At 32.6% G+C, this 70,604-nt stretch overlaps 2 protein-coding genes across 2 annotated transcripts; both read right to left on the bottom strand.

Moving 5' to 3' along the window:
• Positions 1–25,945: 25,945 nt before the first annotated feature.
• LOC110995246 (zinc finger protein 277) lies at positions 25,946–27,890 on the bottom strand. The gene is made up of 2 exons (XM_022262314.2): positions 27,484–27,890; positions 25,946–27,229 (listed from the first exon to the last, which is right to left on the bottom strand). Exons 1-2 carry the CDS (start codon positions 27,731–27,733, stop codon positions 26,193–26,195), a joined length of 1,287 nt encoding a protein of 428 aa, XP_022118006.2. The 5' UTR covers positions 27,734–27,890; the 3' UTR covers positions 25,946–26,192.
• A 555-nt stretch (positions 27,891–28,445) lies between these two features.
• On the bottom strand, positions 28,446–58,876 carry LOC110995245 (protein NDNF-like). The gene is made up of 13 exons (XM_022262313.2): positions 58,597–58,876; positions 45,397–45,567; positions 44,899–45,011; positions 43,836–43,924; positions 42,773–42,891; positions 34,625–34,860; positions 33,432–33,523; positions 32,660–32,818; positions 32,142–32,253; positions 30,839–31,008; positions 30,392–30,534; positions 29,726–29,833; positions 28,446–29,264 (listed from the first exon to the last, which is right to left on the bottom strand). The coding sequence occupies exons 1-13, from the start codon at positions 58,599–58,601 to the stop codon at positions 29,126–29,128; spliced, it is 1,656 nt and encodes a 551-aa protein (XP_022118005.2). The 5' UTR covers positions 58,602–58,876; the 3' UTR covers positions 28,446–29,125.
• Between the last annotated feature and the right edge of the window lie 11,728 nt (positions 58,877–70,604).

Raw genomic sequence — 70,604 nt, 5'->3', positions numbered from 1 at the left:
AATTCTTAAAAGGCCGGCAACGCACTCGCGAGCCCTCTGGCATTCATAGTGTCCATGGGCAGCGGTATCACTTAACATCAGGTGAGCCTCTTGCCCGTTTGCCCCCTGTTCTATAAAAAAAAACTTGTAATTAAGATTTTAAATTTTATTATATAAATATATATATATATATATTAAAATGAGGTCATATGACTTGTCACAATATCTTTATAAAAGAATTCCTTCGCAAAGATCAAAAGGATTGAATATATAACAAACCCAAACCTCGATATGCATAACAATAAAACTTTATAGCGATGAATCCGGTTCACTACATCCGTTATCCGGATATCCGGATTCCTGCGAAACCAACGAAGGGTCATCGTGTATCAAAGACGAGATAGTCAGTTGCAAATTAAAGATGAAAGAAAGTTTTGCTTTAACAACAGTGTACAAAAGGACTTACAAAATTTCTATTAAATTCTTTACAACAACAAAAACATCAAACAACAATTATTATAATGATAATTCTTTATTTTCCAGTGTTAGAGGTACGCTGCTACGGGTATCAAACTTTTAAACTTTGTATTAAAGGAGTTATTTATTAATTTTTAATTATTATAGGTTACTATATAGGTTCAGAACAAAACTAACATACTACCTTAAACTAATAACAAATTTGATAACTATTTAAAAATAAAAACATCTTAGATTCCTCAATTCCAAGCACCATTCAAAGGCCGGCAACGCGCTTGCGAGCCTTCTAGCACTTAGCATCAGATTTGACTGTCCGTTTTCCTCTTATCACATAAAAATATCCATCAGTCTTCCCAAACCAGTCGCAAATATCTGGATCTGCTGCGGAACTGAGCCAAGTAGCGGAATTGGTTACAGCTAATACAGTTATCTAATAAAACAGGAGACCATGTTTCATACTTTTTTGTCCGGGGTTTAAAAATCTTTACATATCTGTTAACCCCTTAAAATATTTAGACGTATATTGGCGATGGGTCCTTCTATAGTACAAGGAATTCATTCCCAAGGTTCTGAGGAAAAGCTGATGGTTGAAAGGTAATATTTATAAGCTATTTTAAACTACTATGTTCAAATTAGATTAATTTTGCGTCATCATACAGTATATATACATATCTTTTACCTTTATTTGGATAACTAGATGATCTACCCTAAACGATTATTTTACTGTAATAGGTATTATGTCAACCGAAACAAACAATTCTTAATATTTGTTTTTCACACTTTCCTAATCAATTAACCTAACTTTGCTACCTGGTATGATTGATTTGATGTCCTTAGTTAGAAATGTGCTGACTTAGGAAGTATAATGTACTTTTGTTATGTATCGGTTTTTGTAAGTTGTGAATTTATTTCGGTTGACCAAAATGTCTAGTTTTATACAAAAATTTTTTTGAGAAGAAACTATTTTAGGCGCATAAGGGTAAAATGTATACAGATGGAACGTCACGAACATGTGCAGCGTTTTTGTCGAGAAAAAGGGAGAGAGCGAGTAAGACTCATTGAGATAGAGTGAGTAAAGAAGATCGAGAAAAAATACACGCCATTGGTTGATGTATTAATTTAGTACTTAAATATTAGAACTTTAAATGGAGATTCTATCACATAACGTCTTGCGCAGTAAAAGAAGATTTTATTTATTTTAAACGGTGTAAATATAGATAAAAAATATATGGAGTGTTCATATACAGATATATGATCATCTATTGGGGCTTTAACCTTAGTAATAATTAATTCACAAAGAAGTTTTACTTGTGTACGTGTACTTTGTACGCACGCCTTTTTTATAGAACAGGGGGCAAACGGGCAGAAGGCTCATCTGATGTTAAGTGATACCGGTGCCCATGGACACTCTCAATGCCAGAGGGCTCGCGAGTGCGTTTGACGGCCAATTAAGAATTGATACGAATTTTACAGTACTATAATATATACTAGCTGACAAGTATATAATATATTTAAAATATTCTTTTTCATCTATGCTATTATTAAATTCAATAAATAACTCTTCATACATTACTTTTTGGTAATATTAATGAATCAAAATCTTAATCAGAATCCATCGGAAACGATGTAAAATATCCAACGATTAATCTCAAGATCGTTAAATAGATAAACAGAAAACGTGTTTACACTCGAGTTTTCCCACTCTTTGATCGAAAATATATTCGATCACTTGCCAGATGCTAAATAAACTGTATCAAGGCATTCACTGTTTTACGACAGTTTTGAGTTTTAAACGAGGATACAGTTTCTTTAGTTCTCTTGTTTGTGCCTGAAGATCTTTGTAGTTCAATTTATAAGATTGTTTTGGTTGTAAGACTAATATTTAATTATAAAATAATTAAAAAAATAATTTTGTAAGAAAAATTTTGTCTAACGCTCTGGTGCGCAGTCATTTTGAATATGGCAGTATTATATCCACCATATGAATGATAGTTACATGCCATTCAAAGCGTTGAAAGTATTCAAAGATCTTTACCTCGACACCTAGCTTTCATTAGCGGAGGATTTTCATATAGATACCCGTACCATCAGCGACTTATAATTAAATATGATGTCACTGTAGGTTCAGAGATCTTTAGCCAGTGTTCCATCTTGTATAAATTACTGAAAAAATCAAATCAATTCCAAAATCATTTATTCATATAGGTAACATAATCTATCTAACATAATATACACTTATGAACATCAAAAAAAAGAAATATACATTAAATGAATCTAATTTTACATTTACTGCCAGTTCTTAAATCAAGGGCGTAGAACGGAAGGGAAGAACTGGCAATAAACTCTCCGCCACTCTTTCTAATCCAAGTTTTTTTTACACAATGTTTGTAAGGAGCTGCAACCTGCAATCAAATACAGAACAGTGACCTCTTATACGATATTAAAATTGTCGTCACTTACTCATTCCGTAGGTCTAAAATCAGCCGAATTTCTTGTGCAAAAACCAACCTAGGAGTTCAGTTCGAATTCTCTCGCGATTTTCAGTGCTTCCGCAGCTGGTTCGGATCGGCTTTAGAGAAAGCATTATTTGGTGCCTATCTCGAACGCTGTATTACTAATTTATCTGCTTAACAAATATTTATTGTATTATTGTATGCATATTTTATCCTGTATAATGTATACAAATTAATTGTATTTTTTAATTTTTGAAGTGAAACTTCTTTATTGACAATATTGATTGTATGGGAGAAATTTTGTAAGAAAATCGTCACGTTTTTCGGTTACGCGCCGTGTTACTTTTTTATCGAAGTTTAGTATAGTGACGTAAAGAATATAATGTAGTATATGTTAATAATAACAACAATATATTATGTTTCGAAGTTTGGTTTGAAATAAGAATAACAATATATAAATTTGCAAGTGATAAAATAAAAAGACTTGTTCAAATTTCAGTGAATTTACAAGAAAAGTGAGAGTGATATACATTTCGTTTTATAAATTCAACACGTATGAGCATGATTTTAATATTTATTTGAGGTTAACCTCACTTTTTGATTGTAAGTATCAGTGAATGTATATAAATCTGTTAAAATTAGCAAGTACTTATTAATAAATATGACTGAAAAATTTGTTTTTCTTAAGGCTTAAGCCTTATCTACCCCATTTTCGTTATAAAGCAAGGATATTCTTTATGATGTTGTTGTTCATAGTAGACGGATCAGTTTGTCTCATATGCTTAGACACATGTATGATGTGAGCGTCTGATTTCTGTGTTATCTCTATAACAACATATGGAAAGTTTTCATATGCTACCCCATAGAGACTTAACTTTTCCAGAAAAAAAAAGATTTTTAGGTGTTTCGTGAAACTTTTGAAAGTTTTCTTATCAGAGTTCTTGAATCACTTTAATTGCTACTTGCTTTGGACTTTTTGCGGTTCATTTTTATGTATATATGTAGTATATAGTAGTTATTTGTGTAACATATTAATATTTTTCAAATTTAGGTATATAATATATTCTATATTTTATTAACCATAATTTGTTTATAGCATGACAGTTTTCAAACTAAAAAACACTGAAAACCGATAGCCTTGCTTCTTTAAGTGTTGAATAAATCAGAATAATAATCTAAAATAAAGTCAAAACTTAAAAAAAACTAAACTGAGGTAACTTATTCGTCAAAACGAAATACAAACTTAGTTATTCCGGCAACTCAAATTATATGAAAAAATATCGATTTTTCCAATGCCAATTAATTATTCTCTATAGAGGTGGATAATAACGCTTATAATTCAACTACTATTTTGTAAAATTGGCTTGTTTACGTATAATCAAGGCAACACAAACACGGCGTAAACTAATTTCATTGTCAGATATTCAACGTTTTGATTACAAATCATCATTCATCGTCAAAAGCATTTTCATCTGTATATTTATTTTCAATTTGTAAACATTGGGATAAGCTTTTATAAATAAAATCATGGCTTTACTGTTTATTTTTAGGAGATGACTTGAAGAAGGATTGCCAATAATATGCTTCTTTTGAATTGCCCATTCATATTAGTTCTTTGTAATTAATCTAAAAACCTCAGTTAAAAAAATATTTTATGCATATTTTTTTATTATTCTAAACAGGCATTATGGGCAAACAAACGCAAGCATACTCTTGTTCATAATTTGCAACGAGTCGCGTATTGCAACGGCTTATTTCATTGGTGGCATTGAATTTAGATGAATTTCATTTAGTAATATGTATATATTCAAAATCATTTATTCATGTTGGTAACATGATGAACACTTATGAACGTTAAAAAAAGAAATTTAATATATTTAAATGCTTCTAATTTTACATTTACTGCCAGTTCTCAAATCAAGGGCGTAGAACGGAAGAGAAGAACTGGCAATAAACTGAAAATATGTTTTTCACATTGAATTTATCAATCATGAAATGAGAAAAAGTATTAATAAAATACTAGAAAATTAAATAAAGACATTTATTTTGGGGTTCTTCTATAAATTTTATTTGACAATTTTAGGCTTTTAAGACGAATTATAATCTTTCTACAAGGAGTAAGGAGAGGAAAGGAAAGAATTAGATTAAAGAGATGATAACCCGACCTAACATTTTTTTTTTGGAACATAAGATCATCTAGGTATCACTTATTTCACGTCAATCAATTCGAACTTGTAGGCATCCCTTGTAGACATTGGGGAAGGCCAAAGCGTATAGACTCCACTGGCTACTTAGAGAAAAGGTTACCTAGGCCCGGTTATCCAGATGACACTGGAAATACGCCGTGCAGTAGGACTTGCGATCTAACTGCATGATTGCCGATGATTGAATGAACGTTCTCTTGGAGGGCAAGACTTACTTGTGGTCATTGCACCAGCAGAGTAAATATAGGGGACATTTTCATTTATAAGTAATTAAAAGCCTTATGTGCCATACAATTCGAATCCATCTTAACTCCATCAACGATAAGAAATGTTGAGCCATATAAATAACAAGCCTTTTTACGGTTCTTTCTTCCGATTAATACGCCTTTTTCTTGGAACCTAACAAATAAAATCACATCAAAAGAAAACGGTAGTTTTAAGTACCCCTTGAATACACTGTTGTTCTGAGGGAAAGAACGTTCGAGAATTTTGAGTGCTTATTCAAAGGAAACTTATCTTTGACGACTATATACATATATTAAATTAATTATTTATTAGGTTTATAAAATATATAATAATATCTCAATTTAGCAAACATAAAAATAGGTTTTATAATAAATAAATAATAATAAAAACCCTTTATTCGCTGACCTTTTTAACTTACATGATATTCTTATTAAACGGTAGTATTTTAAGATCTAATTTACATAGCGAAGGTAATAATTTATTATCAACCACTTTGGTCAGGTTGTCTGTCGACATAGGCCTCCACCAATTGTTTCCACGTCTCTCTACGCTTAGCGCCCCTCCCCCCACCCTCTCCAACCTTTTGGTAGATCGTCCTCCCATCTTTTAATTTGACCTCCTCGTTTTCTTTTCCCGTTCCTCGGATACCACTCTATAACAAAAACAGGTTTTACTGTATATAGAATAACTATCTGTCATCTGTCAACTTGTAGCATTCCCTCGCTAACCAATTACTTATAAATTTATGCCTATATCCGTTAATATGTTCGCATTGCCTTAGCAAGGGATTCGTAGATAAAATATCCGTTATAAGATGATATTTAAACCACTACTACCTTTTCGATCTAGCTCTCAGAGTTCTATATCTGTTTCGTGATCGTTTGTTTTTTAATGGCAAGTAGTTGAAGCCGTGTGTATCTCTTTTTTTTTTTTTTTTTGGTGCGGCGCGACTGCCTGGTGCGGGAGGGCTATGTGGGACTCGCTATTGCATACCCACTAAAACCCCAAGGCGTCACCAACAATCACCTTAGGCGGGATGCGGTAAAAGCAGAGCCTTATCTACAACCTGGCATGCGATGCGGCGGTTGTGACCTCTCCATACCCATTGTAGGTTTGTGAAGATACTCGACGAAAATACGAACTAAAGGATGAGAGTCGCATCCTAGTCCAATATTTCTCTTACTGCATTAATGTACCTACTAAATGCTGTCACCGATACTATCGACATATTACCTATCGACATATAACATTATTGTGTAAATTATGTGTCTAATTTTATGTACATTATTATATTTCATTAAATATTTTATCCACATTGTCGTATTGGCATAGGCTGTAAAGATAAATTGTGTATTTCTGAAATAAATAAATAAATAAATAAAAATGCCAAAACAACGTGGCGCGTCTTAGTTTGGATATCACGTAGTCAAGCTCAAAATATCCAGCATAAATACTTTGTTGCTAAACGTGGAATGTTAAAAAGAGCATCGTACAATAATTCCAGATCATCGTAATCCGTTTCGTTAAAATCCTTGGAACATTCTGGCCTGAGCGAATTTTTTATCATCAGCTATTGGAGCTATGCAATGAGGTGCTGATCAATGGTTGCCTTCCACCGGAATCCATAAGGCATAAGGCGTGGCCCAAAACTGACTTGGCAATAAAGCATCATTGCAGATGATTAGGATATAAATAGGAATATTGTAAAGTTTTAATATTGTGTTAAAATTTGTGATTCTATTCGTGAACAATATTTTGTAACGATACTACTTTCTTTTCCCTTTAAGATTCCTTTACATATCCCCAATGAATTCCGTTTCGTTTTAACATTATTTTGTTCCTGTAAGGTTTCATAAAACAGAACATCAAATAAAATTAAGAAAATATTATTTGTAGTTCAAGAAATTTAATTAGCACTCTCAGAGCAATTAATTCCATGTGCAATTAAAAGTACAAAAGTGAAGAGAATCATTGTGTGATCAATCCAATTAAGTTCTAGTCTATATAGAGATCATAACATTATGATGCCTTTATGAGAAAATATGTTTAATATTACTGCTTACATTAAACGCTGGTTTATGAAGGTATTACGCCTAGCACCAGTTAGCTAACGTATTAAGCTTGTAAATCCTGTTGCAAGTTATTACATGCAAACGTTTAGGTTATATATTTGTATATGTTTTTGACCATCTATCATGTTCTGTTCACATATGGGCCTAATAGTTCCTTCTTGCCGTTATCCTTAACCGTACCTATGTACAAATATTATTGCTGCCGGGGATGGAATATAAGACCTCAGGGATGAGAGAGTGAAGTTTTTAAATAATATATGTGTACGAGTCAGGGCTGTACATTTTTACCACTCAGGTTTTCTTAGTTTTATAAGCATGATGTATGTACGTGCCAAGGTTCGTACATTTTGCTCATTTACAAACGTGATGTACAATTAGCGGCACGAAACTCTAGCGCTGACCGTTATTGCGCAGAAGTAAACCCCACCCCCCTTTCCGGTTGAGCTAAGCTCGCCAAACAGCCCGTGCTGAGCTGTATAGGCCCTTAAGGCCAACAGCGACATTCCATTCTCAAAAAAAAAATATCGTCGGAGTCACGCCCGGAGAGTATAGCCGGACGCAGGCTCTCTCTTAATCTGCAATTAACTAAGTCATGGGATTTACACCCCAAAAGCATAGTCAGACGTAGGCACTCTCTTCGATTGTTTAATTGTATAGCAATTATCATTCTATCATTTCGCTCATATTCTATTGTTATAAGTGGTGAATTTAAAGTAAGATAAAAATCTTCTATTATTTCAAGGACCCGATGACCCAAGAACCGAAGAATATGTGTTTTCTAACAGTATTTTTCCTCGCGCTATTAACACTTGTTTTATCAATGTTTGAGACAAAGACAGGGGTATAAGCTACTAAAATATTAAAGCAGGGTGAGCTCGAGAGTATTAAATCATTCTTAAGTGGCCATTATATACATATTTGAAGGCAAATGTTTGTTTAAGCCCTTAAGTGAAACAATTTTTGACTAACTGCCATTTGAGATATGATTTAATTCTTGTAACATTTTTATTTGTTTATTATTTAACAGCTCTATACAGAGTTCACAATAAAGTACAGTGATAAAGAGAAATATGTTTTATGGGTTTATTTTATGAATAATACAACGTTGAATTGGATACGTATACTATATTATTTATATTTATTTATTATAAATATATTATATGTATATAATAAGATTATTATTATTATATCTAGTGAAACTTGCTATTACATATAGTACAATACATATACTATACTAAAACTGTTGACATATACATATACATTTAAATTTACACAATCAACTGACTAGCTAGCTATAAGGGTATATTATAATATGTATTATATACATATTATATACCCTGCCATTCTTATTACACACGCCTTAATTTAGAGAGTTAGTTAAGTTAGAACACATCCGAAGTTTATTTACATTATTGCCCTATTAAAAAGAAATATAAATACGTACAAACCTGGCAAGAATCCAGAAAATAAATTCATTTTCCGTATTATTAAAATTTATACTTACAATAACGATAAAAATGGAGAAGTTTGTTCAAAATACCAAACTCTTGATTTGAAAACTTTAATTCGTAATACGCAATATCGTTTTAGGAAGATCATTCGGAAGCTAAACTTTGATATCTCCGAAATGAGGAAGTTGATATTTAAAATAATAATGTACCTTCAGTCATGTAACGTCGTTATTAATAAAAATCTAATCATAGACAATTACTTCAACCCGGGCCATCGCTTACAACTATACAATTACACAAATTCTAAATAACTAAACTTACCCATTATTATTTATTATGTGTGAATGTTTGTATTATATGAAATTATAAAATTAATATGACATTTGCATAAAAATAAATCAGTCGCGCTACAACCTCTTTTTAGGTATTGGCCTCAGATTTCTGAATCTGTATCATGATATTTTTTTTAAAAATCTAATAGGCAAGTAGGTTATCAGCCTCCAGTGCCTGACACACGTCGTCGACTTTTTGGGTCCAAGACATGTCGGTTTCCTCACGATGTTTTCGTTCACTGTTCTAATAACACTAATAATTACTAGGCAAGCCTGTTAATTTCTATTTTCCAATTTGTCATTGGATATAGGCTTCTTAGAGCTTCCACTCTTCTCGGTGGCTTTAGGGGCATCTGCTCTGCATCTTCTCATAATTTTTGTCTTCCTTGTTTTAAAGGTTTTAGTCTTTGACAAATATAAAATTCCAAAACTTTTTCTTTACTAGTTAGATACCTGTGTTTCGGCTCTGATAAGCTCGTGAATGACGCGATAACTCGGTCGTGTTACACACATTAGTAGGATCAGTTTATGAGGTTTCCGGAACAAAGTGTACCTTTGTCTATTGTCTATAGTTTGATATGATAGCTGTGAGATATCAACTGAAATTTGTATTATTTCGTGTATTTCTCCAGCGGGTATTGCGTAATCGTTTGGGAACTCCGTTTGATTATAATTACAATTGCTCAACAAGCTTTCCCGTGTAATATAAGTGACTAGACATATCACATTTCGTTGCTTTGGTCAATCATAATTATAATTATCATCGAAGGCAACTTTCGTCTTCCACCTGATATTTTGATTCCCATTTCCGGTATCATTATTTCATATCGACGTTCTGTAAAGTTATATTTAGACTAACAATCACGAACCGTTACGATCAACCGACAAAACTAATACAAGAATCGTGGTTCCCCAGTTGACACACTTGCTGTATTTACTGCTTTGCTAACCTAGTTCGATCGGTCATATCCCTGTTCGCTTCCCACCACGCGATTATCCGTTGAAAACCATGTTGGGCGAGATTGATGTGAAATGGACCTTGGTACAACCAGGGCCAGACCTAGAAATTGTAAAAAGATTTGTAGAAATAGATCTGCTCTGAACGATTAGCTGTATCTACTAATATATCTGTATATAGCGACTACGACTTAAGTGCTACGATGTAGAGAGTACTACATCAATACTGCTGTAGACATCATTGAGACTCGTAGCTTAATGTAGCAACTACATAGCCGTAGATAATCTTATATACTTTAAACTTAATAAAATTAACTATTACAAATCTTGATGATTCGGTGAAGTTTGTATCAATTATTTGTGTCAAAACTAAATACAATATTTTTAAATAGATTGGCCCTTATATTAATACTATGAAACTCATATTTCTCAAGACAACAACAAGGCATCTATAAATATGTGACACCCAAGTGACATTTTTGACATATAACGTCTTAAAAATCGAAGAACAGCGGCTGCACGCCCGAAAACAACATGATTAATTGTCACGTTCCGCCTGAACCGAGCGTAACGTGACAATTAGTCATATATAAATATATATAAAAGAGACTATTAGCCTAGTGGCCCTAGAGATTCCTCTAAACACCATAAATGATATGTTCAAGATAATACACGTCAGAAGAAGGCGCGTCTTTGACTCAAAAATCTATGACGTCACGTATATAATAGGGTTGTACAATATTATATAAAATGCTTAAGTTAGTGAAACATGAATGTATGTCTAACTGTCAAACTGTCAAAACGTATAGCAAATTATTGAGTCACGCATTCAATGACATAGCTATTAACCCGTCTTCCCAGTGGTTGAAGTTTTAATTTCCTATTCGCGAATTCTCATTATTTCTGTAATCTAGCTGGGTCAGGGCATTGAATATTTCAAACAGTATAATGCCTACAAACCAATCCAAAAACTTTAAAAATTGTTGCATTATGCATTTGTCGTGCCCTTGACAAGACTTGATACGTAATATAAATCATTGATTTGAAATGTAACGTCAATGTAATTAATATAGTTTGTATTACAAATATAACGTAACCCTTGGTTTTAGCCTCAAATTTCTGCATCTGTATTCCTGTCATGATATCATTTTCTTAATAGGCAAGATTGGCCTGTGTCTAGCATACGCCGCAGTTTTCTTGCAATGTTTTCCTTCAATTTACTATCAAGTGTTAAATGTCTACATAGAAAAGTCCATTAGTGCTTATCAGGGTGAGAGCCTATGACCTCAAGAGATGATGAAATAAATAATATTAACAAAATTAATAACTAAACGCATAATTCCTACAGACTAATGATCATATAGAATATATAATATATAAATGAAATAAGACGAAATAAATATATAAACTATTTCCATTGTAATTTTATACGTCATTTAAAACGTAAGTGACCTTCAAGAAAGGGTCTCGCAAGTAATAAAATAGACGCCCGATTTAATAAGAAGCACATTTCATGAACATGTATCGTATAAAATTCACGTTAGACGGCGTAGAATTCAAATGTCTTATACGAAATTTAAATAATAAGACTCTATTCTTACACAACGCGTTTTCACTTAATTAAAATTGTTTATGTTTTATTCGTGTGCCAAGAGTATTTTGTCTTATAACTATTAAGCCTTTATTGCGACTCCCCACTGACACATACCAATTATTTAAATGTATTATACTGATGTGCCGGCATGTATATTAAGTTATGAAGGACGAATGAATGGACGAAAAAAGTGATGGAATGGCTTCCTCAAAAGAAAACAAGGAAGACAAATAAGATGGGGAGAAGATGTGCGAAGAGCAGCTGGCCCTATGTGGCTATGTAAAGCTAGACACAGAGAAGAGTGGAAGCTTTTTGAGAGGGTCTACGTGTATGTACAAGGACAGGGTTAGATAATATACATATAAGATATATATAAGAAAAATTAACCTTTTAGTGTTAATTTATTATTTAGTACCTCAAATTTTTATGTACTATTTAAGTAATTACAGCAATAAAGGCTTATTATTATTACTTATGTGCCGGTTTCGGTGATCAGCTTGTCCTGGACACATAGGCCTCCTCTTTATATCATCTGCCTATCTCTTACTCTGTTTTCCTCTTTTTCTTTTTTCCAACCCGTAGTTGCCATTCTGTAATAGTTTTTGTCCATTTCAACGTGTTATCTCTCGTCATATGCCAGATCTAGCGCCATTTGCATTTGCCTTATTTTCTTTATTCTTTTGTCATTTTTTTTCTTTGCTCTTCTGCGATATCTCAGAGTTACACCATTTTTATATTTAAATATTCCTCTTTGACATGTTCAAAATTTAAACTATGTTCCTGAGATAATGTCCCACTCTCGCAGTCGTATTTGACACATAGTAAGAAAATGTATCTTACTATGAGTCACAGTACCTTTTTCTTACCTACCATTGGAAAGTCTTTTAAGTAAGGGATGAAAATCTCTTCTAATTGCATTATTTTATCTTTATAGCATCCTAATATTTTATCTTTTAAATTTTATAATGGCGTAGGCAGAAAGTTTTTTATTATAACATAAAAATATTGTGATTTGATATTGATTGTTATTAGCCCTATGCTGTATTGGAAAGTAGTTCTAACACATTACTATAAGAATTACGTAGAATTAACAATTGTTATGGAGGGATTCCTAGTTCTAGTTCTTAGTGTACTTTCTATTGTAACTAACCATCCTTTTAGTATTGTCTGATATAAAGTTTTTTCTTTCTTTTCATCAATCTGTAATCTTTTTAACTTTGGTATTATTCAATCATAAAATCTTAAACGATTTAAAAGGAGAATATTGAAATAAATAATTATTTTTTTAGTATAAATAAATACATATGCAAACTGATGATGAAATTTACAAAAACTGGTCTGATTGTTTTTGTATATATTTTTATTTATTTAAGTAAAGTTTTATTAAAATCCATTAAAGTATTCAAATTGACACCATAATAGAAATAAATGTACTGTTGAATAAATGCTATATTTATAATTAAGTTACATTTATTCCTTGAAACAATACTATTTACAAAACATACACACATACGAATAAAACTAATTAATTTATTATTTATTCAACGACTTCTTAAAGTGTAAGGGCCCCTTCCAAATCAGGAGAATTCCCTTCTATCATCGGTTTTCATTTGTTTAAGTCAATAAAAATATTACACACTATATCTACGAAGGTTTTAAGGCAATTAAAATACGTCTGTAATAAACTTCACTTAACATACATCCCTTGCAATTGGCCCTAATGAGACATTATTGTTTTGACACAGATGTAAAATATAAGAAATATAATATCATTTAAAATACTTAGGATAAGTGTTTTACTACCTGTCATGGCTTGGGCACTGGTGGTAACTTTAAAAAATACTATATGAATGCAATATTTTAATTGTGAAATAATTAAGAAAATCGGTCCTATAGTTTTGGAGTTCATTAGTCACTCAAAAATACATATTTCTGTATAATTTTATGATTTATACAAAGTCAACCAGTGAAATAGAGGAGATACTAAAACCTCATGAACGTTATTAAAATAAATATTTTAACTACTATGCTTACTACTATACTTTAAAATCCCTAACAAAGTTAATCCGGCCTGTAAGGATACATATCCTACTTACACCACTTTAACCACTAAGACTGTCGGGCAGACCAGTCAGTGGTGAAATTGGTCGATAATCCTTTAATTCGCAGAAGCAACTTCCTTCCTCGACATACTTATTTAAGCCCACTAATGTCTTTTGTAAAATGGAATATAACATCTAGAACTTTACAACAATGATTCAGAAGACTTTACGATGTGCCATAAAATAAGCTTACGCGAGTAAAACTATGAGTAAAACCATAAAAGTTTATTCTTTTTAATTAAGCTTTTAATATATTTTATTATTGAGCTTTATCAACGTAACGTTGGGATCTTCGAAAACAACCTGTTGATATTGTTTAATACGCGTTATTGGAAATAAACAAAAATATTGGCTTGTATGTTTGTTTACTTTAACAAAATACATACACTTAGCAAATATATATTTAAATAAAATGATCGCTACGCAATAATATAATAATAATAATAAAATACGGAGAGTTTTCAGTGTCCTATTATTTTTAATAATTACTAATTATTCCATCCCATTTATTGTTTTCCGTCGTTATACAATTATTTCCAGCTACTCTTTAGATCCCGTCAGACCATCGCTCTTGGTCTGCCCATATTCCTTTTTAAAAATAAATCAGCGGCGCTACAACCTCTTTAGGTCTTGGCCTCAGATTTCTGAATCTGTTCTATGATCATTTTTAAATCTAATTGGCATGTAGGTGAACAGCCTCCAGTGCCTGACACACGTCATCGACTTTTTGGGTCTAAGACAAGCCACTAGGCCAACACTGCTCTACACCTTCCTTTTTTCTTTTGAAGAATTCCAGTTGGTTGCTCCTTTAGACCATCTGTCTATATAAGGGTCTACGTGCTTAATTGTATAAATAGAAAATCAAAACAAATTTAAAAAGCTTGGTCCCTGTGGTTCTTTTAGTCCCTTGCAGAATTATAATATTTATTCGGTAAGCTAGGAAAGCACCAGTTCTAGGGTCGCCGGTTCTATTTATCAGAGACCTATTAATTAATTACCTTAAGGTCTTAATCATACATTTGTGAAGTTTTATAGAACAAGGGCCAAACGGGCAAGAGGCTCACCCGATGTTTAGTGATACCGCCATGGACACTTAATGCCAGAGGGCTCGCGAGTGCGTTGCCGACCTTTTAAGAATTGTTTATTTATAGTTTAATCTGTTTCATTTATAGTTTGCTCGCGATATTAGTCATTCACCACAGTTAGTGTCACCACTGTCTGCATATAAATATTGTCGAAAACAGCCGGCGTTCGAATACACGTCTTAAGAGTTGAGACTAATTTATGTCTAAAGTATGTCTTGCGTCTTTTTTGTTTCCCAGGATTCAGAACTGTTTTTCTTAACCAAATCTATGTAAATCTATATAATCTAACGAGCTAGTTATCTAAACTTTTATTGTAATTTAGGTATATATTACCAGATTTATTTACTTTTGGAATTATTACTATTTTTTTTAAATCATAAAACTATCTACACATTGATCTAAGATTGGTAAGAAGATTGGTAAAGGTTGTTTAATGTATTTTTGTTAAGCTGCGGATGAATTCTTCTTATCCACTCTTTTGTACGTGGGTACTACAGTAACCAAAAAACAGTATGGCCTCATTCGTACGTGGTAACTACAGTACCCAAAACGAAGAGTTTAAGAAAATGCCATCTAGTTCAAACTGACCTAAGAAATAAACGTTTTTATCGACGTAGAACGATAGCTTACGAAATAGTGTACCCAATTAACAACAGATGGCAATGAAATATGAAGAGTTCTTTGTACAAAAAAAATTCCAAAGTCGGTTAAGTGGTACTTGTCAATTTTGTCAACAAGCGTATCGAGTGTCGGCAATTATTTTGTTAGTTTTATATCATATTTCTTTAATTATGTAAATACTGTATATTTGTGCATAAAAAAGAAATATTAATATGTTAAAGTAAATAGTAAAATTATGATATTTAATACAGTAATATTCCATTTTCGTTTGAATAAAATATAAACCTTATCGAATAAATTAATCTCAGGAGCTATGCAATCTGTGTGGGCGTACGAAGTCGTTAATTTGATGAAGGTATTAGTTATTGAATTAAGGTCTAAAAATAGATATTTTCTGTGACAACTTTTGATAAATTTTTTAATTAATTTTTTCACATTTTTTAGTGTACTTGCTTACCTTTATGTACATATATATCTATGGAGGATTGCTGGCCTAGTGGCTTAAGCGTTCACCAATGACCTTTCTATGTGTGCATTTAAAATATCTACCACAAAAGTCTATCGTTACCACTGCCTGTGTGCATTTAAAACTAGTTTTTCGTGACCACTGCCTTTGATTCTAAAGTCGACGGCGTATGTGAGGCATAGAACGCTGATCATCTACTTGCCTTTTAGAATAAACAAATGATCACGAAGCACATATAGAAATCTTTCTTTTTATATAATAGGCAAACGAGCCTGCGGAATGCCCAAAATGGCAGTCACCACGGCCCATAGACACCCGTTTTTAGTCGGTGCGTTGGCGGCCTTTAAGGAAGGAGTACGCTCGAATACTGAATTGTTGGAGGTCGTATCTCTCAGGGAAGACCCCCACCGGTAGTCGATTCCACAGTTTGATAGTTCGCAAAAGAAAATGTCCTGTGAAACGGACTATGGAAGACTTCCAGCAATCAAGGTGATGTTGGTGAAATTTAGTATTATATGAGGATTTTAGAATTTAGTTTTATATCATGCCTAGATCCTAAAGTTATTGTATTTTTGATGAAGATGTTAAAGAAGTATTCTTAAACCAACCCGACATTCAGTTTACATACAAAACGTATTTCAGTGATCCTGAACATAAATACGGTAAACCCATCATGACTTACAAATTGCGAACCTGGAACCAGGAATTAAATAATTTACTTAGAGTAGAAGAATACAGTGAAACTGAAAATACGGTTATATTAGTATACTTATCTGTTCAAACAAATACTGATTGATTATCTATTAATTATTTATTATCTATTTAGGTTATGGAATAATATCTGTATGTAGATATCTAAACGTCAAATTGGATTTAACTCTTGTTATATGGTTCCTGGGTCATCGGGGTGCTTTTATTAATAGATAATTCAATTTTTACTCTATATTAACCATTCGCGTACAACAATATATTATCAGCGAAATGAAACGTTAATTTCTGTGAAGCTAATGTATGCAATGAAACTATTGTAGAAAAAACCTGCGTTCGGTTATACTCTCGGGGTGTAACTCCCATGATTTATTTTATTGCCATGAAATGAATGAATGCAATTTAACTGTTGAAAAGAGAGTCTTCAGCCTGCATCTAGCTATCCTGTGGGGGCTCAATTCCGAGCTTTTATAAGCGTGGTGATTTCGGAAATCACCGAGCTTATGGAACTGAGGAAGTCTGAAAGAGTAATATGTACAGCTTTGGCTCTTACAATTACTACAATTCAAACATTCCGTTGTCTGTCACTGCAATAAAAAATGCCATGAAACCTACATTTCATTCCATTATAATTTCAAGACGTTTCAAAACAATTAAATTCGCCGACTTTTATGTATCTTTTTGTCACCGACCACTAGGCAAAGGGCGTCCATAATTTAATAACGAGTTCTATCTTCAGTAACGCACTTGTTTTCAGACCTCGTCTAACCAATGGCTCGTGCTGCCACAACTGAGGCTCGTCATGATTATTTATTATACTGCCTTCTCCGTATTTCTCAACTAAAAATTTTCTTAAAATAGTATGGTATCCGCACTAAGACGCACATTTGATCCGTTGTACGATAAATTCTGGCTAATTAATCCAGTTTATCATCTTCCAAATGCTCAGTACTTCACATACAAAAACGAAATATAATAGTGTTTAGAAAATCATGATTTATTTATTTAACCTCATAATGCAGTCGTTACTGTGAGAAAAAGTTCTTACTGAGAAATAACAATTCCCTTGTTTAGATAAGAAATTTAAAGAAAACCTTAGAAAAGTAGTATCCTACTCTCAAATTGGTCTTAAGAAAATACTATGGTACTCTTTGTTCTAAATATTCAACGGTTGAGAGATAATTTAATAAGTTTTTAAATAATAATCCGAAGTTTCGCATGCTTTACAGCGTTCGTGGAGTTTTAAATGATTGTCTTTTATTAACATAGCTTTTACACATTCAAAGAAAACACTTTTTACCGGATTGAAGCAATATATTATTGTGAACTTATAATTATTTAACTTATACATGTTTTGTAAATCATTTAACATAATTTAAAATTTTTCCCCTTAAAGTGGTTGATTTTTGCCTGGCAATACTAATATCCATGGCAGCGACGCTCTTCACAGCGGCAAAGCAGCACTTAAGTATTGTCTTATATTAACTTAACTTTAACACATTTAAACAAAACACTTTATTAACCGATTGAAGCTTGATTGAAGCAGAAAATTTAAAATTATGGAAAATAATAAGTTTATAGCTTACACATAGCTTCAATCCAGGAAAAAAATATGTTCTTTTAAAAAAAATATTATTTATAGCGGAACTATATATTAAAATCCGCATCATGGACAGCAGTGATAACCACCCATTCGAATTTGTGTTATGTATATACATATAGCTTAAAAAACAGAAAATAATGTTATTATTATGCAAATAGTCGGAAAAACCAATTCCTGTCCATTTGAGATTCATCTCATGTGGAAAATTAGGGGAAAAGTGTGTTCTGCAATTTGCTCACTCTGTTGGATATTGATAAATTGTATTTAGTGAATATCGATATTAAAAGCGGGAAGCCATAAAAATAGTACTTCAATGCACGAACACAAATGTCGGTGGAAACCTGCCGCACAAATTGCTTTATTTTACGTTGTACACGTAACACGACGTGACTTCCTTATGGTGTCGGTGTAGGGTTATGTTTTATTTATTTATTTATTTATTTATTTATTTATTTATTTATTTATTTATTTATTTATTTATTTATTTATTTATTTATTTTGTACTCCTACAGCTAACACAAAATACATATAATAGCAAACAAATACACCGAGAACATAGCTACAGATGGAATACATGATACATTATATAACAAAAAGATTTACAAAAGGGAACAAACAAACAAAGTATTTAATACAATTAACTAACTGATTAAATTTAATTAATTAAGCCTAAATTGGATGTGTTGTGTAATAGTGTAAAGTGTGCGTGTGTATGTGGGTTTTAAGAAAATTATTCTAATAATAGACAATAGTGAATAATAACATGAGAACTTAAATGCTAAAGATACAATTTATGACGTCATGGGTCATTGAAGAGTGGGTCTTCAATTATGAATTAGCGAAGTAGATCTTGGGTGGACTGCCATTTCCGTAGATAACTGGAATCACTCAAGAGATGGTATTTTAAATATTGCTAGACTGTCTCCACTTTTTATATTTTGTGGGAGTCTGTCATACCGAGCACTACCCCAGCGCTCAATGTTTTTTTACCGTATTGGTTCTATACTTAGGTAGAATTAGATTATGATAGCGTCGTGAACTGCTCTTCTGAATTTGATTTATTTTAGTTTGAGTAATGTTAGTGCGTAAAGTCATTTAAAATTTTGTATATTAATAAGCTGGTATTGTATTGAAATAATTGTTTTATATTTATGAGTTTCGGGTACTGAATGTCATACTTGTCGCGAGACCACACAAAAAATAATGCCTTTTGTATTCCGTTTTTCTTTTCATCAAATAAACTTAAACTCAAAATATCTTTATTCATACAGGTAAATAAGTACACTTATGAACTTCAAAAAATTTTAATTAATAGATAGATAGATAGTCTTGTATTTGGGTTTATATTGGGTACGTTATACGTTAATTTATATATTTATCCACGACATGATTAACGGGCGGGTCAAAATTAGTATTTTGTTTTGAAACTTCATCTCAACCTGTGCCACACGTTTTAATTACAATGATTGATGAAGCCTCGTCATCAAGTTTTTCTATTTCCGTGTTGTTTTTCACCGGAAAAATGAATGATGGAACAAGTTTCGGTTCATTAGCGCTGAAACTTCTAGAAATTGTTTAAGAGTGAAAGGTTTTCGTTAACGGTTTTGTATTAGGGATATTGTGTATTTATTTATTTCTAACTATTGACCCTAATTAAATAATTTAATATCATATGTTATTTTATTGTATTAGCAATCTAGCAATTATTATTCATAATGCCTTTGAAAAGTATAGAAATGATTTACATTTGAATTCATTGTAACAGATTCCATTTTATGAAACTTTTATTTATTTTTCAACGAGCGGATTTTAGATTTGATTAGAGATAGGAAATAACTTTGATGGATGTAATCTACTGACATATTGTATGAATGAAATGTTTTCTGGCATATACGTAGTAAAAGTTTTCTTTTGTACAACTTTATTGCAAAGCGAAGTTCGTTGGCGAAGACCGAAGTTGACGACGACTCAATTATTTACGCAGTTACCAATTAAACTGAATTAAACGCAATGACTCAATCAATAAAGTATTTTTTAAGGAATAATAATAATATATTGCAAGATGTTTTGGTGGAACAGTCTAAAGTTCGCATATTCTGCAACAGACAATTTGTCTTTATAGGAATTTTACCGACATGAGTAATATAATAGTCTTTATTATTTTATGACTGCATCATTACATTATAAAAATATATTATAAGGTTATCAAATTAATATTAATTATAACACTACACCACTTTGTGGAACCAGCTGCCCACTGAAGTATTTCCGAACCCATTCGACTTAGGATTCTTCAAGAAAAGAGCGTACCAATTTTAAAAACTCTAGTAGGAAGGTATTTTAATGGTTTTCGTAAATTAGTATAAACTTAAATTGCCATACAATAGTTGTGTTTCTTATACAACTCCAGATTTATTTTTAGTACAGCCAATTTCTACCCATGTCAACTTCGACATACGACAACAATACATATAATTATGTTTTTATAAATAATAATTACAATATACATAATTGTTTCTGCTATTTGTTCACATTATACATATAACATTCACAAATATTCGTAGACACCTCAGTTATTTAGTTTGAAAAGTCTCTGTATAATAGTTATAAGTTACAATACTGGATTTTTATTATGTCGAAATCAAAGTAATTTATTATCGCTTAATTTATCTGTCAATAACGTGTTGGCTAAACTGTTAAGTCCCGACCCATGTCAATTGTTTTCTCATTAAATCAAGGTGTTGTTGAAAGATATAACCTTTATTTATGTCCTTGAATACTACGTACGTAAAAAGTTTTGGTGCTAGGTACAATTTGTTGTGAAATATAATGTAACAATTGTAAAGTACGCGAAACGTCGGTTTAAATTTAAAATTATGTCTAAATAATTATAAGTTTAAATCCAATAATACATAACTACTAGCGGATCCGACAGACGTTGTCCTGTCTACACGTCTTTAATTTCAAAATTTCAATTTTTAATAAGCCATTTTGATGAAAATTATTATTCAAATGTTATGACAATATCAAACGATCCAGCACATGGTCACACACGATATAACACAATGATAACAAAACATTTTTTAAATTTCGGGACAGACTAAAATCAAAATTCGAATATTATTTAAAATTTGACACTGCGATGGTAGCGCCGTCTGTCGGATCCAATGTAAAACATTCCAAAATCAACAACAACTAATAAATTGAAAATTAATTAAAAAAACATTGTCCAGCGGACAAAATTGTGAATCTAAACCATTCCCAGATCCCCTTGAACACACACAAAAAATTTCGTCTAAATCGGTCCAGTCGTTTAGGAGTTCAGTCACATACACACGCACACAAGAAATATATATATTAAGATAATCCGTAAAAAAGTGTTTTCATTACATATTAAAAATTGTCAATTACGTATACATTCAGTGATAAAACGCGCAAAAAGGTTCTATGTCAACACAGATTATGGTGAGTACGTGGAGAGCTTTAGAAATTTCAGAGTTAATATGAAACTTTTCGTGTGGCTTTAGGATTTGATTAAATGCATGTGTATGAATTCTCTATTAAGCTTTAAACTCAGACCTTTTTAAGACTTAGCTATTGAATTAATTAAATTCTTATTTTGATTTAAAGTGAATTATATTGAATGGGAATGTTTTAATTCTCTATGTCGAGTTACAAAGAGGGATGAGCCTTTGAAATTGGCAAAGAGGTCAGTGGTCACTCAACAGAGCTTCATGTTCTCTTCTAAACTCCGAAGCTTCTGGAACATTTATGGTAATAAGGGCCATTTAGCCACATCATCAAGCCGACTTGGCAATTTGATAGCAGATAAAAGGAATCATGAAAATCATTGGATATTTAAAAAAATTAATAACTTAAGAATTTCAGATAGTTGAAAAAAACAATATGTTTTTACCACACCATCGAATACAATTAAATATCAGGCAATTAGGTGAAAAAGTTGATAAAAAAAGTTCAACTAAGAAATACAAGGAGCACAAATAGTACCTACTGGTAGATTTAAACTAACATATTAATCCTTATTGAATTTTACGTTACGAGAGTTCATTAATTTCGTCGTAAAAAAATATTTTTTCTCAATTCCTTCAAGAAAAGAGCATACAAATTCTTAGAAGGTCGGCAACGCACTCGTGAGCCCTCTAGCATCGAGAGTGTCCACGGGCAGCGGTATCACTTAATATCAGGTGAGCCTCCTGCCCGTTTGCCCCCTGTTCTATAAAAAATAACGATTGACAGCAATCAGAACACGAAAGTTTAAATTGATTTAACTAGAGCCAATCAACGTGAAATTAGTTTCTTCCCTGACTGAAGACAAATTCAGGGATTTTCGCTTCAACATTAACGATATTTATTTTGATCTTGATTGGCTTCAAACTTTTGATTAGGAAACAAAGAGTACGGTTTAGCCTTTTTGAATTATAAATGTTCTTGATTTAAAATCAATTATGAAGATCAACGCCGTTAATACTGAGCTTTGGTAAAATTTCGTGTCGAGACTTTAGTGCTTAAATTGTCTCGCCCTGAATCTTAGCCTTAGAAGTTATTAACATAACTCTATATTCGATCCACAACGGAGCGTTTTTAAGGAATGTTTCGCCGCGTATGTGGAACCCGCATAAAGTATTATCGAACCAACTGTCAAACGGTACTTATAATAAATGAGGCAAAACTCGAGAGCATTTTTTTAATATTTAGCATATAAGATCTCTTGTATTGCCAAGTATGTACATTTTAAACAGTCAAGCTTTCTTAATCTTATAAGTATGGCGATTACCTAAATCGTCGGTGTTACGCCCCGAAGTATAGACGAATGCAGGGCCTCTCTTAAGCAATTAATTAAAAAGACCTAATTAAAAAAAATGGTATCATCAATTTTTTTAATAAAATAAAAAAAATATTCAGTGGCGCTACAACCTCTTTAGGTCCTGATTTCTGAATCTGTTTTATGATCATTTTTAAATCTAATAGGCAAGTAGGTGATCAGCCTCCAGTGACACACGCCTTTTTAGGTCTTAGGTCGGTTTCCTTACGATGTTTTCCTTCACCGTTCGAGCAAATGTTAAATGCGCACATAGAAAGAAAGTCTATTAGTGCACAGCCGGGGATCGAACCTACGACCTCAGGTATGAGAGTCGCACGCTGAAGCCACTAGGCCAACACTGGTCTTTTTTTTAATAATAGATAATCTATTATCGTTGTACGAGCCAAGGCTGTAAATTTTTCTCACTCAGCTTTCTTTGTATAAGCGTGATGATTTCCTCTGTATGTACGTGCCCTGGCTGTACATTTTGATCACTTACAAGCATGACAATTTTCCTAAGTCGTTGGAATTACACCGTGAGAGCATAGCCAGACGTAGGCACTGTCTTCGACTGTTAAATTACATAGCAATTAATATTCTATTAATTATCTCTATTATTCTATTGTTATACGCGAGTGGTTTATATGAAGTAAGACAAAATTATTTTATTATTTAAGCACCCGATGACCTAACCTAACCCAACCGTACAATCGTTAACGATTTAAATTATTTGCTTAATTTACCCATTGCATATGATATATAACGAAGACGATAAAATTCAACCACGACATTACCTACTAGCGTGTTATTAAGTATAGACACACAAGACTTACGTAAAATAACTTTTAACTAAAAATAAGCGTGATTAGTTTTGACGTGACTTTTCCTCATTTATTAAAAGTTTTCGCATCGGCAAACTAATGTCTCTTGAAGGATATCTTGAAGTACAACTTGAAAGTACCTTGTGAAGTTCAAGTAATAGAAGCAACTTGGTTAATTAGCTTCGCCTGACCGTGCTTGGAATTCAATAAGTCTTATAATATTTAATCACTTTCTAGAAGTTATAGATCACTGCCGTGTAATTCTTTCACCTTCGATTTAATTGTTATCTTGGACTTTATAACTTGGGCGAGTATTTGGACTACTTATCATCATGGATGATAATAATTTAAAAATGAATATGTAGTGTGTAATAATGTAGTATTATGTATATATTTAAAGCATGGCCGACAGTCCGGATTTTTACATACATAAATCTCGTGTCACAATGTTTGTCCTCAATGGACTCCTAAACCACTTAACCGATTATAATAAAATTCGCACACCATGTGCAGTTCGATCCAACTTGAGAGATAGGATAGTTTAGATTTTTAATTATAGTCGCAATTTTATTTTATTTCAAATTATTTGTTTATTATTTGATACAATTCTAACAGATGGCGCTGAGTTAAAGGTAGTTTAGTTTAGGTCCGTGTTGGTACCAACGTTTCACATAAATTCTCCTACCGTTTCCCTTGATGAGTTTACTACTATGTAATATAACAAAAACCTTAGCCACAGCAACGCTTGGCCTATCGAATGTATTCCTAGTTACACCGAGAGCTTTTATATTTAACAAGTATCACTGATACATTATAAACGAAATAAATACCTCAGAATCGTAACAGTTTATCTAAGACTTTCTATTTGAAAACAAAAAAAGGCTTAGTTAAACAGGAAAAAATAAAAAACAATATCTCGAAGCCTGCGGAAGTTATATAAGTGATATTATATTTTGCCGTAGTTAATAAAGCTCAAATGAAAGCCTACGTGCTAAGACTCCGTTATTAGATGGTAGACTCCCTTTTGAATAATCCAGTCAATAGTCAAGGGACCAGGAATTATTGAAATGTTAAGGATTTTATGTAGGTGGTCTTATGACACCGCAAAACTATGTGAAAAAGGTTAATATAAAGACACACTAAATAACAACTTGAAAATTAATTAATAATAAGTAAGTGGCGCTACAACGCTTGCTGTAATCCTTTATTTTTTTAATTGGCCTTTTGTGCCTGACAGACGCCGTTGACTTTTTGGATCCAAGAATATCCTTACGATGTTATTCTTTTTCGTTTCAGTGCGACACCTAGGTGGAAAGTTCATAGATGTTCAGCCGGGATTCGAACGTACGACTTCAGTCATTCAAGCCACTAGGCTAATTATGCCTTTCATACATTCTACGCCCTTGAGAAATGGCAGTAAATGTAAAATTAGAAATATTTAGCATTAATATATAGGAGAAGCGGGAAGACTCTGATTTTTTTAAGTAGTAGTTATTTATAAATCCTTAGTATTATTTATTGCTTTTTTTAATTTTGCAGTTTTTTAATTTTATTCTTTTGTTTTTCTTTTAAATGTAACTTTGTCTTTTAATGCTTGTTTTCTGCTTTTATACATAATATTTTGTTAATCTGTGTAATCTGTTTTGGCTTTGTGTATTGTATAATAATATGTATTAAGTAAGCTGTTAGATTACTTATAATTAAATAAATATGTATATGCCCAAGGTACAATAAACGAAAAAGAGGAAACTTGAAGGTTGACCGAATTAAAGAAACAGCAGTTGGTACATGGTAGAGTGGTACATAATTTGCCTAAAAAGGGAACACAGACAACTAAAAGAAAATTGAAACATGTTTAAATGTAAAAGTATCTGAATTAAAACACTGGCCGGATAGCCAGATTCTATGTCTTGTAACAATACTAGGACAAAAATAAAAATGAAACCATTCATATAGGCAATATATTTTTAAATCTCACAATTAATAATCAATAACGCTTTTTAATGACATGTTTTTATGATAAATAAATATTTCTTCGTCAATTATATAACCACTATCTTATTGCAAGCTGGAGGCTGAGGAATTCTAAGCTATGACATTCTGCACCTCTCTAGTTTTAACTATATAGCATAGAAAAACATTTCAAAGGCTGGCTGAATACTACTTGTTGTTATATACACTATGATACAAATTGGCATTTCAATCACTAAGCACAGCCATAGCCATCTCCTTAGATATACTTTCAGACATACTATTTGTTTTATTAGCTTCCTGTTCATCACTAGACCACCAACTTTCGTCATCATCATGAATAAAACATAGGAACAAATCATCTTCATATGTTGGAAAGTAGTATTCTGGCTGATCCCACTTTTCCTTTTTTAGAACCCAATGATTTGTCTCTTTAATATGTTTTTCTAGGTTCTTTTGATCATCAAACTTAGTATCACATGATAAACATTGCTTTAAAAGTATTTGGCGTCTGATATAATTAACTATTTTTACTTTGTGGTAGAAATCCATGCCATTTGTTGTTTCTGTAAATGAAAACTCGTGTAGGCATTTCATATGTTCCAATATGTTTTCATATTCATTTTCTGTATGTTCACAAAGCAGGCAGGTTATCAATGGACAATCTTCTTCAGTCCATTCTGACCATTCAGGATCACTATCAACATTTGAATCAATATCATCTTGCTTCTGTACTTTTGATGTATATGGCTTACACAACTTCGGTTTAGTTTGCTTATCACCAATATAATTAACTAGAAAGAATTTATCATAGTCTTTATTTGCTGGATTTATTCTTTTATGACCCTTTTTACGCATGTGTTCTTTAAGTATTGTCCTATCTTTAAATAACCCTTCACAGTATATGCACTGCAATCCTTCTAATTTTGTTGATAACAAGTCTACAAGATCATCAATAAATATGAGATTATCTGGCTTAGCAATGTGAAAATTGTGTTTTTCATATAAATGATTCAAATAGTTTGCTCTAGTGTCATTTGAGATATATCTACAGAATAAACATTCCTTTAAATAGTTTCTGTCCTCTCTTTCAAAGGCATGCCTTTCCAAAAGCTTCTCCAGTTTTGATTGTCTAAGATTTGACCTTATTTCCTTATCTTCAGGTAAAACATCACTTAGTAGGAAGTATTCTTCATTTTTTGACTTAGTACCATCAGGTTTGTTATCCAAAAGCATAGTTGTACAGAAAAATGGCAGGTTTTGATCTGAAAAATATATATATATTAAAAAGTAATTTTAATAACCTGAATGATGAGAATGTATCTTGACTTGTAATGTGTTGTAATAAATGTAAGTAAAAGCTGTCACTTAAAAAGTTACATTTGTAGGATATATAAAAAAATATAATACTGTTTGCAAATTTTACTTAGACCTAAGTTAAACAGTATTGTTAATAGTATTAGCTATTTATGTAAGTTATATCTAACAACTATTATTTTGAATAATGTTAAAAAAATACCTTTAAATCTTGACTTCCAAAAATTGATGTAATTTGGAAGATCGGCTATTTGGTTGACATCGGCAATAACGAGACGGTGCTCCATAAACAAATGTGTAAGCAAATCCTTCTCAGAAGTAGGTAAGAGGTATCTTTCATCACAAAGAAGACAGGCACATTCCTCTGGATCGTCGTTCTTAAAAACACTTGGTTTATCCGCCTTTTGATGCAGTGTTAGGGGCCCAAAAAACTGTTTGTCGGTTGTGGACATTATTACATTACTTATGAGTGATATATTGCTTTTCCGAATACTGAGAACCTTATATAAATACTAAGGTAGCTTCAATTATTACAGCATTTAAAATAAAGAAAAATTCTGAACTTCACAATTCACATTTGATTTTGTGACTTGATTCCCAACAACAGTCGTCACTGTCACTGTCAGTCAGCTGACAGTTAAAGGCAGTTAGAATTACAGTTCGTGTCGACAAATAATACATGCAAATTTAGTTTTCGACTATCTACTTACCCTTAAAACTCTACTTGTAAACTTTAAACCCTTGGTCCTCAAAAGTCAAAATAAAAATCTCATAGGCTAGTCATAGGTCGGCTAGCAACATCATTGATCATATTATTATGACAATAATTTTAATGTAACAAAAAAAGTGCAATAGTTATAAAGGACAGGACAGATCACAGAATGTCTTATGGGTATTACGAACATTTGTCTTCATTTGATGTAACTGTACCCATATAAATTCAAAAATGTTATTGTGAAAAAAATTATGCTGTATAAATTCGAACTAAGATATTATAGTTTAATTTTAAATGAATTGAGCAGTGTTAGCCAGCTATCTTTATAACTGAATAGTGTTAGCTATAATATGTATGAGTCACAATAAATAAAACATTTGTTGAGATATAAAAATCATTTTATTTTTCTAAATAATAATAGATATTAAAATATTAAATTTTCACGTAAATGTAGTAGGAACTTACAGTTTGTTCAAACATATAACAAATAAATGCCACAATTTAAATAAATACTTAGAATATTATCGTGATACGTAGAAATATGTAATATTTATATAAAAGGTGTAGGCGGGATAACATATGGCAATAAATTATTGTTCAGTTATTTTTAAAAGAATACAATAAAACTAAAATAAAAAAAAAACACATTAATCTAAAGAAAAACTCAATACATTATTTCATGCCTACCGATATAGCATTTTATTGCAAAAGGTACTTTGTAGTATTTAACTATTTAAGTACATACATTTTTAATTACAAAAGCGCGGTTTTATTGACACCTACATGGCACAGGTAAAAATATTAAAGCATTTTTATTTCTAAATATGAATTGTTTAATTGTATCTGGGGCCTGAGACAAATGCATCAGTCGTGATCCACTAATGCCAAACAAGTTTGTATGAAAATGGTCACACATGGATTATAGCTTAGGGCTTTGCTAGCCTAGTTTAGTCTCTGAAATTTGACATATCCGAAGTGTTGCGATTTGTGTGCGAATCGTTTACATATTTTTAGAGATTAATAGCATATTAACGGTGGTGTTGCCCTCTCAAAACACAAAACAGCGACAAAAAATCTTAATTAATTAACTAATACTGATTCACTATTTATGACACACTATTATTAAACATTAATCTTTACACGACGCGTTTGTGTCTGCGTATAACACCTTGTATGGTACCGGACTACCCTTCGTAGATGCGACCACTTGAATTGCATATTTGCGACCGGGCTTTAGACCGAAGACTTTTTGTACTATTGCTCTGGTTCTGGAAATAACACAAAAAAGTAATAAAATATTTTACAGATTAAACACATCAGTGGATTGTTTGCCTACATTTAGGGCAGTAACACATATGGCCTGGGGCTTATTTATACTCAGAAAATGCACTAAGGATCGGCTTACGTGGCACTAGTAACACTCGTTTTGTTACCAAAGCGGTATGATATCCACGGGTTTTAGGTCTGGGCCTCAAAATTGTGTAAACGTTTTATGATTTGTCAATCTATTAGGAAAGTAGGTGATCGCGTGGACGACTTTTGGATCAACGGTTTTGATTTCCTCAGGGGTTCCATTCTCCGTACGGGCTAGTGTTAATAAATAAAAATAAAATCCATTGGTGCGCAGCCGGAGATTGAACCTACGACCTCAAAGATGAGAATCGCACGCTGAAGCCACTAGACCAGCACTACTCTCAAAGTTAGAGCTTCAAGATTCTTATTAACTTACGGCGTTCGTTGCATGTGGCTGATACACTGTGCTTTTGTTGCGAATCTCTTTGACAGTGCGCAGATAAATCCGTCGTTTTGCGATGTTTCACGCGCTATTATGCAATATCTGAAAAGTGTTTATAATATATAATAAAGTCCTCTTGACTACTACGGTCATTATTTTTGCGGCGGCGTCGGTGCAAACCAAATATTAACAAATACTGCTAAATAAAATTTACGAGCTACGTAAAGGAATTACATGAAATAACATTAAAAATAAATATATATTAAGCTTGCACAGTCACATTTTGAAATTGTTTAACAAATAAATGTATTACGTAGTAAGTACTATTTTTGTCACTTTCCGACAAATAGTATTAACACTGACAAAAAGAAATTAACGTTTTTGTTGAAATGGTGTAATTAGAGCGTTTAATATATTTACTTTATTAGCTTAGCCGACTCCCGCCGGGCCCAGATGACTAGAGATAGACGAAAACTAAATTTGTAAGAAGATTTGTCGACTCGAACTTATTATGCCATCTTGACTAAGCCCCCAGGCTCTTTCAAAAGTCGGACAGTCAGCAAGTAAACCATTCTTCCAACCCTTGTTTGGTTAAAGTCATGGATAAACTTGCTATCGTAAGAAGTCCTATAGTGATTATTAAAATTTATTATAATATACCTTATAACGTCAGTGGCATTATGATTCGCTGGGAGAAAGGCCACGTCGACAGATTTGCAAGATCGCCTCGGTCGGAGCTCTCTCACGCCATCTTCCAGCAATTCCGGAGTACTAGCGCCCCATCTTGTAGTGGAAGCTGTCAACTAATTTTGTATTCTTGTTAGTCTGTGATATTATTATTTTTAAACGTTTGGCTGTTACATACGCAAAATAATGCGTGTAGCCGGTGATGCCAACTTGGAAGTTTTACCCCCGAATGTAGGGGAATCAACATGTTCTGGGGTATTTGAAATTGCTTCTAGGGGGAAAATTCTGTGAAAATTCGATTCGTAAATCACGTCATTTTTACGTTTCTTATTTCTTACATATTATTTTATACATGAAGCCACGGCTAGCTTTTTATTATCGAAGTTTAGGCATAAGAAATAGATAACAGAAAACGCTTACCTCTGCAGTAACTGAACCATCTCTATACAATCTATTTGGTATCACACGAACAACATATCGAATTTTAGCTTCTTCAGAACTGGAGTCGAATTGAACGGATCCTTCATCGCTCGTTTCTTGAATTGAAGATCCTAGGATAGGAGCCGGTATGAAGAACTTCGAATGGCTAACTGTGAAAAAAGTTTAACATTTTTCTCAGTTATAGTTATTTATTTCATGATCTGTTTTCGATTATATAGTATTAAGCGTGATTCAGAAACGAAAGTTCCAAATGACGTATCAAAATCCATTACATTTTTGACGTGCGTAAGCTAGTGAGATGATACATTAATACAAGTATATTCCTTATAGGAACTGTCCAAGTTCCTTCAAACGTACTAATTCTGAAAAGACCGGCAATGCACTTGCGAGCTTTCTGCCAATGTGCCAGTGTCCATGGGCGGTGGTATAACTGAACATCAGATGAGCCTCCTGCCCGTTTGCCTCCAGTTACATAAAAATATTTTCATAAAATCTAGAAGTTTTTGATATACCATTTAAGAGGGGAAATATTATTCTAGTGTACTTAGGGACATAGGTATTTGTAATCGGTTTTATTTTAAAAATAATTTTTTATTGTGTTACTATTTCCAACTTTAACAGTAGGGATATAATATCTCTATAGATATAAAATCCTCATGTCACAATGTTAGTTTCCATACTCCTCCGAAACGGTTCGACCGATTCCTATGAAATTTACTATGCATATTTAGTAGGTCTGACTCGGCTACTAATCTTTCGAACCGCTCAGCGATAAGGGGTATCCAGACAAATATATTTTTTAAAAAAATTTCAGACGATTTGTTTTATTTGTTTTTTATTTTTTATGATACTGAGGTTATTCCGGAAAACCGAACAGTTTCTAGGGCAGTATAGCTAAATGATCCATGGTAGATACTAAAAAGATTAGATTATATGTACTAATCACGATGGTAATTGTTTAAACGGATAACAGAATCATTATTAATTTCACAGTTTTAATTAATTGCCTTTGATTAAAATATGCAATAATGCTACGAAATTGGTATTTCGTTCCATCATGGCTCAGCGCTGGTTTAATTTGTCAATACACTTAACGTTAAATTATTAATTAAATTTATAATAATTATCATACAAGAACTGATTTAATAACCAAGTGATTCTACCATACGTCATTGCTGACTATTTCATAAGCCAGTCGAGAAACAAGTAAAAAATATCATAACTTTTTTTTTTAGTAAAGAGGTTTTAAATAAAAAGTATTTGTATAAAGCAAAAGCTATACCTATATCTTTGATGGCATAAAGACGTTTTCCTTTAACAATTACTTCAACGTCGACTGATCCTCCACACGTAGTCAGGGACAGCCACATGCCGCTTCCAAAGCCCACTCCAGTCTGAAATAATGGTCACAATTAATTAATTCTAAAGTTAATCATTATAAATATAATGGATGTTGTCCTGCATAATATTTCATGCGATTAAAAAAGTTATGTAAGTACCGATTGCAGCGCCATCTGCCGGGCTGATTTATGAATCTAAACCATCCAGGCATCGTTTTTTGTATGCGTTTGGGTGTAGACCCAAACGCATGTAAAAAAACATTCAAATCGGTCCAGCTGTTAAAGAGGAGTTTAATAACATACACACATACAGTACATAAAACTGCACTCGGTGTGCAAATTTAATTGAAATCGGTTAAGTAGTTTAGCGGATTAACAACGTGACGAGTAATTTATATATATTACGATTCAAAAGCTTAACAAATATGTATTTCGCTAGTTTTATATAATAGTATCTTACTTTAAAATAATACACAGTTTTCCCGCGGATATCTGTTTTGAGTGGCACATTTTCTTTCAACCGTTTCGCAGTGGACGTTCTCGGTCGCACGCTACCTGTTGCTAGAAGAGATCCAGCCCTCCGGTCTCTTCCTATGCCAAATATGCTTACATAGTAGGTCTGAAATAAGACTATTATTAAATTAAGGTAAAGGAGAAGAACCAAAAAGCACTTAGCTATAAAGAAAAAAATAACTTTGTAAATATGGTTGTAAGCTTAAGTATTAATTATATTATTCTATTCAGCTTAGTGTGTGATTAAAGTGTTAGTCTGTAATTGGGTCTACATCTAACAGTGCTAAGTAAGTTTAAATATGTAAGTTAAGGTGCTAATGTTGGCTGACCTTTGTAAATAAAAAAAAAATGTAAGTACATAGATATAACAGTCCATCACGGTTTTATCTGTAGTCAATACTCATATACCATTTAGGGATGCATCGATACGCTTTTTTCCGATACCGATGTCGATACCATCATAGAAATATCGCCAATACCGATACCAACGCTTATTGAATTAAAATTTAATTAATGTAAAATACATCAAGTTTATTATAAAATACACTCACAATCCTTGAAAAAGATTAAAGGTTTAGTTATTAAAATTCAGAATTAAGAGTAATAATTAAAATATTATAAAATGAATCACTGTTAATTATTAAAATTAACATTTATATTATATTTTTAATTCTATATTATGTTATCTGTCTAAAAGCTATATAAGAGCTATAATATACCGTGCTGGGGTCCAAGTTTTCTATGAGATGATGAGTTCTGTCGCCGACGCAGGCGATCATGGGATCATCACTGGACACCCTTGTGCTGCGACCTGCATATTTATTTATAATAAACCAATATTATTCTTATCCCCAGGAAAACAGAAGATGCGGTTGCAATCAGAATAATTGTACCAACATATTGTAAGAGCTAATGATTCTTAGTTACTAGAAAACTAAACACTTCAATAATTACTTGATTTACTTAATTCACTTCACTGACTTTTCGTAAACTGTATAACTTCAGACTTATATCAAGAAATTGCCAGTGCGCATCTGTCACAATTCGTAAACAACTGGACGAGTCAAATGAGCAACTATTGCTCATGCGCACTTCTAGTAAGATTCTTACGAATATGATTATTTTTTTTAGAATTTCATTAAATAAATATTAATAGCTAACAATATGTAAGTTGCAGATGATGACATTTCATTATTTTATAATACAAAAGGTATTTTTTTTAAGTTCTTGTTAATTTATTAATAGGCTGGTATAGGGAGAGAGATACAACAATAATTATACAAGCCCCAAAAAATATTCATAACAATATTTTAATGTCTGGCTCCTGGGAGAATTTTTCGGCTTCCTTGCCAATTTTTGCACACAAACAATGCGAAAAATGGCAACATTTGCATTTGCATCTAAGAAAAAGCAATTGCTGCAAAAGCTCTCTATGTACCAGTGTACCTGGACCCAGTGGTCCAGGTACATTTATAATCCATTCGTTACTGCTGTCGACCATCCTACTTCGAGGAGATGTCAATTCGTATACAACCGAAAGAGTCAAATGAGCAACTATTGCACATGGGAACTATTTAACATTTAATTATTTATTTAACAGTTTGGTGCTTTTTTTCTTAGACAATCCATCCTCTCCATCTCGACGACTGTCGTTCTACAACACAGCGGTTTTAAGGGCACTTCTGACCTCAACACTTACACCTCTTTTTTAAAACAGCTGCCATACAACTTAGGGACCTTCAGTAAGCGTACCATTACCTGAAAGGTTGGCAACACACACGCTAGCGCCGGGCGTTTCAGTTGCGTTGCCCATGGGCGCCGGTAATCACCCCCCGTACCAATGTAAAATTTCCTAAAAATGTTTTCCTTCCTACTTTTGTGGTGTGGTTTAGGATGAATTTTTTTTACTTACCAAACTTCTTCCTTCGAAACACGTTCTTGAAGTTCCCTTCAAATATGTCAAATCTGTCAATCTCTATAGAGTTTTCGGAGTCACGCGATGTATTGTATCGGGTTTTGCGAGTTTCATTTGGTTCTTGATACCGCCTGTTACAGACACTCGTATCGTACTGGGCTGCGCACAGGGAAGTGTAGTTCTTCCTGTGGGATGCCACTACGCAGTATGACGTCACATGGGGATCTATTGGACTGAAAAAAGTTAACACATTACTTAATGTGAGCACTTACTCATTCCTCGGACCCGAGTGGAGCGAGTTCATAGTTGCAAAAAAAACAAAAAATATTTTTTTAAATAAAAATTATAATAGATACCTATACATTTATTTATATTTTCAAACATTCTTAACATGTTTACTTTATCAAAATTCGCCCCACAAAAAGTTATGGTTTTATTACTTTGTATCCATTGTTTAAGCATTCAGTGTGCTAAGTAGGGCATAATAGGGCACCAGACTTAAGTTCTAGTAAATAAACTCCCTTTTTATAAAGTGACACTACCCTGCTGCCTAGATCTGCCTGATCTCATGCTTAGTATGCTACTACGTCCCCTACGATCCTTAAAAAGTAGTATTAAATCCTTGTTAAATATACTTTTTTGTAAATTGGAGCAAATAAATCTGAAGGATAAGTTTCATTTAAATGTTTTTGTTCAAAAGAGTTTTGAATTTATTCAGTGATCATTTCGCTTGGGAGTTGTAAAAACGAATACATTTTCCATATAAGGAGTAGTTTCTTCTGAAGCCTGGTGGGTTGTACGCTTATTATTACTGTGTTTAAAAAGCTATCAAATTAACTGTATCGGATAAAGAATTTTGTCAATCCTATTGAATTACATTAATGGTAAGATGATTCTTCCGTATATAGACTTTACTATTTAGTTAAAAAAGTTGCAAAAACTTGCTTCAGCTATGAGCGAGGGACATATTCTCATGTATAGATAACGATCATACATATCTAGCAACACATTTCTATCGAAAGATTGTCACTTTATATTTCATTATTAGTTAATTAACTAAAGGTTAGTTACGTTTTATAAATTAAATAAACCAGTGGCGCTACAACCATTTTAGCTCTGGGCCTCAGATTTGTGAATCTGTTTCATGATTATCTGTAAATAAGCATATAGGTTGCTCTGTCTGATATACGCGATTAACTTTTTGGGTCTAAGGCAAGCCCGTTTCCTCAGTATGTTTCCCTTCACCGTTCGAACGAATTTAAAATGTGCACATAGAAAGAAAAAATATTGGTGCACAGTTGGAAATCAAACCTACGACCTCATTCTCCCTCGTGGGATAAGCATGCGACTCTCGCGGGAAGAGATCCTACTAGGCCATCATTGCAAAGTTTGTTCTTAAGTTATATACCAACAAAGTAATAAAATTTTTATGATATGATTTATTAAAGTAAAAAAAAATGGAGTAATACATAACCTTTACTTTTTAAGTCAGTCAAAATAATTATCAAAGGTAGCCTTCATTTTAAATTACATACCAATTAACTTGAATCCCACACGTAGTGGATAACACTATTCATATACATCAACTTAAAGTCAGAACCGAATACGGTCGCAAAAATATAACCTATTTCGGGCGGGTCTACTACAGTTAGCCTCATGAGATACGGGAAATAGAAGCAGTAACTTATGAGGTACGAGAAGTAGTTGCAGCAACCATTTTGAATATGCCTGCAAAGGTTTTTGCTATACAATAATAGCATACGACGATGATGTGATATTGTACTTTGTATGTTCTTAATACTTTTAAAATGTAATTGACCTGTATTTAATGAGAATAAAATTCTATAAACCTAAATATAGAGTTCCATATAAGTGCACTAACTTTATGTAACGCGTTTAAGTATTAACACAAATCGTCTCCCCTAGGCAATAATTGCTAGAATTAAAACAGAGGATACGTACACTTTTATGAGCAATTCAAAAGATTAATTAACGAATAAACGGTACAAATGCATTCCTATTAACCAGTTAAAGTGAGAGAATCGAGGCAATTTATTAAATTGTAATTATTATAATAGCGGCCATATACACCAGGTAATCATTACAATTAATAACGACTAATTAGAGAGTGAATCAGAAAAACACATCCGCAAAAGGAGTTATTGGTCTAGGCGATTATCGAACAGTTAGTGGAAAAAGTCGCACGCGCACAGAATAGTCACCCATCAAGTCCAGTTAAGTTATATGGTTAAGTTATCAAGAAAGCGGCATCCTATAAGAACTTGCTATTAAATTAATTAATATCACTACTTTTTAAATTCTAGTAGCGAACAGTAATAAAGCAGATGTTTTAATAGCTTTTTAATGGTTTGAGAAGAGTGGCTTTAGCTTCTCATCCCCGAGGCCGTGGATTCTATCCAATGTTTTAATGGTTTAAAATTCTATCAAATTCTTTGTACGCATTTAACATTCGCTCGAACGGTGAAGGAAAATATCATGAGGAAACCGGCTTGGCTTAGGCCCAAGTCAGCGGCGTGCGTCAGGAACTGAAGGCTGATCATCTACTTATCTATGAGATGGAGATGATGAGAAATATAGAAATACAAAAAATTACATTAACTTTATATGTATATCGGTATTTATAAATCGGGTAAATGCAAGTCACTACAATGTATAAACTCGATATACGCAAAAACGACCGAACTGATTTTTATATGGTTTCAGCAATAGATAATGTCATATCCAAGGAAAGTATAGGTGTATAATTTAACATCTGTTTATGTAAATTATTTTATATATAACGAAAAATGTTAAACAGAAATCGGAATTGTGAAAAAGAGCTGCGAGCGAAACACAAGAATACTGTAATTATAAAGGAGGTTATATATATACTTGACAGATATACAATACTTTTTACAAGGTATTGAAATAATTAAATAAATAAAAAAACGTGTGTACTTATTTACCCCGCCCGGTACACGGCACCGCTGAAGTCGGATGCTACCCACTTTGGGGCTTGCGGCTTTAGCCTTAGCGACTTTGCTGCATTATAATTTTTTTTTAATTCCACCTGCAATCAGCCTCTTGGCTTTTATCAGACTTGAGATACATAGGGGCAGTTAGGGAGCGCAAATTCAACAGTTTTTCCACTCCCTCCGTAACACTCCGTAGATTGTCAAACTGCGGCAAGTTTCGACCTTTTCAGCCGATAAACGGTGTCCGTTGTTTCCAAGAGGCCTGAAGGTAGAGGGGTTGACGTGTTGCTGAAGTCTCATATTGTAATGAACGGTTGATCGTTTAATGTCTTCCTCGACAGTGGCAATTCCCAAATATTTAATTTTTTTTTTGAATTATCATTTAGCCGGTCGATTTTAGCCGCTCTGCAATAAACGTTCGGCTTTAGTCGTCCGTGCAAAACGGAAAAAAAGATCATCTGATGATATCGCCGCCAATAGATACTAAAGAACTCGCGAGTGCATTGCCGTCCTTGAATAGGTACGCTCTTTACTTGAAGAACCCTAAGTTTTATTGGCTCGAGAAAACCTTAAAAAACACTCATTTGTCGGACAGACTTCGTGGAGATACGGGTGATATTTCCTATTTGACCTCAACGTCCGATCATGAAACTAGGTAATGCGAACAACTCTTAACCCTTTTCGTGGTAAATGCAGTAGAATACGCAGAAACCCCAAATATCTTCGCAACGCCACGAGATCAAACTGCTTGGAATGTGACTGGTCTTCCATGGTTCGAATCGCTATTCGTTACGGTCAAATGGAATAGATGGTATTTTGAAGCTACAGGTCAGTATTCCATGTGGCGGCCTCTATTAACCTTGTTAAAAAGTTAGTTACACGATACATTTATAAAATTAATTAAAATCTGTGCCCCGTTATTATGTTTCGAATTAAATCCCATTCGCAATTATTGTATCAGTGTACAGCGCGTGCATAAATCCTTTGCTATTTTCGTACTAAAAAATAATTAACATAAGACATTAATTCCCTTATCAACAATCGAACAGAAACTCGTATTATAATATTTAGTTTAGCAACGCGGTTGCGCGCGCAATCTTTAAATGTATCAAATGAATGACAGTGACAGTTTTTTTTGACAGTCGATTATCTCACAGATTAAATGCCTAATTTAAGCAAAAGAAAGACTATGATTTCAGTCTATGGTTTACATTTTTGGTTAACCAGAGACTAAGATAGTAATTAAGTAAAAAACCAGTATTTATTCATCTTATTACATAACCCCAACATTAGTATCAAATCTTCCATTTTCCAAAAGGAGACTTTATTTCTTAAACCTTCTGGTGGGTTTGTCTCCCGCCTGGGCCCCAGCGAATATCCGGTGTAATTGGAGCTCACATCGGACATTGGCTAGCAGACGCCGATTCGCTCATAAATATCCTCATGATATTAGCAGGACTCGCGTTACCTCTTGTGCTTTTCATCTTATTGACATATTTGACAATTCTATTGCAGAGTTTATCCTGCTGCGACGAAGATCCAGTTCGTGAGAATGAAACACATACAAAACATAATTTAATTATTTGTCATAACACAAATTAAAAACATTGTTGCCTAAATGAGGTTGCTAATGATATTGCACTTTTAGTCTTTATTTCAATAGACGTAATAATACTGCAAATTTTATAAAGAAACCACAGACAAACAAACCGTAGCACCATAGGTATATACGAGAAGCGTAAAATCGATTAATTCCAAACATGCTCAGGCAAAAAGTTGAAAGAATCATCCTTGCCTCTTTATTATCTGGGCAAGTTCCTACCTAGATACGGATTCCATATAAACATGTTACGAATTTAAATGTTGGTAATTATCGTTAAAGTTGTTTTTTTATTTGTACCAAATATCTTAGGGCATGCTTTTGAAATAAGCTTTAGCTTAGAAATATTCTATAACACAAATTATGTTATTAAATTTGGCAAAGTTTTAATATTTTAGAGGATCTAAACGATTCTTCTTCACCAGTGTACCGCAGACTGATTGGAAAGCGTCAGTGATTTAGTTGTGTACATGCTATTAGCCGTTGGTATAACTTTGTTAGCGCGATATAGGCTATGACGTCATTATTTCACCTTTCATAAAAACTTTTTTGTCAAAAAAACATAACATTTTGTTTTATTTTGGGTCGGTCGTATATTTTTAATACCGTGAGTGTGTAATTTTTTAACAATTACCCCCAGTTTTCGCGATATTAGGGCAGTGAAAATCCTCACCACTCATTAATTAAAATAATAATTCAAATCGGTTGTTGTATGGATATGTTTAGATATATTATGTAAAATGAAACACTTTGTTTGAAGCAGGGTGACATCTGGCCTTAGCTGTTTTAAAGATGAGCTTATAACTAAGATAATATTAGGGGTAGTGGGATTGCAACGCTGGATTAACAATAAACTAACTTGACTAATTGGAGAGTTCGTATATCTAAGACACTTATGTTATTGAAATTATGAGTGTGGAAAAAACTAAGGGGCTCATTTTGGCTTTAAAGGTTTATGCTTACAATATTGTTTACGCGTCTAATTATTAACTTAATAACTTATTAACTTAATAACTTATTAACTTAGTAACTTAACTAATATTACATACTGTGTATTTGTGAGTCTGTTGACTGTTTTATAATAAAAAAAAATCTATTCAGTCTTTGGCTATGGTACTCTTGAGTAGGTTTTCCAAGTTATTCAAAAACTACCAAAAACTACTATAAAAACTCACATTTGTCTACCGTCCTCTTTCCATAAACTACTCGAAGTGATGTAGAATTCCGATTAACTCTCGGAGTAATTTTATCGTTTATAAAATCTACGCGTGGCTATGATACAGGTTAATACGGCACAAATATGTTAGGAATGCAGATAATCTTCACGTTACAATGTAATTGAAATGAGTAGACAATCAGTAGTTATTACTGGGCAATTACTATTTTTATTTTTAATCTCGTATACCAAGTCATATCTTATAGGCTGGTTACTCGCGATATTTCATTAAAGGAAGCGTTTTTATCCCTGCGCTTCATCTAAGACTGATCTTAGTCTAACTGCTTAGGAAATAATGGTGTTGCAGTGAGTGTGTGCAATACTTTTTTTTTTAATAGGGCCCAAGCAGTAGGCTTATCTGACCTTAATAACGGCGATGCATACAGATTAATAAAAACTGTTTTCAAAAATTGTATTCTATCTTTGTAGAAAAAAGACACTAACAATAATAAAAGGCATTTATTACATTGAAAGTTTTACAAGAACGCATTATTAATTTAAGCTTATTTGTAAATATACAAAAAGCTAAAGTGTTGACTATAGCTAGGTGTCGGTTTTTTTGTGACGGCGCGCATCGTAAAAAGTTAATCTCATCATTTTTCCTTTACGCGACAAAAAAATTATAACTTCAAAAAACCCCTCATAGCTCATACTAATTGACAGGTGTATATCTATTCATAACCCAGTTACGTAGTTATTAATATCATCTGAAAAGCAAATTTTCTGCTAATATCGCAATGTTAACACGTCTTAAGCAATTATTACCAAAAAGGGCTTGTGGCGAACACAGAAAGCTTGATCGGCTAAACATCGCGTAGATTTTATAAACCTAAGTTCACAGTTGTTTAATTGTAATTGCAATTGTGACTTAACGCAAAGAGATAGAGCAAGATTTGAAAGCACGAATAACAAAATACTTTTTGAGGTATGTCAACGTCAGATGTCAACTGTCAGACTTAGCTTTAGTCTCGTTTCTGATATAAAACAATTTACGGCCCTTTTGATGATAGATTAAATATGGCAAATATTTTATTATTTTATATACCCGGAGATATAAATATGAAATGATAATAAAATGAATAAATAAATATGAAGAGATAAAAATAGGAAAAACTAACACAATTAAATTTAGGATACAAATTTAATTACTAACAAAACTAACACTAGTATGTAAGTAAACTTAATTAATGTAACTTGTTCTGCTGTAAGAATTAAAAGGCTTTTTTATTTTTTATTTTATTATTTATTATTATATACCCGGAGATTGTAGTTGACTTAAATGACATTAAAGTGATATCCATGAATATTTCTGGCGTCATCTTTTCCCCCTTAGTAATATTTAAAATGGCGCGATGTATAAAAATTGGCCAACCTTATATTATATATTTAAATTCTTTTCTAAAATAACATTTTGTTTCAAAATAAACAAATGTTCGTAAAATGTGTTATTTTTATAGTTAGTATTAATCCGTTGAAGTAGATGCAAACACAAACATTATAAAATTTAAAAAAATAATAATTAGACTTAGACTAGTCTGAAAAATGTCAAACAAACCACAGAATATATAATTATAGGCATATACAACAGATTATAAACCCAAAAGATAGTACCCAGTGTAAACGGCGCCTTGTTAAGTCATATCGTGCCCATGTATGGAGTATCATAAATTCATCTATACATGTGACGAACTCAAGACAGCATGGATTTATGGTTTGTGAGAGTATAACGGTCCTAACTTGACAGGTTTTTACGTCGTAGTCCAGTTATGATATGAATTAAATGCAATTAATTTAGAGAAAATGCCGCATGATTTTCTGATGAGATTTATGATTAGTACAAAGAAAAGAGTTAAAAGTTAAATTCTTTGAAAATACTATATATATACGTAATTGAAAGAGTGAAGTCAGGGCGACATTCCAGTTAAAACTTTAGCTTTAGATACTTTGGTATTAGACGTATGCGTACCATTTTGTAGGGTTTATATAAAGTACAAAAACACATTTGGTCTCAAATTTCAAAAGGCCTAACATATTAATATCCGTTTCCGTGGGTATTTTTGGTACACGTAGCCTTCCTAAATGTTTGAGCTAACGTCGGCTTAAGTTTTTACTTAATGGGCCAGTATTTGTGGACTGGTGTCTCAGGGTTTGAAAAAACCCACGTTCAATGGAATCACAATATTAAAGAAGTTTTGATATCTTTTATATATAACAGCCGGATCCTGTCAGGTTTATCCGGCGTTAACGATATTATAAGATGACTCACAGTAGGTGGTTTTTGTGTATTGTCTAAGAATCTATATTACAAACTAGTGAGATCAAAATTTACTGTAAATTATAAATGTTGTTAGTACCTTGGGTCCCAGTTAGCTGAAAGCCTTCGCCGAGATCGCGTGCGTAGCCGCATACGAACGAGCCGTGGAGCCTCCCCCCTTATGCTGACGGCCGCAGCGCCCCCCTTTGACGAGAATAACTGAAAAATCAATAACGTTACTAAATTTTAATCCTAGGTTACTTACTTAGTAATTAGCTTTAAATTACACGATTGATGCTGATTTATTATTGAAGTGTAACTTCTTTATCGGCGTTGAAAATTTTTTTACCGCCACACTTTTCGGTTATGCGTCACAATTTTCAGTTACACGTAACACTTTTCCGTTACGCGTCATCTTTTTCTTGTCACTGCCACGGTTGATTCAAAGAGACGAAGTCATACATAACAAAAATACATAATAACGCTAACAATGATACTAATAATTCTATTACAATTCATGAAATTCTAATTCTGTAAAAATTCGTTAATTTATTTTCATAATTAGTTTATATGTAGGTTTTTGATTTAATTTATAAATTCTCTAATTTAACTTTATTTAACCAATTTATGTAAAGTTGAATATAGTGCACATTTTGAAAAAAATAAGCTCAGAAGTTTCACTTCTTACGTGTGTACACTAGTACACGAACACATTTTATTAAAAAGTAGTCGCCATTGATTAATCAGAATTGTAGATAAGAATGGATGCTTAACTTTGTCCAATGATTTTATGATTTCGCTTTGTGAAACTACAGGAAAGTAGGTTTTAGGCCATTTTAAGAATTATGCTTATAGCACATCACCCGTTTCTGTTATTATGTTTATTGTTTAGCTTGGAGTCGAATTGATAAATTTCGAGTTACAGGTTAATTTGGTAGCATATTTCTTTTGTTTTGTACCTCTGAAATATACCTAAACTTTAACCTATTCCATCATATACGAAGACATAGCCGTGATAAAAGGGTTATATTATGTCTCTTCATCGTAAAGTATCTTTTAGTTTGGTTAACATTAGTTTAAACATAAAAAGATATATATTTTTAACTTGATTTATCGTGTTATAAATCTATAAGCAATGTTAATTTAGTTTATTACCATATTACCTGTAATATATACCGATCTTCATTTTTTATCACCGCAGACAATGTGCTGATATCACCTCCGCTACTTTCTTGTAGAAGGTCCAATTGATCTGTTGAGAACACTTCAAGTTGAAAAGCAGCGTTGTATAAAATAGCTATTATTTAGTTCTTAGAAATTGTGGTTAATATTTGGTTTAATTTATTGGTTATGTTAGGTGAGCAGTGTTGGCCTAGTGGCTTCAGCGTGCGACTCTCATACCTCAGGTCGTAGGTTCGATCCCCGGCTGTGAACCATTAGTTTCTTTCTATGTACGCATTTAACATTTGCTCGAACCATGAAGAAAAACATCGTGAGGAAACCGACTGGTCTTCGACACAAAAAGTCGACGGCGTGTTTCAGTCACTGGACGCTGATCACTTTAGATTTAAAAGCCTATTAGATTAAAAAATGATCATGAAACAGATTCAGAAATCTGAGGCCAAGACCTAAAGAGGTTGTAGCGCCACTGATTTTTTTAAGTTAGGTTTGGCTTGAATTCTTAATATAAATAATCGTGCGTCTTTAAACATAAAGAAAGAAATTTCTTGAACAACCGTCAAAAAACGCCCTCGACATCTTGATTTCCCCTGAATTTGGGGGGAAAATCCCAATTTGGTATCACTGATAGCGGATATCTGATAGTTCCAATAAAAATATCTTTGGATTTTCGTTTATGTTCTAAGTATGACTGTTAAGTTGATATTCTAAGGGTCTGTTTCACAATGTCCGGATAAGTTCCAAATAAGCTATTTATCACTTACTTGTAGGATAAACAGTATTTTTGTGTTTCACGACTGTCAATTAGCGCCATTTGTCATGAAATGCCAAGTATCTTATTCGGAACTTTTATATTTCGAATAATTTATGTGTTGCATAGCTATTTGGCACTATATCCATACATTGTGAAACAGGCCCTAAATGTTTTTGTTTATATGATAATAATAAACTGTGTTCTACTTACATTTTGTTAATAGCAATTTGAAATAACAATAAAATTGTTAAATTGGACTAAATTTTCTTTATCGATAAATATATCCAACCTACCGTCTGAACCTTGGAAATGTCCTCTATAGAGAGCCCAATGAAAATCTCTGGAGCAGGGGCTCACTGTGATGTACACCGTTGATTGAATTAATTGTGTTGTGTTTAGCTCCAAACTGCAAGGAAGAAATTAGACATAAAATATGTAAGTTGTTGTTACAACTACCGCAGATAGACACGGCTGGTGATATGTTCAAGGCATAAAATCGTGAGGCCAGCTAGACATTGCAATGATGGCGGGAAAAAGATCATGGGATAAATTTAAGTTATATTATAAGTCTACTAGGGGACTTCTAGCCGTTTGCGCAAAGTAGGAGACTGGGAATTTGATTCCCAAATTAAAGAAGCTAGATAAGCTAGAAGCTTGCAAATTAGTTGTTTTACTCTAGAATATGGAACACAGGTGAGAGGGGAGCCATCGCACACTTCAAAGAAAACGTCAAATTTGTTTTCTATTAGGTAGAACCGCAATTCAGCTATGACGTTATTTTTGTTACGTACTTTCTGGTCTCTCCTTCATCCAATCTGTAGACGGTTTGATTGTCCATCGGCAGCCACTCAACCGCTCTGGATTCATGCCTGGTAACCAACACACTTGGAGCTGCAAAGCCGGCACCAGAAGCTTCGAGTATGATCAGCATGAATATACGAACTGCTAGCCGCTTGATTGTTCTGCAAATAAATAATAATTTAATTAATTTCTTACGAATAGTTATGTAAGTTGCAAATAAATATATATGTATTGGTGCCCAGCATAGAGCAGTGTTGACCCAGTGGCTTTAACTAGTCTCATCCTTGAGGTCGCAGGTAGGACACCAGCAGAGCAGCAATGAATTTTCTTTCTATATGCGCCTTCAATATTTGCTCAAAAGGTAAAGGAGAACATTGAGAAACCCGGCTTGCCTTAGACTGTCGTGTGTCAGTAATAGGAGGCTGATCACCTCCTTGCCTATTACATTGACAAATGATCATGAGGAAAAAAGAACTAAAAAAACATGTGTGTACTTATGTACATGCGTTTTTTTTATAGAACCGGGGGCAAACGGGCAGGAGGCTCACCAGATGATAAGTGATACCGCCGCCCATGGACACTCACAATGCCGGAGGGCTCGCGAATGCGTTGCCGTTATAGGAACTAGTACGTTATATGTTATACTTCTTTGGCGTGACAAAATAACGATCTTTTCAAAAAAAAAAAATATCTTTCGCCTTATTTTACGTTTGTAGAAAAAACTATACTAACAGTAGAGAACACTAAAATGTTGACTATAGCTAACTTCAGGGAGTCGGTTTTTTGTGACAGTGTGCGCGCGCATCGTTAAAATTAACTGTTATCATTTTTCCCTCACGCGCCAAAAGAAGTATAACTTGAAAAAAGGTTCTATCTTATTTATTTTTTATTTGTATCCAGTCGGATTTTAAACACAACAACATGAATCTTCTATCTCAATACGTAAATGTATGTAAAATACATGTAGTATGAGTGGAATAATATCGAATTGGATACTAAAATAATATTGTGCGGAAAACCGCAAGTATCCAATCATTGTTTGTGATTATAATGATTGCATTTATAGTAACCATGATTTCTATTCTATGAAAGCATTTGTTCCGAATTTCAACACAGATTATAAGGTGTTAAAATATTTGACACATTCTTTTAAAATTACATTGATTGGAAATTTTTCAATTGAATTGACGTCAGGCCGATAGCGAAAGTGTTAGTTTACACCTGTATTTTTTTTTATTTTAAGGTTAAGTTACTAGGCTAGTCTTTAAGCTTTTTTTTATAGAACAACTGGCAATGTTATGACAAACTCTAAGTATTAAATAGAGAAAAATTCTCAAAACAACCCAAAAAATTTCATTCTGGAAAACCGAACATTCTCTGAGGCAGCGTAGCAAAATGTTATATGTTGGTATGTACTAAAAAGGTAGGCTACGTAAAATCACATTATGGAGAATCGAAGTTCGCAGGGGCAGATACATATAATGTTGGTCATATATTTAAGGAAGGGTTTTCAATAGTATGATTAATTATTTCAAATGGTTTGTACTACATACAAACTATTCGAACGGGAAAGTTATTATTGCTTAAAATTCACACCTAGTATTTTCAATTCCAAGCACGTCGCCGAGCGCCAAAACCCGTGCAAACATTAATTATCAATTTTCTAATACTGAGGCGCAGGCTACTAAACGGAACAAGCTGATACTTTTTATTATTATTAAGCCTTTGTTGCTGACACCCAGTATAATATATTAACACTTATTTATGTTACATAAACACACACCACTTTGTGGAACCAGCTGCCGACTGAAGTATTTCCGAACCAATTCGACTTAGGGTCCATCAAAAAAAGAGCGTATTCTTAAAAGGCTGGCAACGCCCTCGCGAGCCCTCTGGCATTGAGAGTGTCCATGGGCGGCGGTATCACTTAACATCAGGTGAGCCTCCTGCTAGTTTGACCCTTGTTCTATAAAAAAAAAATAAAAAAACTAATCTTAATACATATATATAAATCTCCTGTCACGATGTTTCACACCGTGAGCTATCCTATCTCGTAAGTTCGACCAGACTTAAGAGATAGGATAGCTTAGATCTTTAATTCAATTTACCAATTCTCAATAAATACCTTTAACAATACTAACAGATGGCGCTGTGTTAAAAGTACCAATGTTTCACATAAGTTCTACCGTTTCCCTTGAATAGTTTACTACTATGTAATATGATAAAATACTTAGCCATAGCAACGCTTGGCCAAGTCTGCTAGTATATAAATAAAACTTAAAGTAATACAGCACTTGACCCGTTTTAGGTATTATACCTATATCTTTTTTCGAGCCAAAGCTGTATATTTTCTCAGGAACTCTATTAAAAAAAATGATTGGCGCTACACCCTTTTTAGGGCCGCAGATTTCTCTATATGTTTCATGATCTTTTGTCAATCTAAAAGGCAAGTAGTGCAATTCAGAAATCTGAGGCCAAGATCTAAAGAGGTTGTAGCGCCACTGATTTATTTTATTTTTAATTTATAGAAACAAAAATAGATAAGTATCCTTTTTTAATCTGTGGTTATTATAAATGTATTATGCATCTGTCTGATATAATGTATTAATAAACAATTTCAATGGGATTAAATTTTGTATAACCAGGCAATTATTTTGCCTATATGCTTTCAATTACAAGCAAAAATAATTTTAAAAGTTCACACACTGCGTACTCGAACGAGCGTATTGCGAAATAACCATAAATCTGCCTTCATACCACAAGAACTCATTGTTCTTAAGGTTCTACAGGTCAAATATATGCACACGAAAACAACCTTCATATTGTTTATAATAAGTGACAGAAACGCGTGTAATATTTTAAATTATTGCGTATTCTTTCGTTGCGCGACGATAAATCTCTGCGTAGTTATATGTAGTAAATTCCATAATGATTTAGTGTTTCCATTATTTCTTTAGTGTGAAGTATTACCGCGTAATTTTAAACCACAGGGATAAAGCTATTGAATACTTTTTCTACAAGGGAAGTGACCTTATAAATAACCAATTAAACCCTTTTTTATGTCCTATTTGAGGTTAAAAACTTGCCGTCTCTATATATAAACGGCTTACTCTATTTTTATTTGATTTGTCACACGTTTTTTTAAGACTAAGTACTTTTAAAGACGTCATTATTTGACGTGGATTTTTTTGTTAAAATTGTCCTGTTATGTCAATAATATTATAAACGTCTGCAATGCCATAATGCCTGAATGGATCAAAAGAAGACTTTTGAAGAAGAATTTTTTTATATATATTAGGTATTTAGGCCAAGTATAAATTAGGCCTTTCATGTATTTTTATATGTAACATATTTCAGTTTCAACGTGTTACTTGTGTAACTGTACAGAAGCGTTTTTAAAGGCCGGCAACACACTTGCGAGCCTTCTGATACTGTGTGTCCTCTGGCATATATCAACAGGTGAGTCTTCTGTTATCAGTGTCATATATAAAAAATTAATTGGTGGGGATTTGAACGCGTAAAGGGAGTTGGACTTGATCAGTGGTCATTTTATAAAAATAAATATATGAAAATTAAATTATAATTGGCAACATTTCAATCTCATAATTAGAACACATTAAATTAAATGACAGATACACAGTTGCCAGTTACGAAAAATTTCTACAAGTCTGCTCTTTTCAATCGTGACAATGTTGACATTTAAACGTCTTTTATCACTGGCAATAGTGCTAGTAAAATAAATCTGGATCTAGATTTAATCGAATCCCAGTTAACTTCGTTTTATTGGTACGGATAAGGCAAAGGGCGGAGATAATTTTTGTTCAAAATGAGCAGTTAACATTTTATTGGCATTACTTTACAATATTAATTCTGTATATTATATTTTTATACTCACTCGATATTTAATTAAATTGTTTCTATATCTTTATATGCATATAAAATATAATGTACGTGAATTAGTATCTAATAAAACTTCTAAATGGATTGACCGGTTTTGGTAAATTTTTGTGTGTTCAAGAGGATTCGATATTATTTTAAATTTACATATACAATTACAGACATGAATACAAATACATGATTTTTGTTTAAGTTTGAAATGTGTATATTACAGTTATCTATATAAAGTGTTTTTTTTTTATTTAAAAAATTAAGATTCCTTTAAGATCAGATTTTTGTATCTGTTTCGTGATCAATTTCTAAGAGATCGATCGCCTAGCTCTCATCTTAGATAGATTTAAATCTGAGATTGTGGATTAATTATTGGGTTCACGAGTGTCAAATCCGCACATATACATAAAGCCCAATGATACAAAGAGAGTTCGAACACATGACCACAGATTTTTTTTTGTAAATCAATTAATAGCACTGTCTTACAGTAATGTGTATCTTTATTTCTCCGGAAACAAACCACATTCTTGCTGCATGAGACTTGAGGCGACTAAGATCTGAGCGGACTTTACGTTAGTTTCAAGTAAACGAGGTAATTTCATTATTTCTAAGCTCATTATCGACTTTTCTCATTACTTTTATTGTTTATACGTTAAAAAACCAGTGTCACTACTTTTTAGTTCTGGCTCCTGAATCCTGAATCTGTCGTCATGAGTCATTTGACGATGTATTAGGCAAGGTGATCAGCTACCTGTGTCTGACACACGTCGACGACTTTTTGAGTCTTTATAACGAATCCTCACTCATTAATTGTCGAGCAAATGCGTACATAAACAATTCCATTAATGCAAAGCTGGGATCGAACTCACGATCTCAGGCCAGGCCAACACTGATCTACACGTTGAATCAATTATTTAAATAAATATAATTAATTCGACTTAGGCGCCGATCTCGCCACAGATTACATTCTTTAAAACTTGTAATGACAGCTTTGATAGTCCGCCTATTTAGCTACCTCTATACTTATATGATATCCATCCATCTTAAGTAATATATAATTGATAAATAAAATGTATTTTATCCCAAAAGCACATAATAAATTCTGTCATTTCTAAGCGTGTTAAAAATGTTTTACCTCGAACCTAAAGCACTGTAAAAACTGCGTAGTGACACAAATGTTTTACAAGTCCTAAAACTAGGTTCGAGTAGATATCAATCATGTGTCAAAATATCTGCCAAAACCATTAAATGAATATTTAAAATCATTTTCAATATGTAGTTTCCGTAAGAAATAAATTAAATAAGAAGTTGTGGAATCCTCAGCAAAATTTATTGCGTGACACTAGTGTCGGACATAAATATGCCAAATTTCAGTCGTCTTAAATGTCGCGTTAGGTGAGACATTCATTGGCTAGAGAGTATTTAACTGCAGTGAGAATTAATTAAAAAATATAGGTACTATTAAATAAATAGAGTATGTCGCCTGTGCCTTCAAACCCTGTCGATGCGTCAATAGAAAGTCTATGTTTGAGATATTTAAGCTATGATTGAGTTAATAATGATGGCTATTTAACAATTAAAAGCAATATTATTTTGAATAGTCCGCTTAAAATGGCACTAAAAAGCGTTATGATAGAACTTGTAAATAATGAATAATTTATTAAAAAATATATTACTATAAAACAGTTACAGATTATTAGAATCTACGATGACCAACCATTGTAATACCAAAAAATAATATCTTCGCCTAGTCTGGTTCAATTTTGTAGAAGGCAGATAAATTAATATATGTGTTGAATATTATTTGGTCAAAGACCAGGGAAGTAAATAGATTTAGGTACAAGCAAAACTTTGAATTTATTTGAGTAATGCCACCATTGTTATAGAAAAAATTTTTAGGGAAAAATACTTAATACATGATAGCTGACATAAATGTATACTCGTATAGGATAATTTTGACTATGCGTTGCATTCCTAACTACTACGATTATTGCATTTTGGCGGGTTATTGATATTTTGAATTGTTTACATTAAATTTTAAATTCTTAACAGAAATCTTAATATATATATTTCTTGTGTGCGTGTGTATGTGACTGAACTCCTCCTAAACGACTGGACCAATTTTGATGAAATTTTTTGTGTGTGTTCGTGGAGATTCGAGAATGGTTTAGAATCACAATTTTGTCCGCTGGACAATGTTTTTTTTAATTAATTAGTAGTTGTTGATTTTGGAATGTTTTACATTGGATCCGACAGACGGCGCTACCATCGCACTGTCAAATTTTAAATAATATTCGAATTTTAATTTTAGTCTGTCCCGACAGTTAGCGCTGCGATCAAATTAAAAAAAAGTTTTGTTATCATTTTGTTATTGTAGACCATGTGCTGGATCATTAGATATTGTCATAACATTTGAATAATAATTTTCATCAAAATGGTCCAGAATGTTTTAGCTTATTAAAAAAAGTTTGAAATTTTCAAATTAAAGACGTATAGACAGGACAACGTCTGTCGGATCCGCTAGTAAAAGTATATAATTAGTCCAATACACTAATAAATAATCTGAATGTTTTATATAAACAGTCTTATTACATATTCATATGCGATCGATATTCAAAAAAGGCAAACAAAATTATAATAAAGTTCTTTTAAGATAAAATAAGCTTTGAAATATATTTTAAATTATAACATTTTAGATTTATCACACCGCCAAATTATACATAGGTATAATGTTAACTGTATAACACTGTATATATTTCCTTACCATTTGTATGTTAGACTGTGTCTCAAACACTGAATTGACTGTTACTATAAAACAAAAAAATATATAACTATAAATAAACAGTCTGCCGGTCCGTCTGGCGATGTTTTGTGTTCGTCTGTTTTGATGTATTTCTTGATGTTTTCGGATTTGGACATTTGTATAAATAACTCAGGGTTCGCGCTGTTCGGTGCGATTCAAAGATTGATATTCGTAACAAGAATAAACGTCCATGGATTACGCGTGATTCTTTCTCGTCTCTCTGGAGGGATTATCATCTATTTTTCGTTTTATCGTATATTTTTTTTTAGAGTTTAGTATGAGTATTGAGTAAATAAAACATTATGGTTTCTCTTCCCTTTGGTGAAACAATATTATAATTTATAGATATTCATCTAAAATGACAATTCTGTCATGTATATTTCTGTGGTAAGCATCCATACATACAGAATTTTCTGAGAGAGATAACCCTACTCTTGAGTGTTTAGTGAACAATATAATATATCAAGATAAAAATGTGCAAAACAAAAAATAGCATACAATACCATTATTTAAATGTGAACTTCATAGAAGTACAACTTTGTTTCACAATAATACAAAAATGTCTTTAAAAAAACATTAAGAATACTCCTTCGGGATTTATAGTATTTTAGTAGTCTTTGATAGTCGTTGCTTTATGTACTAGACGTTTAATATGCATTATTTTATAAATGATATTTATAAATAAGCAACTTGATTGATTAGACAAAACACATACGTATAGAAAAAAAATCTCGCGCATGGAACTTTTAAGGTTGTATTTGTGAATTCCACGTGCTGTATGATTTTTAATACAAGTTTAGCAATTTAAAATTTCTTATCTATATGTTATAAAATAAGTTGATTAAATAATTTATAACAGAAACAGGCACTAAAAAAATCACAAATTCTTGAATTTTCGGCTCTCTTAGGTACAAAGTTCCGCTCTTGCGTTTTACAGTGAACTCAATCGAAGCATTTCCGAACCAATTCATCTTAATATCTTTCAATCGAAGAGCGTACTAATTCTTAAAAGGCCGGCAATGCACCTGCGAGCCTTCTAGCAATGTGAGTGTCCATGGGCCGTGATATCACTTAAACATCGGGTGAGCCTCCTGTCCTTTTGCCTCCTATTTATTACATAAAAAATACGTTTATTTAAATTAATTATCTCTTTGCTCACTTTTTTACAAAGAGTGATGGGTTTAGGAAAAATCTGATATATAGCCTGTATTGCTATTTACGTCAAACAAACGTGACAAAACCAAAGTTTGGAGAATTAACACTTTGAAAATAGTCGTTCACGCATTTTGACACTTTACTGATGTAGGGTTGTCAAATATGTATAGATTATAATTCGTTGATTTGTTATCTGTCAAATTATCCGTTTACTATTTAATCAGTCTGTATATTTAATTAAAAGATTTTTTTTCATGCATTTTGGCATGACTCTGATGTTCCAAAAACTACTACATACACAGCGCACCCTTATAACAACAGCCACAGCATAAAATACAAAGTGTTAAACGCACTCATAAGCATTCACATACTTTTACATTCACGCACATTATTACACGACTTTTGGTTGATTTCCATTCTAATACTTAAGGTATAGCAAACTTTACTTAAAAATAATACTTGAATACTAGAAAAAGTTCTTAATTTATGAAAGGTAGCATTACGTACATTACAAATACATTTTAAGGTAATAAAGTTGTTAAACAGAGGTGCCTGAACTTCTAGGTTAGCCCATAGTAACAGTTCAAATATAATAATCAAAATTTTGATTATATAATTGAAATGAATTGGTCAAAGGAAAAATAAATAAAAAAAGGTATCCTAAAAGTTAGTATGAAAGAAATATAAAGAGAAAAAAAAGTAAAGATTACAGTTAACAAGTTAAAGTTAATATCTTTTTATCTAATATTAATAAATTAAATATAAAATTGTAATATTAATTACCAGTGGGTAACATAAACGCAAGATCAAGCAATTAACTCGTAATTAAACTTGCGTGAGCGCAACCCTAAAGGTGTTAATACAGGATGTTATGACTTTTGAATCCTTTAATCGTTAAATCCCGTTTATTTTCGCAATTACTTGGAAATCGCTTAATGTTGTTTCAATGGTGTGTATAATGATTTACTAGTGCAGGAATTTTACCTCGGGTACGAGTTAGTAGTAATTTATTTATTTATTCACTTATAGACCATACATGGCCAAAACTCATACTAAAAATAGACTAAAATATATAAGTATATAATATTAATTATAAAATAACATACAACACAGAAGATGCTAACCTCCAATACCCTCCAAGTATACCCTCAAATCAGTGGATTCTACCGCCATGCGCTCCACAAAGATGTCGCTCTCCGGTGAAGATAAGATAATAAACTATATAGGTACCTGTGTGGATACATTAGCCCTGTCTCACCTCTCTCGGACAGCAACACTGCCACAGGGACCATACTTTTTAAAATCAAAAATCAAAATCAAAATTCGTTTATTCAGTTGAGGCCTTGTTCTGAGAAGAACGGTCAAGAAACTCAGCATGTCTTACCCTCCTTCTATATTACAATTATTCAAAGGCAAATTACATTTTGTCATAAACCACAACGTCATTAAAGTTACATAAGTAAAAAATAAAATAAAAATCTGTTCTGTGATTTACCACATTCACCATTACATATTCACAACATTATTTCTTTTTTATTTAATAATTATTATTACTCTGTGTGAATATTGTTTCATTAGCTATTTTAATTGTCTAAAGTCGCATGTGTCCGCCAAGTATCCCCGAATACATAATTATGAATAAAGAAAATAATAACAAATAATTAACACAAGAAGGTTCTAGAACGAGTCGCCGAAACGTCTCCTTGAATTTTCTGAAACTGTTCACCGACTCAATTTTCATCGCAGCTTTAGTTCTTAATAGCAAGGAGTAATTCCAAATTCAATTGTTTAACAAACAAATGCACTCAAATGACCATACGTGCCTTGCTCAGTCAATGTAATGCGATATGTTTTACTTTCAATTATTTCTCGAGAACGTTTTGTATTGTATTAACAGCTAATTTAAGTTTTGTTTTTGTGTTTTGCAAAAGCACTTGTTCGCCGAAGCTTGTCTATAACTCAATCTCAAGAACAAAACATCATAAGAGACTTTGCGTCTCTATGCCTATTCTACAAAGTTTACTATGGAAAGTGTTCTGAAGAGTTGTTGACCTGCCTTTCAACACCCGACATTCCGTATTAATTCAAAATTTCATCCGCATCACTCTGATGGTCTTCCAAAGTCTGCTTCATAAGGCAATCTGTGGAATCTTCTCCCGGTGAGAGGCTTCTTAACTGAATGTCGGTGGTTTGTCGATTACTATGTTTTTTGGGCGTCCCGTAGGCTGGTTTACCCCTATCATATTTTAAAAAAGGAACGCGACATTGGAGTTTCAAACACGGCAAAGTGACTATAAAAAATCACCTTAAAAATGATATGAATAAATAAATATTTTATTTATTTATAGCCTTATATCAGAATACTAAATATATACATTATAGCTATTATTTTTGTTAATCTATGATAACTTATTCTGTGTGCCTACGGGAAAAGGCCTCCCCCATTTTCCTCCATTTTTAGTTATCATTCTCGTCCAGGTCTTTTCAGTCATTTACACAATTTCGTCGGCCAACCTTTTAAATTGCCTACCTCGGTTTCATTTATGGCCTGTTGGTTGCCATAGTGTTACAATTTTGCTCCATTTATCTGCTTTTCTTATAGTATGTCTAGGCCATTTTAGTTCTTTTATTTTATATACATCGTCAGCAAATCCTGTTTTATCTCTCAAATTCTTGTTACCTATTTTGTCAATTCTTCTTTTCTTTATTATACTTCTTTCCATGGCTCCCAGGGTAAAACTTAATGTTTCACGTTGTGCTTGGCCAAATATAATATATTAGTGTTACTACAACAACAGTAATATGGTGATATTTATTATTTTAAATTCCTTCAATATTTTTAATGTAATGACATGAATTTAAACATATTTTTTATTTCTTATATATTATTCCTCAGCTAGTTATTATACACTTTCAGATTTGATCTGTCTTTCACACACACTTATAACATAGTCATCATCATAATAAACTCATATGTATATTATTTTTTCAGTACCCTCGTTTTAAAACCAATTGTGTTGGTTACCCTTGTTGAGGCTTTGCTTAAAGAAGATCGAAGTTTTCTGGTCACAGGTCTCCGACTAAAGGGAGGCTTTAATCTGAATTATATTGTACATAGCTAAACAAATAAAGAATTTCGATATTTAATAATAATATCTATATACACAATACATAGAAGCCAACACAAACGTGAAACTGTTATTATGAATAAAATATTATGTATTCAATTAAAAGATTAGTAAGTAAAACAGATTACTTACATTTCAATTGCCATTTTAAAGCTAATTAGTTAAACTCTTAACCTAAACAATAATAATATTGAAGAAAAGAACAAAAAGAAAACGATTTTAAAGGTTTGATCGCTTCAATCAGAAAAACTCAAAGTATTTAAAATTGCTATATGGTATAGTTTTTGTTCTTCTAACCCCACTCACAATTTATATTAGTTTAGCCTCTTTCAAACTGATTTAAATATATACTTATTCATTTGAATACTATTAAAATCCCTTTTGTATATACATATCCATGTATGTAAATCCTAAGTATTATATTTATTTCCTGTCAGTTTCCGTATCCTAAATTTGTATGCTGCTTCTATTATCATAGCATAAGAATATGTTTATGTAACTGTGAACATTCTTATGCCTTTTATGACGTCAATTTGGGGCTTCAACGTTGTATGATTTTTTTAAAACAGGGTGTTTATTTTCGCAAAGACCTTGAAAAGTCAGTCTATGTTTATGTACCAACATCAGCACTGATACATATTAGTTAATTTTTCTCTTGAAGTGGCAACACTGTTATGTCATTATACTTAGACAGTATACTCGACGCAATAAACGTAGCAAATAACAATTATAAAAATACTAGTTTGACACAGACTGATTAATGAATTTGAAGATTTTGAATTTCACATTTTCACTTTAAGAAAGGAGTTATAACATAAATAGTAAATGCGCGTTTCGCTTGATCGTGATTGGTTGACCAACCACAGTACATATAATGCGCCTTCGTCTTTTGTTTTACGTAATTAGCCGCCGGATCTGATTTAGATGATCTTACAGTTTTCGAACGCCAGTAGTTCCTACTCTATAATAGTATAACTTTACTTCTAAGTATAAATTTTTATATTCTTATGAAATAAACTTTATTATGGAACAGCTCGGAACAGGTACATAGTGACACAGGTATTTATTACTAAAAAGGGTTCCCAAATCTTACGCATTGATATAATGAAGAAAAAATTCTTTAATATCTTTTAAATCATGAAAGTCATTTGTTTTTATACGCGAGGTAAACCAGTAAACCTGTTGTTTTTTATTAAAATTTATATATTAAACGCCCTATTACATTTTAAATACACTAATATTTCTTCTTCCGGCAGTTCAACATCAAACTTTACAGTCTTCCTGGAATTGACAGCTGACATTTGACATTTCACTCATCACTAAGCGATCCACTAATTCGCTGTAAACAAATCGATTGTAACTCGAACCTCGCATGTCGCACGTTTAAGTAATAAATTGATGTATTATGTATCGTGGTAAGTGGGACGATAGGGCTTCGTTATTATGTTACAAGGGGTTAAATGTATCGATTGATGCCCTTTGCATCATAAAATGTACAGTCTATATATGGGCTAAGGCTTCTATCCACGTACAGGAATGCAGTTTTTGTTTTTGTTTTGAAGAAAAGGTTGTATTGATTTTTAATCGATATTGCGGAATATCACGTATAATTTGATAAATATAAAATTTTCTCATCGCGCTTACAAGGGTATTTACACACTAGTAGTGCCAATGTGCACCTGGAAATCGAGGCTTCGATTCCCGACTAGACACTACCTGTTTCAGGTAGCAGAGAACGGCTGCATTAAAATATTCACATTAGACGGGAATTAGTTCTGTTTCTTATTTTTTTTTAAGTTTTGAAATAAATGTATTATGAACATACCCTAATGACAAAAAATAAAAATCCATTTTAGGAGTACTATTTTTTTTAATAAAATTCCTTTGCTATCTCCTATGCTAATCTTTATCAATTAAACGATTCTCTATACCAATCTTTTTAAGTTTTTTCATTGCCAAATTATTGTTATCTGTTAGCGATGAATTAATGCTGGCTATGATTTTTAGTAGCTTTCTCTCCCCTCAAACAATTTAAGTGACTTTGGACGCAGCAAAATCCTACCTATGTACGATATTATTGATATTTCCTTGTATTTTTTAGGCATACACATTGTTTTAGAATGTATATATTAATAAATAAATAAATACTGGTTTAAACCCACAAAAGGTATTTCTTTACATACATTCAAATAAAAAAAACAAAAAAAAATCCTTACCCCATTTTGGCTTTTCACAATTTGACACAAACCACTTCGTACAACATTCAACGGAAAATAGTCCACAGATATAAAAACAACGACGTTTATAAAGACATATTTGAAATTCAATGTGATCATGAAAAATTGCTTTGAATTTGGAACCGATTTAAATGCGGCAAGTGGATGGCTCCCCGCTGATTGCGAGTTTACATTTTTATGACAATTCGAAATTTGAATCCGCGTAAGTGTTTTCGGTAGCAAGTACTGTGCGTGACGCACGCGCCGAGCCAACTGCAGCGATCATGCGTATGCAGCGGGCACCTAGCGATGCATCGCTATCAAATAAACAAAAACTACGCGAGGGGTGCTCAATCTTAGGCCGAGCTTTAAGCTTAGTCATTGTAGGGAAAGTTTTGGATTTTAATGTATTATTAATGTGATATGATGGCAATACAAAGTTGATAATGGGGAATTAAATTGTTTGAAAGTGTTTTGGTTAATTGAATTATGGATGATTCATGTTGAGCTTATATACACACCATATTATAATTATCTTACATTTTAATCGTTTATATAGTTATTAAAACTGTTACGTAGCGATTATTAATTATTTCATTTAATAAAATAATGAGAAGATTCTTTAAATTAAAGAGTATTAAATGCCACTTTACCTTTTAGTTTTATATTTATTTGAAGAGAAGATAAAAGATTGTTTTATTTACAATTTATTTTTAATTAGTGTTCGTTACTTGAAGACCGCTTACTGCAAAACCGAAATTAACAGAAATGAAATAACTAACGTAGACTACGAGCATATAAAAAAACCTTACTGACTAAGTTAGTTAATAAAGGGGCTTTATATTATTATTTGATACAGATATGTATTCGAGGATATACTTGTCATGCGTTCCAATTTTAAATAATTCAAATTTTGAAATTGGAATTTCACCAGTATACATTTGAAAACAACATTCAGATTTTTTTGAATCCAATCGTTTTGATAAAAATATTGACAGATTGAGAGTAAGTCATCTATTTCAACTGGCCTTCCGATGCGGAAGCATTTGTTTTATGCTTTATTACAGTAATATATGCCACATGACGTCTTTTCACACTGTAAAATTTATTTCTATGACGTCATCATGATAGAGTTTTTTCTTATAGAGAAATGTTCTTTAATGACGATGTTTATGTGTGTGTCAAGTGTGAAAACCAAAATCAAACGGATCCCTTGTATTTTCTATCTTAAGTTACAGGCATAAGATTGATGCGAGCAGGCGGATGTTAAGAATATCGCTAAACTCATCAATGCATCACCAGCTCCATTTATCAACCTTATAACAATCATTTCGTGCTTTGGTCACACAATGCGTAGGAGTGCCGAGAACCTAGAGGTGCTTGTTAGCAATACTGAAGGCAAAAGGTCGCGCGGACGTTCACCAACGGGGTGGACATCAAGCCAAAGACTCTTCATCCTCAAAACACAGTTGTAAAAGAAGCGCAGGCCCGAAATTGGTACAGATCTTACTATAGTATGGATATGCACTTCTGGATATCATTGTGCATACCCACTAAAACCCCAAGGCGCCACCAACAATCGCCTTATGCAGTACTTGATGGCTCATCATCCCTTCTTTAATCGCTTGAGCACTTTTTTAAGTGGCGAGGATTTAGTGGGCGCGTCGCGCCGTCGCGAACGGTCATCGGGACAAAGCTCCCTGGTTCTTTCCGCCTCTTCTTTTATTTTCATGACCGCCTCGCTGTACCTACTAGGCGAACACGGCTCAATATGGAAAAAGCTCTAAAATACTTATTTTAATCTTTTTGTTATAACTATTTCAATTTACATCATCAGGAAAGTTTTATATTTTATAACTTTTATTATAAACGATTAAAAATTAATAACGTAATAAATTATTTATCAATGTAAACATATTGTAAAATACAATAACATTTTTGTTAAATAATGTAAATTTGCATTACAAACGTTTTAATTAAACACATTTAAAAATAAAATTATACATACACCTTTTCCTAGACGAAATGTTTATAACGCACTGACATTAAAACTTAAAAAAAGAAAATAAAATTTAATAATCTATACTTTGCCGCATTCTAAAAATATCCAGGAATGTGAGAGTCTTTTAATAGACGATAAATTAACCTTTAAAGATGGTTTTACTTATCACCGCATTTTATGGCCTTCATTGTAGACCTTACTTTGTTTAAACAGTATGAACATATTGTTACTTGCTACTACTACACTACAATTATAAACCACCGCGTAAAAGATTAGTATGGCTTTAAATTTCGAATAAATGCAAAACAAAAAAAACTTCTTTAATATTAAAAACATTTTTGTTTGTTACTCTTAAACTCTTACCAATTACGACTTGTATTTGAGATATAGAAATCCGGAATAAAAGCTTAGGAAGGTATTACTTTGGCACTTTTCTTTCACCCATTTACACTACATTATCAACATCTAATTTTAACACTTAATTTGGTTACATTTGCATGGAGAATTCCGCAATAATTATTTTAAGCCAAGTATATTATCATTTTTTATATTTTGCCAGATAATGCCGGAATTTTACTCTAGAATCTAAATAGTTATATAGATAAATAAAATGTTGACGTCCACAGTCAAGAAGTATGCGCTGCTTTTATATTTAGCACGTGACAATGGACAATCTGTCACGCAACGAGGATGTTCAATAATAAATACGAATTAATTATAACTATACGAGACACATCAGTACTATAATATTATATTTTATCACTGCGAGAAAATACGCTCAGTACGCGTAATTTTTATTCGAGTTCCAAAATTAAATTTTAATTTCAAAAAGTCAAAAGTCAAAATTTATTTATTCATATAGGTAACATAATGTACACTTATGAATGTCAAAAAAAGAAATATTTAGGGTCTGTTTCACAATGTCCGGATAAGTTCCAAATAAGCTATTTATTACTTATTCGTAGGATAAATAGTATTTTTGCGTTACACGACTGTCAGGTAGCGCTATACGTCATGAAATTCGAAGTATCTTATTTGGAACTTTTATCTTTCGAATAATTTCTGTGTTGCATAGCTATTTGACACTCCATACATTGTGAAACAGGCCCTAAATGAATCTGAATTTACATTAGAATGTTATCAGAAGTTTTCCGTGTTCAAAACTGTACTTGCCGATCTATTGTCATTTCTATGTATATGGTTTGCTTATTGCATTTTAGTAATTTTGGATTTAATTTAAAATATACGCTTTTAACTGTCGGGAATTATATAGTCTATGTTCCCAGATTACTAAGAATTAAATAATGTTCAATGTTTATACCCACTATTAAAAAAACCCATTTCAATAAAATGTTTTGGTGAGCGAAATTTAGCTACAGGTATCATTCGAACAATTCTATAAACTAAGGAAATTATTACTTTAGAGTAATAATTATAAGTGCTATTTAATTGTATGCATTTGTTGCGTAAAGTAATAAAAACACTACTACTCAAAAAGGATTAATAAAAATACTTGCTTTATTAACATGTACTTTATAATTTAAATGCTTTTGAATTTTGAAAAGGTGAGTTTAAAGAAGGCTTTGTCAAAATCCAGTACTAAATAATTATTTGTCATTGACGTTTGGCGCTAATCTTCTGTCCCGAGGCGAAGCCCGATCTGGTATATGAATTCCAGTTTTTCATTGTGTTTTGAAAATTTACTTATTGTGTCATTAACAATTTCTTAGAGATTCCTTCCTAAAACCTACCATTTAAATTTCTTGAGTGAACAGTTAAATTTTTAAATTTTTTTTTTCAATATATATGTATGATACATAACATTTTCAGATATCTTAAGATAGGGCATGGCACAAAAAAGGTTGGGAAACACTGCTCTAGTGTAGATGGCTGATCATTATTGCTGAAAAGCGAAACCACAACGTAATAATAAATGATTTTTTGTCTTTCCTTTTCTAGAAACTTAAAATTCTCTTTGCCTACTCATATACGTACTTTCTTTTTTTCTTTTGCTTTTTCTTATGACTTAGTATGAGTTTGCTGTGGAATGGAAGCCTGCTCATCCATAGCTTGGAAACCAGACTAACAATAGCTTCTTAAAAATTCTTTAATATACACATCAAGTTTTATGATTTAAGATTACTTTGTACATAATCTCCATTGGCTACCAAACAAAACGAAATCGCAAATTGTATGCAATCAATCATCCAATCGTCACTGCCTCAAAATTCATTTACCAGAACCTTTCAGAGAAACGATTAATTTATTATGGGGCACCCTTTTCGCGCATCCAATTTAAAATTTGACATCTTAAACAGTACTAAATTACGTGTGGAAATTATTTTATTAGCGCCGCGCTACGCCCCGGGCGCAAGTGGCCGGTAATGTAATCGAGACAGAATATTTCGGCGCCAAAAAGTGCAATCAACACGTCAGTGAGACCCCGCCCTTAACGCTTTGATAATCGCCCGACGCGTTGACTGTAAATTGTTACAAATACCTGGATTTTTGGACGAACGACCGTGTATTGAACATCAAAAATCATTGCACCAAAAAAGGATGAACAGATATATCTGAAGAGGGCAGAAGCAACACTAAGACATTAGGCTCTTCAGCGATACTCATCCCTGAAGTCGTAGGTTCGATTCCCGGCTGGGCATAATGGACTCTCTTTCTATGTGAGCATGCGCTCGAATGCTGAACGAAAACATCGTAAGGAAACCGGCTTGGCATACCCAAAAGACAACGGCGTGTCAGGCACAGCACCTACTTGGCTATTATTTTGATAAATTATCATGAAAGAGGTACAGAAATCTGAGACCTAAAAAGGTTGTAGATACTGATTTTTTATTTTGTTTTATTTTAAATCTTAAAGAGACAAAGGTTATTGAGGTATTTACACTTATATTGCGTTTAGTTTTAGAAGTAACATTTAATTTTAGACACATATAACACTAGCTGACCCGGCTAACATAGTTCCGCCTAACAATATGTGTCTTATAATATCGTGTTAAATTTAATTTCGGATTTTTAACATTAACATTAATAAAACTTTGTTTGCAATTAAATAAATGTTATGTCAAGAGATGGCACCACATAATGTTTGCATTTGTAGAATTAATTAATTTATTGTTATTAAAAATCTTGTCCTATTTTAGTACTTATTCTGCTATTCGGAGCGGAGAAACCACCAAAAAGAGGTTACTAACATCGGTCCTAATCTTGAGTTATAAGTGGTAACACGACTTTGTTTTTTATATTTAAGATTACCAATATACCCGTTCATTCTGAATCACAAGGCTCTACTAAACAAAATAGCTATAGTATTTTGCCCTTAATAGCGTACCTGGGTTAATTTGATCGCTGTGTATTAGGATCGATACGATTCAAGTAAAAAACGAGGTCGTCTATCTATTTTTAGAAAAAAGCTATAAGGTCTAGATTATTCTGGAAGGAGTCTTAAGAAATTTACCAAAACGTGTTTTTAATTTACAGAGGGATTGGTAGAACTTGTTATCGATAAAAAAACATTTTCCTTTAGATTAATGATAAAAAAACTAATAAAATTTATTTTAACATATTACTACAATTAATACTTACTTAATAACATAGGTCTGCGAAATTAAATTTTCTTTAAAAACTATTATTACTATCGTATACATGTTCTATAAGATAATATTATTCATATAATAAATACAAAGTCATATTTAGAATTAGCACCAAACATTGGGTAACATGAATGAAAATCTTTGTTTATTATTTCTGGCTGCTTAGAATCATCAGCTGTTGCATCTCAACCATAACCAATAAAGTATTTGGAGATATAGTGTTTGAACATTCAACCTCTGTAGTAATAGACAAGACACACAGACTGCAAGACATTTTAATTTAAAAATTATATTATATATATTATATTATATATAAATTTAAGCTATGCACCGTGCACGTTTTTATTTATTTATTCAAGTTTATCATATCATGCATAATACTATTTTTACGGTATATGTTACAATCTCTTTTATCTAAAATGTATGACAATTTAGGTAAACATAAATGCTACAAAAAATATCTGCAACTAGTTAAGCAGGAAAAAGTACCAGTAAAACTGCGGATTAGGTATGAAAGAGGTACTAACGAGACGAGGGAGAACAAGAAAGAGGTAACAATACTTTAAAGTTATTCAGCTCACTACCGAATATATGACGCTCCGGAATCTACTGTTTATTCCGTTACAAAGAATTCGAAAGAGAGATGCTTGAACAGGTTGGTGTTTGCAGACGGAGTTTGGAAAATTATTTTTTATAAAAAATAACAAATAATAAGTTTACAATACTGTACTGTACCAATTATATTTAAATAAAAATACTTTCCGATATCCAAATAAAACTAAAAAACTAATTTATGCTGCTATACAGTATAATACCAACAAAACATATTTAAACATTAAAATTATTACACGCTATCTTTCCAAATCTCTGTCATACGAAAAATCGAGCTTAACTCCGAAGACATAAAAAGGAAATATGAAATCCATAATTCATTTTGGAAATAAATTTACTTATCATTTCTTTGTAATTCATAAGGTAGCAGTCATACGGATTGTACAATTTTATGAGTGTAGGTTGGGATTATAATTATGTACAATATACTTAACCTACATAGTAATAATCGTAATTAAAATTGATAAACAAATTTAAATAGTTGCATACCTTACTTATAAGTTTTACTATACTAACAAGATATGGACTTATTTGGTCTGAAATAAATGTTTTTTTTTTAATGCTGGCTGGATTTCCTTCCTGTATTCACTGAGCCAGGAAAGCACCAGGTCTGAGGTCACTGGTACTATCTACCATAAGTTGGAGGTAAGATTCTTACTAAGCCTTTTTTTATATATGGCAAACCAGCAGGAGGCTCACCTGAGGTTAAATGATACCGCCGCCCATGGACACTCTCAATGCCAGAGGGCTCGCGATTGCGTTGCCGGCCTTTTAAAAATTGGTACGCTCTTTTATTGCAGGACCAAGTCAAATTGGTTCGGAAATACTTCAGTGGGCAGCTGGTTATACAAAATGGTGGTGCGCGGCAAAAACTGCCTTGATAAACGCTTAGTTGTGAAAAGGCGGACTTCGAGGTGATACGGGTGGAATTTCGTATTCTGCCTCGACGTCCGATGATGAAACTCAGCTGCAGAGGTATTAATCCGAACAACTAGTAAGAAAAAACGCAAAGGAACTAATATTTTCCGCCTGAATAAATAATAATTTATTTATTTACTTATTTAATTTATTAATAATTAATAATACAGTTTTCATCTTGCTACAAAATCATTGCTCTGCTTTACCTATACTTTTTCGTCTTTTTCTGCCATACGATGTTTACGCTGAGTTAAAAAGAGACGCGTGAATACTTCAAATAAATAAATCGGTGCAATGAGACTGGTTAACTATACGAATGATATAGCAATGTGAGTGAGTGCATCTAGGGAACCGATATTAAAATCCTTTTACTACCTAATGGAAAGCCAAGTTATTTGAGTTATATGAGCCGCAAATCTACTGTGAGAGCCGGGATTCGAACGTTTGAGTATCAGACGCGTACTAGATTGATTGTCTATAATATGTATTGAAATTAAGTTTTTTCAGTACATAGGACAAAGTAGCAGGCAAGCGATCAGGCATACCTATTGCCGAGAAGGTAAGCAACAGGGGAGTGTCAAATCTAACGTTTCCGAAACATGGCAAGAAGGAAAGAAAACTAGGGCAAAAAAAGTACAGAACTGGTTCCCAAGGTACAGCAAATGAAAGAGGAACAACATAAAGGGTGGATAGACCAAAAAAAATAATATAACCTTAATTCAAATGCACATAAAATTTATTTAATAGATAGTAGATAAATATTCGGCCACTGTGCATTCGTCTTAATACAAAATGAAAATAAATCGAATATTAACAAGGCTGGAGGCTTCTCATATCACAGCGCGTGTACTAACATAGATAAGGTAGCTTGCTAAAAGGAATAATTCGTGCGCGGGCACTGATATATTTCTCTGATTTACATTCTTACATGAAACGCAAATAAAGTTGCAAGCCTCTGCTTTCTAATAATAAACTAAAAAGGAAAAATTAAAACTAGAGAAAGAATGCAACTAAAAGATTCTTCCCAACAAAATCTTATATAAAGACACTTATCTAATTAGATGTAGTAATACCATTTTCGTAATCCATGGAAGAAAAATATATAGCCTTTAGTGACAGACGTTGTTCTGCATGAACTATAGAAATATATTTCATGTGATAAGGATATCAAACAAAGTATGAAATTGTAAATTTTAACCATGCCACCCAAACGCATATATTATAATTCATTCAAATCCGTCCGCCGGTTAAGACCAGTTTAGTAACATACACACAGACTAGAATTATCCATCTATAACTAAACTAACAGCGGCTAAAGTAACACACAAACAATATTAATTAGATATATAATAGGCGCTAAATTGCACAAAATAGTAAGTATTTATTGAACAATATTTTTTATATGTATTGACTGTACTTCTCAGATAATATGTTTAAAAAACGGTATGATGACCATAGACAATTTTTCGGAAGTTCCCCAAAATAATGTTTAATGCTAAGGGTTAAGTGGTTTTATACATGGACACTCTCAATGCCAGAGGACTCGTGGGCCTTCAGTGAGTAACTGGTTCCACATACAGGCAGCACTCTGCTCAGTTCTGGAACAACGAACGCCGAGGTTCGTGTGGTATTTTGTACACTGTCTTGACGTACGATAACTCAGCTGCAGGTATACGTGTGAACACTCTTTTGCTATCATAGTAATTTTCTTATTTCCATAGCCTATTTTATCGAGTAAATAAAAAATCGGGAGGCGGATGTCTCTCGGATGTGGAGGAGATGTGGTATACAGAGATACCTCGCATCTCATAAAAGATGCAGAAGCATTTTTATGGAGAATGTTAAAAAGAGTTCTTCGGCTTAATACCTGCGTTTCTTAAGGCAGATTTTACTGCGAACTATGGTTATGTGGAACCTGGTGCCCGCTGAAGTGTTTTTAAACCAATTCCACTTCCAGAAATTACTTCTACATAAAAAACACTATAACTGTGAAGTAATAATAAAATATATGTGCAAACTTCTATCACGACTACATTTCTAATTAGACACCGGTTTTATTTCATATTAATGCCAGCTATATGACTATATTAAGTCTACCACATCATTACAAGGTCGTAAAGCGCAAGGTGCCTAACATTAATTCACTATTATTAAATATACCGTAAAATCTCGCCTATCCAACTGTTATTCATAATTTCGAACGATAAAAACACTTTTCATTTGAAATATTGAGCAACGTTTAAAATAATTATAGGATTATATTCTGTTAGGACTCGTTCATGGAGAAAATTTTTATGACATACATTTTGGTCTTAAAATTATATAAAATAAATATGTTTATATTGATGATCTTATTGCTCATCTGCTCATTATCGAAGAGCTGGGTTAGGATGAAGCTGAACTTAGGTTAGGTAAGGTAACTAGGGTTATAAGTTTAATCTGTTTTTTGATGTGCTAAATTTTGTAAGAATGTATCCACAAATTTCTCTGAAACGAAATATTTTGTTTAAAAAAAATACAGTTTTGAAATAAATATTTTTTTTTGCAGTGAGTTTTTTTTAATTGCTTTTGTCTTTTCATACCAGACCAAATCGTATAGAAACCTGAGACTGAATCAATATTATTAAAGACGCCTGCTAAAAATAAAATTTAAATCGTTCTCTAAACTTGCCTTTAACGTTGCTTGGAAGCAGCGCCAGTACTCTGTAACTTCTAATAATGGTGACAGCAGTTCTAACATTTTTATGGTGTCAAATACTGCTTCTTTAAACGGAAGCTTACGCTAAGCAGAGGAGAAACTACGGAGCGAATCCCCTCTTCCACACTTCTTTCATAAATAATCGATCACTCGAACTGCATCCTTAAAATAAGTAATACTAATAGTAGTAATAAATTATTTATTGACATCATAAGACAGATTATAAACAAAAACAATGGATGTGATTGTACGACCGTGTTCTTTCTTCTTAACATACATATTATCAGTACTCACACACAGTTGTGTGTCTCTTTTTATCACTATGATAATACCTTTTCTACTCCCGGAGTTAAAGAGTGGTACAAAACTTTCGTCCGTACTTTTTTTGTATCTATGAAGTAGTATCGCAATATCTCGATGATTAAGCTAAAAATGCGCGGTCCACAAACTCTTTGTGATCGGTCTATTGGCAATTATTCTGTCTGCTATAGGTATTTTCCATTAACAAAGACGATAAAATAATATTATAGGTATAATATATTACAGTCGTAAGAACCTTGTCGTACCTTAAGTGTAGTTCACATTAACGACTATTAAAAAATAAAGTGTCCTATATATTTGCTGTGCTAATTGCATGCACGCGTAGGCTATGTTTAAAATGCGATCACTCTCAGAGTTAAGTGATGGACAGGTCGAACTAATAAATTGCTGTATCAACATTATGTAGTTGCTAAATGGTTAAGCTGCGTTTACATTACTTCCAATTTAAAAAGTACAAATGCATTAAGAGTTTAACCAACCGCTATCTAGAATTTATAGACTATACAAAAGCTTTTGACTGCATCACACATGGATGTATTTGTCAGGCTCTTTAATATCCAAGCAAACCGTATGACGGTGAAGAGTAGTGTTGGCCTAGTGGCTCCAGCGTGCGACTCTCATACCTGAGGTCGTAGGTTCGATCCCCGGCTGTGCACCTATATATTAAGTATATATAAAGATTACGAGGAGAGTAAAACTTGCGACACTGGTATCAATCTTCTGAATTATGAGAGGTGTAAAACAAGAGGATCCTTTATCATCCATATATTTATAGTTGTTCTTTATGAAAATCCTAAAATGGGAAAGGAAAGGAATTCAAATAGACTCGACGTATTTGAACAACGTTTGTTTGATGTAGTTATTTTAAGCTACGCCAAATCAACTACCATAAATGATAAATCTAAATGAAATGCAATAAAATAAGACATCACATAAATAAAGAAAAAGCAACAGTTGCTACCAAAGAGTCACATTTATCTTATCATCCTTAAACGGAACAGCCATAGAGTATGTGGTCTACATGTTATTCTTAGGATACAACTTTCTTTTAGGAAACTAATTACACAGCGTGATGTCCTACAGTATTCTACTGTGGGGTCCTGCTGAAAAACATTAATGCATATTTGTGCTGCAGCAGCTGACTGACGCGGGAATTTGTTGGGTACGGAATAAGTTTAAGGAACAAATATTATGACACTAACTGGACAATATATTATTGAAGCCTTGTTGTATGTACAAGAAATATAAACGATTTTAAAACCAATTGTGAGTTTCACCAGTGTAATATTCGAAACAGAACAAATCTTAGCGTACGACCAATTAGGCTTCAGAAGATAAACCACTCCTTATATGGAAAATGTATTCGTTTTTAAATAAAACGCCCAAGCGAATTTATCACTGAAAAAATTTTAAATTCGTTAATTACATTTAACATTTCAATAGTTTTCTGTAAATTTGATAATTATTTAAATATCCTAATCCTTGGGAATGATTTGTTCTAGTAAAAATATTTAAGACTGCTTACATCAATTTGTTTGACTCAAAACTTGGCGATCAAAAAGAGTGGCGAAGAGCTCTTTGCCAGTACTTTTTGCTTGACTTGCGAACTATAAATGCAAATTTAGAATCAATTTAACATCTTCTCTGTTGATATTCGTAAGTGTACCTACTTGGTTGGTACTATATGAATTAAGCTATTTTAGGTTAGGTTTGACGAAAAACTTAGCATAAAGAAGAAGTCCTTAAAATGAAAAAAAGTCAGGGAATTCGCACTTGCTGTCTTGACACATATACACACACACTTGGGCCACAAACTTTAAATTTCAAATATAAAACAAAAGTAATTAAC

Source organism: Pieris rapae, chromosome 21 (genome assembly GCF_905147795.1).
Source record: "Pieris rapae chromosome 21, ilPieRapa1.1, whole genome shotgun sequence".
In the NCBI taxonomy this organism is placed as follows: Eukaryota; Metazoa; Arthropoda; class Insecta; order Lepidoptera; family Pieridae; genus Pieris; species Pieris rapae.
Note: the sequence above shows the minus strand (reverse complement) of the source record. Positions and strands in the feature narration are given on the sequence as shown.

Excerpts from the sequence above, each read along its gene's own strand:
- LOC110995246 (XM_022262314.2), bottom strand. The coding sequence starts at position 27,733 with ATGTCCACAACCGACAAACAGTTTTTTGGGCCCCTAACACTGCATCAA. Across the intron at positions 27,230-27,483 it reads TTGGAAGTCAAGATTTAAAG|ATCAAAACCTGCCATTTTTC; the intron begins GTATTTTTTTAA and ends TATATTTTTCAG.
- LOC110995245 (XM_022262313.2), bottom strand. Across the intron at positions 30,535-30,838 it reads ATGGTTCAGTTACTGCAGAG|TTGACAGCTTCCACTACAAG; the intron begins GTAAGCGTTTTC and ends ATACAAAATTAG. Across the intron at positions 29,834-30,391 it reads AATGCCACTGACGTTATAAG|ATATTGCATAATAGCGCGTG; the intron begins GTATATTATAAT and ends AACACTTTTCAG.